General features: G+C 42.0%; 5 protein-coding genes across 15 annotated transcripts; 3 read left to right on the forward strand and 2 right to left on the reverse strand.

The window, feature by feature from the left end:
* Positions 1-14,955: 14,955 nt before the first annotated feature.
* On the forward strand, positions 14,956-20,221 carry LOC125502148. Its single transcript, XM_048659912.1, has 4 exons — positions 14,956-15,908; positions 18,228-18,412; positions 19,194-19,296; positions 20,107-20,221. The coding sequence occupies exons 1-4, from the start codon at positions 14,956-14,958 to the stop codon at positions 20,219-20,221; spliced, it is 1,356 nt and encodes a 451-aa protein (XP_048515869.1).
* A 5,455-nt stretch (positions 20,222-25,676) lies between these two features.
* On the forward strand, positions 25,677-26,246 carry LOC125502149 (cold shock protein 1-like). Its single transcript, XM_048659913.1, has one exon. It carries the CDS (start codon positions 25,677-25,679, stop codon positions 26,244-26,246), a length of 570 nt encoding a protein of 189 aa, XP_048515870.1.
* A 17,343-nt stretch (positions 26,247-43,589) lies between these two features.
* On the forward strand, positions 43,590-47,323 carry LOC125501999. 8 transcript variants are annotated; one of them, XR_007279760.1, is made up of 5 exons: positions 43,590-44,551; positions 44,695-44,752; positions 44,835-45,281; positions 45,473-45,558; positions 45,633-47,001. XR_007279760.1 is itself a non-coding variant. In XM_048659369.1 (4 exons), exon 4 carries the CDS (start codon positions 45,711-45,713, stop codon positions 46,371-46,373), a length of 663 nt encoding a protein of 220 aa, XP_048515326.1. In that variant the 5' UTR covers positions 44,558-44,752; positions 44,835-45,281; positions 45,473-45,558; positions 45,633-45,710; the 3' UTR covers positions 46,374-47,001. The 8 variants fall into 8 exon arrangements, 2 of the variants coding, with proteins under 2 accessions (XP_048515327.1, XP_048515326.1); XR_007279762.1 differs by having other exon boundaries at positions 44,835-44,937; positions 45,470-45,558; XR_007279763.1 differs by having other exon boundaries at positions 44,835-44,937.
* A 208-nt stretch (positions 47,324-47,531) lies between these two features.
* On the reverse strand, positions 47,532-50,963 carry LOC105693641. Of its 3 annotated transcripts, none has more exons than XM_020856749.2 (3): positions 49,850-50,963; positions 49,467-49,774; positions 47,532-49,409 (listed from the first exon to the last, which is right to left on the reverse strand). In XM_020856749.2, exons 1-3 carry the CDS (start codon positions 50,961-50,963, stop codon positions 48,168-48,170), a joined length of 2,664 nt encoding a protein of 887 aa, XP_020712408.2. In that variant the 3' UTR covers positions 47,532-48,167. The 3 variants fall into 3 exon arrangements, with proteins under 3 accessions (XP_020712408.2, XP_020712406.2, XP_020712407.2); XM_020856748.2 differs by having other exon boundaries at positions 47,533-49,412; XM_020856747.2 differs by having other exon boundaries at positions 47,532-49,774.
* A 42-nt stretch (positions 50,964-51,005) lies between these two features.
* On the reverse strand, positions 51,006-53,282 carry LOC105693654. 2 transcript variants are annotated; one of them, XM_025746358.2, is made up of 2 exons: positions 52,990-53,282; positions 51,006-52,601 (listed from the first exon to the last, which is right to left on the reverse strand). In XM_025746358.2, the coding sequence occupies exon 2, from the start codon at positions 52,599-52,601 to the stop codon at positions 51,006-51,008; it is 1,596 nt and encodes a 531-aa protein (XP_025602143.2). In that variant the 5' UTR covers positions 52,990-53,282. The 2 variants fall into 2 exon arrangements, with proteins under 2 accessions (XP_025602143.2, XP_012269133.2); XM_012413710.4 differs by having other exon boundaries at positions 52,678-53,282.
* Between the last annotated feature and the right edge of the window lie 18,807 nt (positions 53,283-72,089).

The following is a 72,089-nucleotide window of genomic DNA, read 5'->3' on the forward strand; positions in this document are numbered from 1 at the left end:
TCCTCAAATTTCCCGTGTTATTATTAACCACCGCTATTTCCAACTTTGCACTGGTCTCGAGTCCCAGGTGAAAAGTGCTAGCACTTGGACCCAAAAAATCGAGACACACACTCTCCTGTTCACGTAAGATCCATCCCAAACTAAACCGATCGGACGTAACACCCCAAAACGTGGCCTAAACCCCAAAAAATTTTTTTTTCGATTTTCAGAATTTTAACAGGTAGGTTGGGTAGAGGAAGGATTAGTGCATTTAGTTTCGAAAGGGCAAGTCTCTACCTCGAATACTTTTCGGGTTATTTCATTTCAAAGTTGACCTTTCTTGAGAACGCACGCATAACTCGTGATTGTCAGTGAATTTACACTATATTCCAAAGTGAATAACTTCACAGTGAAGTGATTAATTTCAATTTAAAAAAATGGAAACGATTACTACAGGTATGTAGAAAATATTCATTCAATAATAAACCCCAAAATATAATTGTTTACCTGTTTAAATTATGCCTTTTTCGATGCATGCACAAAAACAGCAAAATTTCTGAACTTGCATTTTCAACCAGAGCAAAAGTAGCATATACTACTATATGACGCCAGAATTCGACTTCCAGATTATAGATTGATCAATTATCTAATGATATCGACAAGAATTAGATGCCCAAATTTGCCTATTCTCTTGTATAACCAATTTTTGTCCGAGCTCGTGCATCCGAAACAGCGTATAACAATATAGCAGCGGCCGGCGCGTGGCGCGGCGCAGCATTCAGAATTTTGTTACTCGTGCCAGACGCTCACGTTATTTGATCATTCTTTCACAACTTTTTTTTTTTTTATTATTATAAATAATGTTTGCACGTAAGATACAACCATATATATATATATATATATATATATATTCTAGGCTTCTATGAATAAAATATATTTTTCATGCTGAAATAATATTTCTTATACAGGGTCTCATGACGAAGTCGTGAAATTTAATCGGAAGGAGATATTCGTAATCGTGAAAGACCGTTTGAAGGCCAAATTAGCTGAAATAATTCCTTACCTAGAAGGCCAACTTTCTGAGAAAAGTGGATGACCGTTGCAGGTACGGGAGGACATGAAGGCACCTCTTTCATCATTGTTCGCTAGAATGCGAACAAAGTGGCAAAAGGCTAACAGGACAGAGGATCCCTTTTTCAATCAAAACGAGAAATGGCTCAATTTACCCGTATTCTTTCCGGCACCTATTACCTATACAAATTGTCATCAAGTTGACTGTGATTCCATATCATCGAATATTAATTGCGGTGGCCGTCCTTCTGGAGATTTTGAGTCATTAAGCGAGAGATCAAAGCGCAGAAGAACCCAAGAAGTTCGTGAAACTTTGACGCCAACAGAGTTGGCTTATGCCACTCAAATGAGCCTGCGATCTGCAGGTCAATTGGAAGCTTTTAAGGTTGTTTATGAGACAACAATGACAAGTCCAGCAAGAGCTTTTAAGTATCGGAAGGCGAATCGAAACCTGAAAAAACCTTGTCTGGCGAAGCCGCACTTTCATTGTACGTAGAAAATAAATATTCAAAAAGTCAATATCTGGGATTGAGAACGTTAAGTAAGGAGAATGGCTGTAAACTGTATCCTTCTTACAAGATATTGGCAGAAGCTAAAAAACGTTGCTATCCACCCAATACTGCTATCACCATCACAGAAAGTACTGCTGAAGTTCAGCTACAAGCTTTATTGGATCACAGAACAGACCGTATTTTATTGTTTGAAGAGGATGTTATTCGCCGCTTGGCTCCAGCGAACACTCACATGCAATTTATTTTTTAATGGGGTTGTGATGGAAGTTCTGGACAGAGTGAACATGAACAAACATTTGAGAATGATAGCACATCAGATGCAAATGACATGATCAGATGAAAATGTTTTTTACTTCTGTAGTGCCTTTACAACTCATTTATACGAATCCAGAATCAAAGATAGAAATCGTTGTTTGGAAGAACCCCAGACCTTCGTCCCCCTGATTTTGTAGATCAATGAGACTACAGTTTTTGCATGAAAGCACAGAATCTACGGTCAATGAAGTAAAACACATTGAAAAACAGAAAAAGTCACTCATTCCTTTTGAAAATATGATGCATGGGAAAGAAATATCGGTTACGTACAACCTGGCTTTCACAATGATCGATGGCAAAGTATGCAACGCAGTCACATCCACAAAATCTACGCAACGATGCTATTTATGCGGTAGTTCAAGCAAAGATTTCAATAATATCGATGCTTTGTTACGAAAAGAAGTCAACGAAGACAATCTAAAGTTTGGATTATCAACATCACACGCTTGGATACGTTGTTTCGAGTGCTGTTTGCACTTATCTTACAAACTTGACATTAAAAAATAGCAAGCACGAAGTGCTGAAGAAAAAGAGAATGTAGAATCGCGCAAGAAGATCATTCAAGAAGGATTCAGTTCAAAATTGGGACTTACTGTTGATCGTCCGAAGCCTGGATACGGAAGCACAAACGATGGAAATACAGCTCGACGCTTTTTTGAAAATTCAAAGACATCTGCTCTCATAACATCAGTGAACGTGAATTTAATTGAACGTTTTTACGTTATTTTACAAATTATTTCGAGTAGACATGAAATCAATAATGAGAAGTTCCACAGTTATACGCTAGAAACTGCGAGAAAATTCGTTGAACTATATCCATGGTATTATATGCCCACTTCGGTGCACAAACTATTGATTCGTAGTCCACAAATAATAGATCATGCGTTGCTACAAATCGGTCAATTATCCGAAGAAGCACAAGAAGCACAAAACAAAGATATGAAACGGTATCGTGAAAGCTTTTCTCAAAAAAGTTCACGAGTGAAGACAATGGATTTTTCATCGGCTTCTGGTAACTTCTGATCCATACATTTTGAGTATCAGAAAACTTTCAGCGAAAAAACTAAAGAGTTTTTCGAAAGGAGCAATAGAGCTTTTACTCCTGCCTCAAATTCCAATGACCTCTAGTAACAACATGGTAGTCAATTCGGATATCAGTTCTGAATCTGAAGATCCCGAAAACGATGATTCCGATGATTATTAGCTATAGGATCAATACAAATACTTTTCATTTCATTTATCAATATTTTCGATCCATTATTCTTTCAATTATATGAGTGTGAATTTGATCGTATTAAAATCATACGAAGAATAAATTTCTTTAATAAAAGGATCTTTGTTATCATTGTAATTATAATTGTTATTTTTATTATTATATGGTATAATATAAAATCATGTTCTAAGAGGGTTAGTGTTGTAAACATTTGTGTTTAAATCCTTTAAATACTGTGTTTTATCAAATTAGGCCAGATTTTTATGTGTCTCATCGCCATATTGCATCCGCCATTTTGTGAGGGTAATTTTTGACTTCAAATTCGTAATCAGCGATCTCGAAAATCCCCGAGTAAAGATTTTAGTCAAATTTAACGTCATTTTGAGGTTTTGGCCACGATTTGGGGATTCGGTCCCACTGTGCGGCGCCGCTTGACCCGCATCGACCGGCTACGATCTGTCATGATCCACGACGTGTTAGCCTCACAAAACTGACACAGCCATTCAACGATGATTTAACGAAAAACGAGACGCGTTAGCAGTCTGAAGCAGTTAGCAATTAGAAGTTAGCATGCAATTATCCTTAATGCGTCACATTTATTGTCCGTTTCTTACTACACTCATTTCGAATGCATCAATGGCAAGTGTTGACTCTGTCATCGACGGAGATCATCCTATCCTATTTAATTCACCATATCACTTCTATCATATCTGACAAAAATAACATCAGTCGTGTTTTCTGCGATATTATCGACAGATAATCCTAATATTTTCGGTTAACACGCCGTGGATCATGACAGATCGTGGCCGGTTGATGCGAGTCGAGCGGCGCCGGATCCCCTCACCTCTGCTGTGGTGCTGCTGTAAATTCCACTAGAGATATTTTACGCCAACCGAAATCAAATCGCGTAGTGTTTACATGCGCCACTCATGAATGAGGTACGCTTACAAACTCAGAATTGGAACCGACAAAATGCAAGGTGAAGACGAAATTGCCACGGTAGTCAACCCCCATCCGTATCTGCCACTGCAAGCAGCAATGAATTCAATACCAACTTTTAACGGCACCAATCTGCCAGTAAACTCATTCATTCGAAAAATAGAGAACATAAAAGATTCTGTTCATCCACGCGAATTGCCACTTTTCATAAACCTTGTATCAGTAAAAATCGAAGGTGACGCAAAGAAATATGTACAACAAAGTAATTCTAACACATTAGAAAGCATATCAGGGGATTGAAGACGTGCGTACAAGCCCAAAGAGCTTTTACCAGACATACAAGCCCAAATCACGCGAGCAGTGCAGAACCAGGATGAAGGTGTTTACAAATACGATTTGAGAATAGAAAAACTCGTCAAAATGGCATCTGAAACTACGGACGATCTGACCAATTTGGAACAAAAAATAATAAAGAATAGATTTATGAAAGATTTAGCTGGCCGATCATTTATAAGAGGTCTAAGGGATGAAATTGAAATTAGAGTATCCACTGAGAAACCGAGAACCTTACGCGATGCAATAGATCTAGCGATTAAAGTCGAGAAATTCTTGAACGGAAGCAAGATTTTGAGGTCACGTACAGCGAGTGCCACACGCGAAATTTTCAGAACCAGCGGGATCATCGACGCTATCCTTCCAATCGTAACTCCCGAGATACTCAATATTATCAACGCGACTGGTGACGCGATCAACCTAACCGCGCATCTGATGTCGCACGATCAAATGACCACCCGAGAGTCAGTGGTCAATCAAATCAACCCGCTGGTAGAACCGATAATCAAATCTACAACTGGTCAAATTTCAGACATAACACACCGAATCGTCAGCAGTACAATAGTAACCTCCAAAATCAGTCGGGCCACAGCCAATCAAATCACCAACACGGTAGATACGCGCACGTGAGCACCGCACTATATAGCGAAATGGAACAGAATTGCTATCCCGAAGATTTGAACGAATCACGGGATCGTCGCGTGGATGCGCCGACGGCCCGAATTGAAGAGGAGCGTCCGAACTCGACAGGAGAATATTTTTCGGTTCACTAATAATTACAATAGAGTCCGAATAAGTTCGTGTAAATTCCGCGAAATTACTTATAGATACGGGCGCAAATACAAATGTGATTGAAGTCGGAGTAATCACCCAAGATACACGTTTTACACCACAGATACATGCCTCATCAAAGGAATAAGTGAAGGTTCCGTAGAAACACTAGGAAGCATAAACTTAGAATTTGCGGGAACTAGACACGAATTTCACCTAGTACATAATTAATTCCCAATTACGGAAGACGGAATCTTAGGCGCGGATTTCTTACGCTCCGAGGATGCAACTGTCTGTTTTCGAAAAAACGAAATCTTCTCACTAAACACGGGCACAATCCCACTCACCTACCGATGTCAAAATGCCAAAGTAGTAGAGGCAAGGTATAGCGAGTCACAAATGATGTCACTGGCGCCAGTCGACGGTCCCCCCTACCCCCTCAGGCCGCGGCGGCCGATTTCGAAATCTGATTTGGTTACTGGTTTTGAAACTCTGCGTAGCGTCTTTTCGGAAATTTTCGAAACAAGATGGCATCTTCGAAATTTGAATCGCATCACAGCTGCTCAGTTACGGGCATCCTGGCGGTGACGTACGTACCTATCCGAAAGACTGTTTCGGATCTTACCGACAATAGCCGAAGATCTCCGAAGCCCACCCTTCAAAATAATTTGATTATATTTTATTTTATATTTTATATATTCAAATCGGCATCGTTCTCATAAATAGGAATAATAATAGTACTAGTAATTTTATGACAAAAGGATGCCCATTTATTACGATAAATTCAAATTCGAAAATATTAAATCGATCAAAAAAAAAAACATTCACACCACATTCATACAAGTATTGTGACTCCGGGCGGATAACCGAAGTAGGAATAAATGGGTCAGGGAAATGGATTTGCAAGAAGTCTGTTTTATTCAGAAAAGGTGCGTGCGCTCTCTTTGCTAGTTCTGAACAGACTGTTATTCACAATAATAACAGCCAACTAGGCAACATCAGATTGACAGACGTCAAAGACATCTGACGAAGAGTCTGGAGGTAGCGCCAAGAGAAGGCGGCTGACTGCCCGCTGTCGAACATCATGACATTGGTCACACCGTCATGACAGCGCGACAGCAGCCCTACTCGACTGGCACTAACCTAACTATCGGACCATGCGATGCGTATACGCTGAGATCCCGTGAAGAGATTTCCCCCAGCGTAACAGTATATAAATAAAATGAAATTGCTACAGGTAAGTATAAAGACGATGTAAATAAAATACAAAGAATCAATGTAAAGCGTGCATAAATAAAATAGTGGTGATAAAAATCGGTCTCTGGGGATGTGAACGTAAGTAAAATGATAAGATTAACTTTTTCTTTATATGCTTTAGTTCCAATTGTTCACTTATCTTTGTCACATTTCTTATTTGCAGGTGCTGATCAAGTTGGACGTCGATGGAGGTGATTACGTTTCAATTACGATTATTGTGTCCTTTTATTTCCATTTCTTCAATTTGTAAATTGGTCCTTTGCAGGTACGTCGATAATTTAAAATGGATGCTCCAGTGGTATCGATGCTCGTATTCAGAACAGGCAATGTGTTAAGTTTTGTTTTAAAATTATTTGTAAATCTTTGTTTACTTTGTAAAATATTGTCTTATTAATTAAAGCTGAGAGTCACTGATGATTATTTTGATATTGGTTTCTTTTCTTTCAGCTACAGTTTAATGGATTGCACTGGACTTACTGCCTTGTGTTTCGTGATATTTTAATAAAATCGAGAACAAGCACAATTACATCCTGTCTTGTCGCTTATTTTCCCCAGAGTGTCTAATTACTCCTTGACCGGATTTGGTCAAGGTTCACTTTACCACTAGAGTCAACAGATTCAAATGATGAGATCTATGACTCTTCTATTTTGACGGCACGACTATTTAAAATTAGCATATTTCCGTCCTCATACCTCATCTGAAATATGAGTATTCAAATGTGCACGAAAGTGTAAACTCTGCAAATATTTTCAAAACATACCGACTCAAAATTTTCATTTCTAAAACTAAGGTGATATAAAGCGTTTTTAACTGTAGATAATAGAAAATAGAAGTTTCCTTCTTAGCTTAAACTACGAGGCTCATCTTTTTTCAACCTATTTTTGAATATATTTCATACAGGGTGCGCAGGAGTTGTCGAGATTTTTATATCGTTTGATGAGACATTCGCAAAACGAGTTGGCGATCAGATCATTGTTCATGTAGTCTTTCCAAAATAACGATAAAAACTGATCGAGAGTGTAACCATCGTGCATATAATACAAAAACGTAACACAAAACTGACCACACACGTCTGCAAAGGTGCTCGGAAGCTGGTGCGCGTTTCGTCGGTATCGAGGACAGTTTTTCTGTAGGCGGCGAGAATGGTATTTGACGAGAGGCGAAAGTTCGTAGCTGTCGAAGTACACCCCGTGTCCTGAAGCGTCGGTGTAGAAGGCGACCCAGTGGGAACCCGACTACGTGTGGTCATCGGTATTGACAACGATCGCGGCCGGGTGGGCCTACCGTAGAGGAATCTCATCAGCGGGGTAAACACCCAGAGTTCTAGTCGCTATCGGTTGTATCAGCGTCAGTATCTCTCGGCTGTTCATCAGTGATATTCAATCGATTCAATCTCTGTACGATACGGGTCTCTTCGCCGGCTCGTTTCCAGAGCACAAACTGCCTCAGTTGATCTGCACGGTTCAGAGCGCACGCCAATTTTTCGTGATTTTTGTAGCAGGCGTGAAACGTGCAATACACATTTGACGGCGGCAACTTCCTGAATGCCGAGGCCTCGTCATTGTCCTCGAGGTTTATAAGTTCTTGTCCTATAATCCGCTGCAACAGCTCTTTCTTCACCGCTCCGCGCACATAGATCGAACTCGCTACACGAGCCGCACTCTGCAGTTTTTCCCTCAGCTGTCTCTTCAAAATTTCCCCGTCAAACTATTTGATAACGTGCACCTTACTCGTCGTGTAATTATTCGAACAGCGTGTTCTTGCAGAGAGTTGATGGAATCCGCAAGGCGACAATACCAGCCAGTGCCCCACATGTCCTCCGTTTACAGACAGCACGGTTGCCTCTTTCACGATGAACTTATCGGAACTATGGTAGAGCCCTTGAACGTCAATCACGTACTCCATATTGTCACTCGTTAAATGTCACTCGCTTCGACTAAAACTTTGGGGGGCATTGAGCCGGTCCTCTTGATCCCTCGTACCTCAACCCAACCACTAGGAATACGAGATATGACATCGATGGGTTGTAATTCATGTGTACTACGTGGGGATATTGGAGTAAGATAAATGTACACGATGACAATTGGAGTAGATCATACTTTTATTATAATTTCAGAGAAAAGCTGTCTACATGCATATATTCGAGCATAAATTCAAGCATAAATTATAGAAAATCGCCAATATGGATTAGGTTGCTTCTGGTAATTTACAAATTTTTTGCATCGCAAACAATGTTCAATTTTGGAGGAAGGTCCATCTTTTTTGTTGGTGTCTCGTTCCGTCGACTTGCAATGTTTCGAGCATTTGCGATGATTGGCGATTTCTTCATCATTTCTCATCGAATCGGGAAGTTTGTCCCACACGCAATCGATGAAGTTTGAGACGTGCGTGAGAAAAACACCCTTCGGTACGAGCGCAAAATCCTCCGTGCCCAGCTCATTCAAGTTCCCGGTCCAAACAATCTGTTCCAACAATTTTTCAACGATACTAGTCTCGTTCATCAAAAACCAAATCTTCAGCAGAAGAACATTTTCAAAAGCGCAGTGGTAATCGGAAACGGTGCTATGATAATCGTAATACCAACAGTTAGTAGGGTGCGGGTTGCGCAAATTAGGATAGCCCAGATCTTCCAAGTCGAAGACCCGATTTGAACTACCGCTTACAGATTCAATCCAACGCTTTTTTTCCAATCCCTTGACGTACAGGAATCGTGCATTTTTCACAATTGTCTTCAACGCTTTTTCCATATTCTTGTAAGGCACGTCTCCAGCATCCCAAGGTATCCCATGAAAATTGCGAATTTGCCAGGTGTTAGTAGCTTTATATTCTACCGGCAGAGCATCCCAAGAGCAAGGGGGTCTAAACAGGATACACGCGAGGCCCAATATACTTTGTACATCGCGTTTTACGTTAATCGCGGAGAGTTCTTTTGGCACGAATTCGTTGTCAGGTTGCACAAAACCTTGAACGTCCAAAATCATATTCATCTCGGTTATGGTTGAAGTTCGCGATAGGTCTGCGCGAGTTTTATCTTTTACCACGAATCTCTCGGTAGGCTGCGCGAAACCTTGGACATCTGAAATCATATCCATCCTAAGTTTAACTGAAGAGCGCAGTCGAACGGTATGAGTCTTATACCAATTTTTTTCACCCCACCACTTATTGGATTATATTCTATTACACTATCGTGTAGAATTGAACAATAGGCTGATGTTCCGGTAGAGAAGTGATCCTTAGCCTCAAATTCCGGACGAATATCGACTGGACCATAATTCAGAGATTCGGTTTGTTTCGAACAGTTAATGATGATTATGGGTGCGAATTGTAAGAATTCACCCTTTTTCAACAATGGTTCGGGGTCCTTACCGTAGTAAACGGCTTGAAAATTTGCGTACATATCGTACAGCAGAGCGTACTGATTATGATTCATGTCAAGATTTATATTGCCGTGGAGATAGCTTTGGGGATTCAAAAACAGTTTGACGTCGGTAATGTCACAGTGATCGAAACGACTGGCATTTCTTCTTGCGTTATTTTTTCGATTTGTTTGGAAAGCCAATAATATGTATCGCGGTTTCTCTAACTGCGTCGATGTCTTCACGGTCTATACATGTTTCGATGTTGTAGGCAGCATCGGATATTCGTACGATTCCCAAATCCGGAAACTTATAGAAATAGGTATATCTCTTTCAATGAAACTCAGGAGCCCTAATTTTCGTTCGCAGACAGTTGCACGTACGGTATTAACCATTCCACTTTGTCGATCCGAATCTTGTAATCTTCGTCCGCTGGTTGAAGTACCGCGTTTGCATCCGTTCTAGACCTCGTCAAGATTAACTCTTGTTTAGCGTTAACGACGATCTTGCAGTAATCTTCAGCAAACCCCAAAATCGTACTCAACGGTACAGACACATCAAAATATCCGTTAGAATCGGTCAGTTCTTGATTCTGTTCCTCAACATCTAACCAACGCGCATTTTCCATTATCCAAGCTTGACCGGGATTCAGAGAAGCTTAGCCTTTCATCAGACTCGTGAGATCTACATTTTTGCTTCTATCAGTTTCTATAGCATTCAATCCGTAGCGCACTTCTTCGAATAAATGACAGATTGCATTGTTTACGAGAGTTGTAGCTACCGCTACAGTTCCATCCGTTTTCATAAGTCTACCGTAAACGTGCAGCGAGCTCTTGCTCGGTACTAGGGCGAGATCTTGATGTTGTACGGCTATCCTTTTCTCACCGCTGTTATTGAAACTTGGAAAGGCATACGGTTTGTGTGAGTGAGCCTCGTAGTGGGCGACAGACTCATCAAACATAACCGGTGTTTGAATGTTCAAGATTTCTTCCATGGTTCACAGAAGAGGATACAGATGCAAATGAACCTACGCTTGAATCTATTAAAACTTCTTTTTCAACCTTGAGACCTAGACTTTTCAGGAACAACACGTTTTGACGTGTCAGCGCGGTGGGAACAGGTGCACGACTGACTCCTCGGGTGCATGGTAACTGATTATAACCACCTCCAATTTTTTTGTTATACACGATTCCCATTACTGTGATTTGATGTGCAATTTCACAGTTATAACTTCTCCGCGGAAATTAACCAAATCTCCATCCTGATCAACGATTCGCAGCTGAATGTGATCTATGGTCTTGACGGTGACCGGAAGGTAAATGACGTGCGAAGGTACTTCGATGATCTCATATCCTGGTGGGACAGTTGGAAAGAACTCGTGAATCGTGTGCACCTGACGTTCGTCGGCGTAAGCACCCGTTTTAATATTACATTCCACCCGCAGCGAGTTTACTTTCAGAATAGCTACGGGGAGATCCGATTGATGAACAACGTCAGGCTGTAAGATGCGTGGAGCAAACCCTAACAAGCGACCAATAGAGTCGCTGGGCTGGAAATTTATCGTACGATTACACTTGATTTCGCTACGCAACGTATTGTTGTTTGGTTTTATGGTGATATTTTTATCCACTAGCGCGTTCTGAACGTAGCTCTCAATGTCTTCTATTTCGTAACTACCTGTAGGTATAGTAATAACCTCATCCCCCACGTAAATTTTATTCTGACCGAAATCCACGTTGGGAATTGAATTGAAGGTCAACAGTTCAACCAATCCCATGACATAATTCTCCTGGAGGGAAAGTTCGATTGGCGGAAAGTATTGCGTTTCAAGGATCGTGGATGTCCCCGAAATGGTTAGCGTCAACGAATCACCCATGACCGCAAATTCTAAACTGATCGCGGCACGTAAGCTTTAAGTTTATATACATTCTTTCGAATCAATTGATTATAAAGGAATTTCAAACAAAAATCACCGCATGTGATTGTATCGTATTCCTGATATCTTTCATGATTATATTTAACGCTACCAACACCAAAGTAGCTGATGAGATCTGAAGGTGGTCGAAGATTACCGAAACTGTCGAAGTAAACAACGTCGTCACCGATCTTTTTGTACGCCACCCAATGCGTGCCTGGTCCATCTTTGTCGTCGAGATTAACAATTGCTGATTCGATTCTACGAGGACTGCGATCCGGTAATCCGGTGCGCATAAAGACCCCGCGAAAATGGGGAACGTTAAGAATGTTTGCATACTTTAACAGATCCACATCAGTTGACGCTCGCTGCAGTAGCTTCGCTATTAGTTTTTTGAACGGATACGATTGTTTGGATTAAGGTGGAGTCCCAGTCCCTTCCTGTAAGGTTTGAGGTGGAGTCCCTTGCCCAACGCGATAGCCTCCATTGTTTCGTTGTGCCTCCGACTTTCTTCGAGATCTCGTTTAGCGGCACTCGCGTCGTTCACCGCCTTCGTTATACCTGCCGCCCCTCCGGCTAACGCACCCGTGGCCCTCAGGCCCGCAAGGAGGGGCACCAGGAAGGGTAAGAAGCCTCCAACTTTTGTTGGCACCGGTAGGATGCGTGGTGCGCGTACGTTGCGTTGACCCCCCGCTCTCTTCACCGCGTTCCGAGCCTCCTTGAGTGCCGTCATAACGGCTACACGAGCATTTTTACTCGGAACCATAGATTTTTTCGCTGCTCCTACGATCTCCCGTAGTGCCGTAGGCTTCGGCTTCTCGATACCCATACCCAATTTCGTTTTAGCTTTCATAATGTTGGTAACCGTCCAGGCGGCTGCTTTTCCACCAAGTTTTGCGTCTGGCGTTAGAACCCGCCTCCAGGCTTTTTCTACTCATATTTTATCCGCAGCACTTCGAGCCTCTAGATTTTTACGGTTTTTTGAATATGCTATATCGTGTTCCCTGCAAGCGGTGTCCAAGGAGTTTATTCCTGCATCGCCGCGAGCAAGTTTTTTGTTCAACTGTGTACCAGGTCCACAGTACTGATAAGATGGTAAATGCAATTCCACTTGACCAAGCCTTCGACAACGACGTTTTTTACGGGTTTCCGCTCTGTGTACGATCATATCGACGTTCCATCGAAAGCTGAAAGAGAATGTTCATAAACAACGACTTTGTAGCGTTTTGCATTAGTCATGTCTTGGACAAGGGCTGAAACACAGTGAAACTCGCGCAACAAAAAAGTGGTTAAACGAGAAAGCGGCACGGGCATTTGTTGCCCAACAGCGTACGAGCTGTGTTTTGCGGTCCGTCCAACTGTAGTGAAACAAACGCGCTGCTCGCCCTTATAACACACTTGAACGATCTCAGGTTCGACCAAAGTACAAGTATTTAGAGCAGCTGTTAGGACAAGTGGATGGTGTCAAGTATTTTCTTTTCAACGAAAACCAGCAGGTGGTCGTACCTGAGGATGCACTACCTGATTCTTTGATGGTGTTTCACGATGTGTCCTGCGAAAAGCAGGATACTATCCGAAATTTCTTCAGTATGGGGCGCTATCACGATGTGGATTGTTTTTATCTTTGTCAGACGTATGCTCGTATATCCAAACATCTCGTGCGCGACAACGCAAATCTGCTAGTGTTGTTCAAGCAGGATGATATGAACCTCAAACATGTGTACGACGATCATGTAAACACGGATATGTCCTACACACAGTTCAAAGATTTGTGCGCAACGTGTTGGAATAGCGATAATCATGGATTCCTCGTGATTGACAAAGAGAGCGAGTTCAACGAGGGTAGGTACAGAAAAGGATGAGGCTGTTTCATGAGAATGGAAAAGTGTTAAATGAATCGATTCTAACGAAGAAAATCAGTGACGTTCGTGACACAGTTCTGTTAACATGTAAGCAGCAAAGATTAATAAACAAAAAGTTACCTTACGCGATTTGGCTAGCGCCAGCGCTGCAATTCGGCGAAAATATAGAATGATTGAGTCGGGCCGTGAAATTACCAAACAAGCGTTCAACGGTACGTTCAAACCAGTCGTCGGACCACTGCAAAAGCTTGTCGATGTATCGCGAATGACTGCGAACATCAAAAACGAAATAATGCCTGACGAAAGTGAAATTGTTCCCACAAAAACTGAAACCGTCCCGGTCGGAACCGAAATTTCATCCTGCGAACTATCGGACGATGAGGATGATTACGAAGATGCAGCTCCGTTCGTGAATAATAGCGACGACGCAAATACCGAAAGTATTCAGCAGGAAATGTTGACGAAACGATACCTCGAACTGTTGCGCAAAGATAAACAAAGTGAGCTGAATAACGTATATGGCGTACGTCAGCTAGTTCGTGGACGATGATTGGTTGGCAATTCACCTATAAGTTTTGGACAACATTATATTGCTATCGGTGATTTACGATACGCGAAAACGTAGGGATTATTCGAACTGTTGTCAAAGAAAGTGCCTGACGAGACCTCTGTGAGTTCGGACGACTTGGGAAATTACAAAAAAATTGTCTTGGCAACGAATGCTCACAGAAAATACTACAACAGCAACGAGGCTCTCAGAAGCATCCCTGGTTTCAAATTCAAGAACATCATAGCAAAGATTCTGAATATGCCACCTGCGATACGTCAGCGCACCGCAAAGGGAATTCTCCCACAATATATGGCGACTCGCGAAAACAGTAAACCTGATTACGTGTACTGGGATAATCCTAACGAGCTCGTCGATCATCTCAGATTGCTAATAGCCTCCCAGTCGGCAGGTAATCCGAGTCATGTCAACGAAATTAATTCGATTATCGAAGAACTGCGTGAGAATGGTATCGTTTATTAATGAGCGAAAGACGGTTATTCGTATCATTACAACGATGAACGTCGATGTGTTTGGACGACAACCACAATACAAGGGTGTGGCTTCAGGCGGTCGCGGTCCACCAGGCGTAGGATTCAAAATCACAGGTAATGACAATTTTGATTTGGAAAATAGAAGACTGTGCAACGTTGCCGCTCCTCTGCAGATGAACGACGCTGTTACTCTCAATCATCTGCAGCGGAAAATAGATTTCGCTCGGGTAGAAATGAGCAACAACAATCAACTGATCCACACATTCATTGAATCCAGTACAAGTGAAGCTCTGAAAAATCTACTCGCTGAGGTTAAATCGGGCCAAGACTTGGTGTTCGATAATTCAGAAGTCATTCTCAATCTGAATACTAGACTGACAACATTGGAAAATGAACGAGAAGAAGCTCACGCTAGTGAAGGAGTTGCACAAGCCGGCAAGACGTAATTACCCACGTCGGAGCGTTAAAGTGCGTGGCCTGGATGAAACGTGGCAAGCTGATCTTGTTGATATGTCTGCGTACGCTGAACAAAACAAGGGTCACCACTTAATGCTCACCCTAACTGATATATTTTCAAAATACGCTTGGGCCGTGCCTATGAAGAACAAGACAGGCGAAGAGACAGCGAGTGCTATGAAATTCGTTCTCAAGCGGGGACGCGTGCCGAAACATTTACAAGTTGACAGAGGCAAAGAATTCTACAATTCGCATTTTGAGGATCTCATGAGACGGTATAAAATTAAACTCTACTCCACCTTCAGTAATTTGAAGGCTTCGATCTGCGAACGTTTTATCCGGACGATAAAAAATAGAATGTGGATTGAATTCAGTTTGCAAGGCAATTACGAGTGGATAACTATTTTACCCGATTTCATATCCACTTACAACAACACGAAACATCGAACAATTCAGATGAAACCAAAGGATGTTTCCATCACCAATGAAAAAATGTTGCTCAGGAGCATGTACGGGAGAGCTCGCGTGAAACCTGCTTTAGCTCCTAAATTCAAGGCTGGCGATAAGGTGCGAGTTAGCAAATTGAAAAATGTTTCCGACAAAGGTTCTACACCAAATTGGACAACGAAAATATTCACCATAGATCAGGTGGCAAACACCGATCCTGTCACTTACAAACTCAAGGACTACCGAAACCAACCTGTTGCGGGTGGTTTTCATGAACTAGAGCTTCTCCGAGCTGCAAACTTTGACACTTACCTCATCGAGAAGGTGTTGCGGAAACGTGGAAAGAAACTGTTTGTAAAGTGGTTAGGTTTTGACAATACACACAATAGTTGGATAAACGAAAATAATTTGTTGGGTTGTTTCAAATTGAACATGATTACGTAATAAAACTCCAACGATAATGATATTAAATATAATTTATTATTTCTTAATTTACACTTCAAATCCAATACAGCTCACTCGGAAGGTATGAAACCCCACGGAAGTGTGTCCGTTTTATTGGAAGACACAACTTGCTTATCGTCATCCCAGCTCAGTACTATCTTCTTTCGTGATACCGTATAGACTTCATGCTTTTTGCTTATAAATTAATTTTGAATTTTCACTAAGTTTTGTTGATGCAAAGTACATTCTATGTAAACGTTGAAATTTATTGTCCTCGAAGTTGGACCCTTCGACCCCTTTAGCGCGTTTCTGTTTTCATGGTCGTTTAACACTTTGAAAAAAAAACAGTTTCGCTCTCAAGCCTATGTATTCGGTAATTATTTTTCCGTTAGTTTCATCTTTCATCAGTCCCACAACTTTTTTATTCATCAACGGCATTTCATAAACATTATCTACAGGATTGTCGGAGGTGTCGAATTTGTATAAATCAGCTCTCATACATTCGTATGTATTGAGAAGTGAAATGATACAGAAGACTATCCGTGTCCTTGTACAACATTTTCGCCTTGTCTCCCAAAGTTTTTTTTACATAATTGTAATGAAAATCGTGAATGTATGTTTCGGAAAGATCAAGAATGAAAAATTCGCTGTATATCAGTTCGTTCAGTTTTCTTTTTGTTTTAGTCAATTCATTTATAATCATGTTTTTATCAAAAATCGTACAAGTATGAAAATTTGGTTTTACTATGTAAGATCTGGCATCGTATCGTTCTCTCTACTTGGTAACTGATTGAACATCTCTGTATTTTCTAACATTTTCCATCGTTTTCCAAAAAACAGCATTGATCATTAATTTGAAATTTTTTTTTTTAAAGTCGTCATCAGATTTTTATCGAAGATCACTGTTCGAATTTATATAGCTCTTCAACCGGGGTGCTTGTTTGAACTTTAATACTCCATGAATTTTTGATCATTTCATACCCAAACTTAGACACTGTTCCAAAACTATGTTATGAATGACGTATTTTTTTTTCGCGAACAGGCTGGTCGTTAATTTGGGGTGTGCACATCGCGAAACGGGGGGTACATAGTGCGTGCGTCAGGCATAGCGGCAAGTCTTTGTGTGATTCGTGAAGTTCTTGAGGATATTCTAAGTCTACTTCTAATATGTATCCTATGGGGAATCTGTCTGAAACTTTGCCTATGTCGAGTAGCTCAGAATTTATTACCCATTCAAACGAACTATATGGTAGAAAAAGACTCATACCAGAACCGTACAGGTTGTTCACGTCGAAATACATGATTTACGACTCATCCCGCCACGAATCGAAAGCTGCACCCATGTATCTGTTATGAGCTTCCGCATACCTGTTGGAACACTGGAACACACCACCGCGGATACCTCTTTCAACGAACATCACCATATCAATGTCAAGCAACAGCTCTAATTCGATACGCGTATACTTCAGCATTGCATCAAAAGCGAGACCCGGTGCTGTATAATAATGCAAAGGGTCTAAATTATATGTGGATTGGCAATTTTGTCGGAAATTCTAAAAAACGTCAGCTAAAAGAAGAACGTCAGTGCTTAGATACAAATCTGAATTCTCTCCTGAAGTTTGAATATTAAAAGCCTTCCAGATGTGATACGCATGCGAATAATCAGCCTGTGAAATATTTTCACGATTTAGTTAAGAATAGAAATCTTTAATTGAAGGTTATTGTTTTTCGTTCAGTTACTCCCAATCATCGAAACGTGAAATAACCATCACGCATCGTTGGAGATCCGTATATCTATAATACAACGGAGGTGGCTTTACATGCAGTTCTGAGAATTAGACGTTGGATTTTTTCATCCATGCAACTTAGACGGTCAATAGCGATAGAGTCAAAATCAACGATTTTGGTCTATCAACGGTTGAGATTTTAACAGATTTAAGTTAACATCGTCAAGGGCTTTTGCTGCAGGTGGGACCACTTTAAGCGTCAAGTCACATGAGTTGAGTTTATCATAAACAAAAAAGATGAATCTGTAGACACCGTGAAAACTTCGGTTGTGTACGTGTACTACTGCATCAGTCATCGATATTAGACGAAGCAATGAGTTTCATTCTCAGAAAGAGCTTCGAAGAGCGAAGAACTTACGTATTTTGGAAATTTGTCGAAAACTTGTGCGTTTCGTGTATTTCTGTTAGAGTGAAGTGTAAAAGTGAGACAAAAGGTAAATAATTGTGTTTTTGAAGTGAAATCCTCAATTGCGCTTCTACTTCCACGTACGTTATGGTAAAAGATGTAATATCTTTCAACTTTTGTAGATCCGTCATGAACGACATGAACGACAATGCCTACGTTCTATTCAAGGGGGTATACGTTCCCCATGTATGGGCTGCGCAACTATCACCCGCAACGATCACCAATGTGATCGAACGCGCTATGGCATTGGCAAACATGCCTGAAAACGAAAACAGTCATATTTATTTCATAGCGGCACAGACGTTATGTGCGTTCGGACAATGCGTTGTTACGTCCCACGAGACTCCTAAATTCAAAATTTTTAATATCCCCTAGATTTGAACTAAACAAAGGTTCCATAGATGACCATTTGAACCTGAGATCTTGCAGATGTGGAATCTGGAGAGTCGGTCGTAAAACCCTAGAATAGTCTAAACAAATCCCTGGTCCGCACGCACATTTTCAGGCCAAGACCCTTTTCTTCATATTGTAAACCACTCCGAGTTCGAAATATTCCATTAGCTTCATATATTGCTTCAATTATTAAGAATCAATTTTTAACATTTACTAATGAACAATTTCAAACCGTCTCCGCGTTAATGAAACATTATCACACACTCATTACACTTGTTATCGAAAGAATTCAGTCAAATTTCAATCTTATAATATAAAATCCGTAAAAAACATGATAGAACCTTCGTTCAAAAACACAAATCAATGATTCAAATTCACTGAGAATTTTCCATTTCGGAGTTGGTAAAAATCCAGTTTGTTCATTAAATAATAGTAAACTTTCAAAAACCGAACAATTTCTCGAAGATAGTCATAAAACTCAAGTGTTTGTACCCCAGAAAACTACCCCAGCATAACCAGGCCCAAGTGGGAGAAAAACTCAACCAATGAGATATTTTAAACATTTCGAACAAAATGGATAAACACATACGATTGGAAGAACCCCTAAAAGAAAATTCTAACCAATTGTAGAAATTTACAAAACACCGCCCTCAAAATCTTGGTATAAAAACTGGAACTCAACTCAAAAATCACAGTTGAAAGATACAAGACACTACGCAGTCACAGACCAAAAAGTCACAAGAAACAACACAAGACTCAGTTACATGACACAACACAGTTACAGTCACAGACCAAAAAGTTACAGACAAAAACTCACTCACTTAACTCATCCACCAAAAACTTAACTTCAGCCCAGTTTTCTAAAAAGTTGAATCGGAAGTCCACCAGTGCAGTTTGCACCATCTTCTCCAAATCCAAATCAATTTAAGCAAGGTGTTATTTTCATACATACTCGTCTCATTCCAAATTCTTACTTCCCCAATTCATATCACTCCCGATTCTAACTTGAGTTTTCTGATCAACTGTTAGTTAGTATTTTTATATTATAAATTTTGTATTTCATATTTTATTCTCGAAATATAACCACGTATTCATTCAAAATTCACCCTTGTTTCCAATAATTAATTCTCCAATTTTATCAATTATAAATTTATTCAAAAGGAAAAGTCTGTATCAAAACGACCACGCTTTAACCGGCTGATGTTCGTTTTCCTCTAGATTTTCCTCATGAATCAGGCGGCTATTGAGAAACTCGCTTAACCCGGCTGTAGTTATCTCAAGAACCAAGTGATTCTTACGAGTAAATTCGATTTTTATATAAAATTCCAGTAGAGTTTAAACCTAATTTTCCCGATTATAAGCGAATCAATAAATCAGATCCCAGGAGACAAGCATATAAAACCAAATCCCTCTCCGAGTAAAACATCATCCTCAAATTTCCCGTGTTATTATTAATCACCGCTATTTCCAACTTTGCACTGGTCTCGACTTGGACCCAAAAAATCTAGACACACACACTCCTGTTCACGTAAGATCCATCCCAAACAAAACTAATCCGATCGGACGTAACAGCGTTGATGGCACCTGGATGTTCAAAAAATGTTGCAGACCCTATGTTCTGATTGTTCGTGGTATAGAACGCTTTAGCCTGGACAGCGATTCAGATGAAAATTTCGACGATCAAGATGATCTAGAGCTTGATGAGGGGTGCTACGCCGACTGATTTATATACAATAACAACACTAGAAAATTTTCTATAACATGGTTTTTCAATGATACAAAAAGTTTTTTTTCAGTATAGTTCTAGAAATACAAGGTTCTCTTACAATTAGGTGTGTGTAAATATATATATATTTTTTTCTCAATATTTTTTACAAATATACTTATGTAAAAAAGATGAAAAGATTGTTTGACAATAATCAAATGTAGTGAAATCTTGTGGTACTTGCCTCCAAGGTATTTCAGATTCAATTGTCTTTTTGATGCCGCCTCCAGCATCTGGTCGAACAAACTGCTGTCTCCAGCGAAGGTGTCATCCTCCGCTAAAAGTGTGCGAGCCGAACGGGTAGGCAAATACACGCTGTTTTCAATGTCTACCACCACCTTAGGTCCATATCTTGTCTGGACTTTGCGGAGTTTGCTTATTTTGTAAGTTTTGTTTACCTCGAATTCGGTCAGTTTTTTTTGTTGGAAAAAATTTCTCCAACCTGGCTACTTTGTTTAGTTGCGACAAATCTATTTTTTTTCAATTTTTGTTTGTAATAATTGGCTCTGAATCTACTTTTTCACTAAAGTTTGACAGTTCGCTTTCGGATTGTTGTGATTGTCGTTTTGATTCACTTTTCTCAATGTTCCACAAAAAAAATTCACTCGACAATGATGAGCTTGGTTGATCACTTGCAAAAGGTGAGTTTGCTGAGCGACTGTGCTTGAAAAGTACGCTGTCTAGAAGTGTTCCGATTATATACTCTAGCCCTTACCCCTCTATAAGGGTTAGAAATCCGTAATTGTTGATAAATAAAGTAACCAACGCTCACGCTAACGCATCGGTGACCTGCCTGACCGTCAGTTCTTCCCCGGCGGGGTGGAGTACGAGGGATCGAGAGGACTGGTTAGATGATCCCCAAAGTTTCGGTCGTAGTGAGTTCGAACCTACCCACCGACGTTTCGGAATTTGTTTGTTAACAACGACACCGACGATCACCCCATGTAGAATGATCCCCTTTGATCGGAAGATTCGACGAAAAAAAATATTTACGAATTCCTTCTATCTCGGCGATAGCGTGAAAGCGAAGGGTTGAGGGGGGCTACGGGTCAAAACCGTCAGCGTTTTCTGAAAAAACAAAATGGGGGTCTCACGATGACCGCACACCACGGGCTACCTCGCCAGCGGGGGAGGGGGAATCGACGGTGAGACACGTGCGTCTCGGCTGACGGGTTTGCGTCAGATAAAACTGATCCTTGTTCTTGCTCGGTGTTTCGACAGGCTCTTCGCCGGGATCCGGCTATCGAATTTCGTGGGATACCCACGCCAACTGACAGTTTCTTACTGGCCCCTTTACGACCTTTATTATTTCATCCACAACGAAATAACTATCCTTTTTGACGCGCTGCAGCTCCGCGTCGTAGAACAGGCCGTCGATTGTCTCGCCGGCTGAATCCTGCAGCGCGTAAACTACGGGGCTGCGTTCGTAGACCCGTGCGATTTTCAACACTTCGTCCTTTCAATTGGCCTCGTAACCCTTCCGAAATACTCCCTTGGCCCTGCTGATACGCACTCGATCGCCCGTGCAAAATCGCGCGTACCGCGACGACTCCGACACTTTACCGCCTCGTGTTTTTTTTACGTTAGCGCGAGCTGTCGCGGCGTTTTCCAGCGTCACCTCGGAGGGGGTGATTTTCATGGTCGAGTGTACGGTGCGGTTGTAGACCTTGACCAGCTGCGGCAAAACGTCCTTGTATAGTCGGGTGTTCGCGTGCGTTAAATATCGCTACATTCGTTTCTTCAGGGTGTGGTTGAAGCGTTCCGCCACGCTTGCTTCGAAGTCGGGGTTTTGGGTGACGCGATGCCGCAAGTTACGGCTGGCGAGCATCTTTTGGAATTGGGCGACTACGAATTCCGTTCCCTATTCGGTCTGCAGATGCATCAGTCGTCGCTCGGTCGATTCCAGCAAATTTTTGAAAACCTTAGCAACCGTACCCTTGGTCTTGTCCTTCACGCTCTCACCCACGCGAACTTGCTCAACACATCTACGACAACGAGAAGGTAGTTGTACCCGTCGTTGTAGTGTTTCAGCGATCTTAGGTCGGCGAGATCGGCCTCCCACAGATCGTCGACGTTTTGTACGCTGTAGTGGGCTCGCGGAAATCTCCTTCGTATCGTGTTGTGCAGTGGGTACGCGTCCTGGGAGGCTAACCAATCGTCGACGGCTGCCAAAGATATTTTCTTTCCTCTAACGGCTTGCTTCAATCCACGTGCACCCCCGTATCCCGCGGGGTTGGACGGGTCGTAGTACAGCTTCTTCAGAAGCTTTATCGTGAGCGCAAGGTGCACCAGCGGCCTTTCCCCGTTTGAACGGGTCTTGCCTTTTTTCGCGGAGTACGAAAGACGTCGTAGTCGTCGTCGTCGCCGTCGTCGAAGTCGTCGTCGTCGTCCTCGTCGTCGTCTAAATCACCGTAGTCGCCTCCGGTCGGTCCGCAGCTACTACCACCACCCCTATTAACGGTGCTCTTGCTCCGATGCGCTCTCGAAGTCGCAGCGTTGTTTGCAGGTCGTCGATACGGTTCTTCCGGTGAAAGGTGCGTTCTCAAATATATTGGATTTCCCATGAACTCTTGCGGCATGTTAACAGCTCTGAAGAGTCGGGCGAAATGATGGTCGCTTCCACGGATTTTCTTTCCCGCACAACGTCGTTTATCAAGTCGATTATATTCGTGCGCCGTAGCTGATTACCGTCGACAGCCACTGTCCCGTGTCTGTCCCACTCGATCGTCCCTTTGGCCGTCAGATAGTTCTACAGCAGCTCGGCTTTGCGTCGAAACTTCAGCGGTACGCTGATCAAGATGTCGTGTATGGCTCTGCAGTCCACCAGAGCGTTGTCGCTACCGCTTTTATCGACTTCGTCCACGCCCCCCCGCAGACACGTCGCGTATGCTGAGTTTTAGCGGTTTTCTCGTTTTTCCAGCGAAATATAAATATCGATTCAACACCAGACTGTACAATCGCCATTTCTCGCGATCAGATTTTTCCTTCAATGCAAGAATATCGTCCATCTCGCGGTCTAATCTGCTCACAGTGTTCGCGGTATTTGGTTTTTGCGTCTGTGCTTCTGTTTCCGTCTCTTTTGCTTCATCTCCTCCGTTGCGTTGCCGTTGCAACCGCTCCACCGTTTCCTGGGGATCAAGTACCATTTTTTCCGCATGCTCCATGCCTGCCTTGCGTTACGATTCCATCCGCCGCCCCCGAACAGAGTGGACACCAACCCGCCTATGATGGGCGCCAGTAATAGCAGTAAGAAGCCCCCGTGTTGGACGAGCAATTTTTTCTTACTGCTCTAACTGCCGCGGTTACTGGCCAGCCGACGTAAGATTCTGCGATGTCTCCCCAGCCGTGATTTCTGACGATCACTGAGTTTGACGTTACCCTTCAGAGTGTTGAGGGTGCACTCGCAGATATTTCTCACAAGATTGTCGTCGGCAGCGCGCTGTAGCGCCAAGCGTTGAGGACCTCTCAATTTGCGAAGGACGTGTAACACCGCGGTGTCGGATGAACTAAACCGCCCTGGTCGACCTGTTCGCAGTGATATTACAGGTGTAATAGTAGAGCACCCCGTGGCCAGTCCCGCTTTATATCCTTTCGCGGAACTTCAACGTAGCGGTGGTCATCGGTGGGAATATCTCGTTCCGGAACCGGCAATTTTCCGGCAACCATTGCTTCAGATCCAGCAGTAAATATCCGTGGGGGCGATTCGTGTTGTCACGATAAGCTTCTTGTACGAGAGTGGATCTTCAGGGTGAACTTGATGTGCAAGTTGTTGTATTTGGGCACGATCTCAAGGATTTTTGAGAATGACTCTGTAGTTCGCCTTCAGCAAGATATCCCGCTGTCCGCGGCCTTAGTGAAAAAGATTCTGCGTGATGAGAAACACGTTCAGGTTTTTGTGGTGACATCCCTTGATGAAAAGATCGACGACGGTAACGTTGGACGACTCGCGCATCAAATCGTCGAGAATCAATAACTTTGGGAGTTTGCATGCATGGTGTCGTGGTCACTCTGCTGGGGTAATCCCTCGCGATACTCAATGACGGGCGAACGATCGGACGTCGCTGTTCCACCTGTTGTAATCGGGTGTTCGATTTCCCAAGTATGGAAGGTGTGTTGTAATCGGGTGTTCGATTTTCCAAGTATGGAAGGTGCAAGCTACGCACTATTGTAATTTACTGTTTATGCGTTCGGCCATACGTAGGAATCTGCATACACAGCACTGACCTCCTAAACGCAGTTGAAAGGCCTACACGCAACGCGCTCGTGGTCAGAACATCGGGACCCGTTATTACGTGCAAAATCGAGTATCGCTATAAGTTAACGTGTATCTTCCTATTTTAGATCATACTTCTCATTGTCATCTATAAATATTAAACTTCACTTATAATTGTACGACTGAGTACCAACTCTTAATTCGACGACGATCCTTACCAAATAAATAAAAGTATTGTTATACTGGGATTCCCGAATCCAATCCTAACAATTGGTGGCAGCGGTGGGATCCGTCGAATTGTCAAGTGAAGTGAATCAGAGGACGGTGGCATCAGGAAATCAGGAGGATGACTGCCATATGTCAGGAAGAAAGGGGGTTGAACGGTCGGCATCTGTAGACTCTCCAACCGCATCTACCCTGCAAGGCGAATTAAGTTTTGGGGAAGATTCACCGTTGAGCGGCGTACTACTTTCCAGCCAACGACGCGCTTTGCGTTTATCACTAGCTGCAGCAGCACAGCAAGCGGACGAGAGGAAGTCCCAGGTAGAGCAAATGCCAATGAAGTGGGAATCCGTAAATGAGTACATTGCGGAGGGTAAAACTGCGTGGATCCAGGAATTACGCCGCGACCACCTTCTCGAGGTTTGCGAGGCTTACCATTTGGACGTCACTGAGGATAATTCGGTTGACCAACTCCGAGCAGCCCTGCGCGAGTTTGTCAGAAGCAGGAATTGAGGGCAGCCTCAAGCTACAGCTCACGGAACACCTCAAACAACACCCCGACATGGTCGCGACTTAGGAGCGATCGCACCTTGACCTAACATGATGGAGGACGCCCCTACCGTACGGCAAGTACTGAAGGACATCGAGGTATTTGAAGGCGGAGATCGAGGTAGGGTACGCGACTTTGTTCGCTCTTGTAGATATGCACGGAAGACTATACTATTCTCGGAAACTGAGAAGCTGTTGAAAGCAGTTTTGAGCACACGGATCAAGGGGAGTGCGGCACAAGCACTAGAATACAAGTCAATCACAGCCTGGGAAATATTGGAGGCAGAATTGAATTCCATGTACGTTGAAACCCGAACATTAGCTTCGTTACAGGTAGAATTTAACAGCTGTAGGCAGCGGCTGAACGAAGATGCAAAATCGTACGGGACACGAGTTGAACAACTCACCGCACAGGTAATCGAATGAACAATGAGAGAAGCCGCCCCTGACGACTCGAAACCAACGTTGGAACGACAAGTACGGAAGCAGGCTGTCACTATTTCCATACGAGGGTTGAATGACCGGCTGAAGATATTGGTCAAGTGTCGGCGATGTGAGACCCTCGGGGAGGCAATTTCCATTGCAATAGAAGAGGAACGCGAATTGGGTCCCAGCCGGGATCAACTGCGATCGGGTAGCAATGGAGCGGGTAGCACCAGGTCCTGCTACAACTGCGGGAGGCCAGGACATGTAGCACGAGACTGTCGGATACCGAATACCGATTCACGAAGTGTGCGACGTTTGCCGACACCGAGTGAACACGTAAGGAAAATTGAAGTCGTATGTCACTATTGTAAGAAACCGGGACATTTTATCAGAGATTGCAGGACACGATTAGCTAACGAGAATAGGGGATACTACGTAGATGACAGAGAATTTCCGAGACAACCAGGGGACCAGATGGGTCCATCCGGGGATGCTTGTGGACAAGACAACGAGATTTCGGGAAACGAGAAGCAGGCGCGACGGACAGGCAACCGTATCGCGTCGTACCAGTAAATTGCCTAGCCAATGGAGCTGGACAGAACAACCACGCATCGATCAAGGCGAACGAATTCAAAACGGGACACGCCACAATGTTATTAGACTCAGGAGCTGAGGTAAGCTTAGTAAAAGTAGGGAAAATCGACGGCGAAGTGATGGCTAAAGACGGCGTGATCACGCTTAAGGGAATAAGCGGGACGCCGGTTGCGACCTTGTGTAAGGTCAGGTTAAATATAATAGTTGGCGATAGGCACATATCGCACCTTTGTCACGCCGTTAGAGACAATTTTCCACTAGAAGCCGACGGTCTCCTAGGAGGCGACTTCCTCGAGAAGCATGACGTCCAGCTGAGATCCGGAAAATATGCCAGGTTGTACGGGACAACATGGAGTCTTGGAGCTACGGGAGCTCGCGTTTCAGTCGAACTAAGAAGTGGAACGATAATTCGCGCTAAGTCAGCCAATGACGCAGAAGGCGTCGTCGAAGGAATCGAGTTACATTCAGGAGTATATATGGGGAGTTGCGTCACCAACGCCGTCGACGGTGAGTGCAAAGTCAGCATTCTCAGTACGAACGATTATGCAGTAGAACTGGAGCGACCGAATGTGCAAACCGTGGCACTAGGTCAAGAACAGGCAAACAAGAGTCAAGTTCACGCTTGCCGGTCAGTTACACCGAGCAACGCGGGCAGGATGCAACAAATGAAAGACAACTTACGTACCAGTCATCTCAATAGGGAGGAGAGGGAGAGTTTATTAGACGTATGCGAAAAATTCAGCGATGTGTTTCATCTCGAAGGAGACCATTTGGGTCACACGAATGCAGCTACACATAGGATCACAACTAATCCGGATATTGTACCAATAAATTTGAGACCTTACAAATTGCCGGAAAAACATAAGCAGGAGATAAACGACCAAGTAAATAAGATGCTGGATGACGGGATAATCAGGCCAAGCAACAGCCAATGGAACGCGCCACTGCTAGTGGTACCGAAGAAAGTAGACGCATCAGGAAAAACGAAGATGAGAGTCGTAGTAGACTTCCGTAAGGTGAACGACATCACGGTAGGAGACTCTTTCCCACTGCGTAATATCACCGAAATATTGGACCAGTTGGGTAAGGCCAAGTATTTCTCTACCTTGGATTTAGCTTCGGGATTTCACCAAATTCCTATGCAAGAGGAGGATAAGTGCAAGACCGCATTTTCCACCCCACACGGTCACTACGAGTACAACCGAATGCCCTTCGGATTGAAAAACGCCCCGGCAACATTTCAACGACTAATGAATACTGTACTTTCCGGAATACAGGGCCTTAGATGCTATGTCTGTCTCGACGATATAGTCATACACGCTCCCAGCGTAAGAGAACATAACAAACGGCTAGAAGAGGTACTTGAACGTTTGAGGCACAATTCATTGAAGCTGCAGCCAGACAAGTGTGAATTTTTGAGGAAAGAAGTCAACTTCTTGGGACACGTGATAACTTGCGACGGGATAAAAGCAGATCCGGAGAAGATTCGAGCGGTAAACCAATACCAAAGGGGGTGAGGGAACTTCAAGGTTTCCTAGGTCTAGATGGATACTACAGACGATTTATACAGAATTTCTCGAGCTTGGCAAAACCGCTAACACACCTGCTGAAGAAAGAAGTGAAATTCTCCTGGACATCACGGGAACAAGAAGCTTTTGGGGAGCTCGACAAAATACAGACGACCACCTATCACCCTGAATCCAATGGAGCGCTGGAAAGATCACACAGAACGCTAGCAGAGTATCTGAGGCATTACATAAACGAAGAACAGAGTAACTGGGACGAATGGCTACCATACGATATGTTCGCATATAATACCACATCACACACGGCAACGAGATTCACACCATTTGAGCTGGTGTACGGACACCCGGCTGTACTACCAACATCGTTGAAGAAGGACCCGGAAACAACGTATACATACGACGACTACGCCCAAGAACTACGGGAGAGGTTGCGAGCTAGCAACCTCATTGCTAAGGAGAACCTGCAGCGAGCCAAAGAAAGATCGGAAGTCGAATACGATCGAGGTACTAAGTTAACGACATTCAAGGTCGGGGACAGAGTACTGCTCTATGACAAAACGGTACGTAGAGGACGATCAAAGAAATCACTATCTCAATGGATTGGTCCATACTCCGTGTTAGAGGTAAGCTCAGATGTTAATTGTACTATAAGGGTACAGAAGCAAAACCTTAGGGTACATATTAATCGATTTAAACATTTCATCGAAAAACTTCATAACTTTTAAATTAAACCATTCCACTAACATAGCATAAGAGAAACGATTATATGCAAAACTGTGAACGGGTCATAAAACGAGTGTTATTACTAACGATAACTTCGGGTTACAGCTGAGCATGCAAGTGGCATCGCAAAGCAGCAAAATTGTCTGATTTCAGGAGAGAACCCTAAGGCTCTTCTTCTTCAAGGGGGAAGAGATGTTGTGATCGGGTGTTCGATTTCCCAAGTATGGAAGGTGCAAGCTTCGCACTATTGCAATTCACTGTTTATGCGTTGGGCCATACGTAGGAATCTGCATACACAGCACTGACCTCCTAAACGCAGTTGAAAGGCCTACACGCAACGCGCTCGTGGTCAGAACATCGGGACCCGTTATTACGTGCAAAATCGAGTATCGCTATAAGTTAACGTGTATCTTCCTATTTTAGATCATACTTCTCATTGTCATCTATGAATATTGAACTTCACTTATAATTGTACGACTGGGTACCAACTCTTAATTCGACGACGATTCTTACCAAATAAATAAAAGTATTGTTATACTGGGATTCCCGAATCCAATCCTAACACGCCGTACAGCGGTTGCCATTCTGCGTGCCGTGCGAGGATATACATTGAGAGTAAGAGCAACGCCGAGGCGAATTGCTCATTTTCTTCGTTATCGTTAACGGGCTAAAATACTTTGCGCGCCGTGTAGAATCATTCATGTCACCTTGTAGCCGAAGGGTAGCGTGTCGTAGCTGTTTGGACAGAGCCGACGCTTCGATTGAACCAGACGACACGTTTTGAAGATCGTGCGCGTTATCACGTGATGCAGTTTGGTGCGCTCGATAGCGCGTCGCTTCACCGTGATAGGATCGTGAGCGTCGGTCACCATACTTCAGACAAATTGAAAATTGATCTTTAGACCTGTCCGATAGTTCAAAGTGACGGCTTTGACCTTGCACACCTCGACCTCATCCTGATCTCCCGTGCGTTTCACTACAAAGGCGTAAAATTCCGGACCCCCCGAAACGAACGATCGTATATAGCTACCGGGGCCGTGAGCGACCAATTCGTCCGTCAAGTCGCCCAGAAAATTCCCCGTCGGCGGTTTGTATTCGTCGCGGGTGTTCTCGCTTTTTACGTAGATGACAGAATCGGTGTCGAAATACAATACCCTACGCTGCAATTTTTCCAAATAGCTGTAGAGCTTTAAACGTGCTTGAACCGTGGTGGCAAAGACGACGTTGGTGATGGGCGACGGTATCGCGCTCCCCCCCGTACGTCTCCATCGCGCGCAGAGAATCCACTCGCTTGCGGGTGAAATGTCATGAACCTCGACGTTCGGATTGGTGAGAAGCTCCAAGAGCCTCTGCCACTCGTTAATCACCTCTGCACGCGGTAAATTATCGCGCACCCCAGAACCAATTCAGACAAAGTTTCGCCACCAAACGCAGCCCGGCGTTTTTAGCTTTCTTGCCCCCGTCCAGGCAAACCCCCCTGACGCGCTCGTATTTCTCTACGTAGCGTTGGCGAGATGTCTCGTCATCGCGTTCCGCCGGCTAGCCGCTGGCCTCCTGCTTTAACTGAAGGAACGTGTCTATATATCTAGCGAACAAACCGCCTTGCTTTGTCGCGGGATCGTTTGCAGTGATATCGTATTGCCATATTTCGGTGACATCGACAATTCTGTACCAGAGGGTGACCACTTTTTTTAATTCGTCCGACACTCATGTACGCCGAGTGTGTTTGATGTTGACCCACCTAGTGGCCACGTGCTTTGGGCTGACTCGGAGCAGTTCGGTCGCTAGCGACGAGCGGCAATGAAGGCTCGCCGTGATCGTTAAGTCGTCTGCTACCGCGGTCTACCCGTACAGCGATCGCGGAGCGCGGGCTGAAGAGAACTTGAGATAGCAAGTGCTCGTTGCCGGCAATAGAGGCGGCCGGCGACAGTAGAAGTTTGTCCGAATTAACTCGATGCACTTGGCCACTAGAAGGGTCATCATCAAACATACTTGGCGTACCGCTCAACCAACGGTCCGCTTCGTTCGCATGCGGGCAATCCTCGGGTGTGGCATTCTCGCAACACGTGCGTCATAACGAAGACATAAATTTGCCGTGCATGCGGACCGGCAGCAACAGGTGGTAGAGAATTTGCGGCGGAAGCACGACGCATTTCATAAGGCTCTCTATTGCGTCTAGATTTGCGTTGTCGGGCAATGTCAATGTCTTACAGGAATCCCTCACGTGCACCTTGGCATGGCCAACGGAGTACCGCCCGTTTTTGCATACCCACGGATACAAGGAGCAAACATCCACATAGCGAATTCGCTCCCCCTCGGCAACCTCGTAGAACCGTTTCGTGTTGTTCGTGCGACCGCCGAAAAACGCATCGCGAGGATTTGAACACTTCGCGTTTCTCGCGACGATCAACGGGTGTTGCTCAACGAACGCTCGCAGTTCCGCGTCGTCCTTCAGCATCTCGGCGAAAATGCACTCCCACATCTCCGTCTCGACGTAACCAAGCGCGCGCATTCTGACGATCTTCGCGCGGGTTTCCTCGAAGCACTGATTTATGCAATCTTTAACCGCCAGTTTTTCGTTGCGATTCGCTGTGCAACAATTTCGGCATCCGTGTCAGTAACACCCCTAAAATTCAAGCACGTGTCTGGTACTATACACGATCACGTAGTAACCGTCCACAGAATCACCCGTTCCCGGGATACGATACTCCCTGCAGCGACCCGCGTGGATTATCTCTATACCGAATTCGCGTTCTTGGTAGACGAGCCACTCGATCGCCTTGGTGAACTAATTGTCGGCCATCCGATACCCGTGAGACGGTATAATATCGATGGTATTGTCTTTCAAAAAATTCTGCCGAAATAGCATTGAATACGCCGACGCGATGGTAGTGCTTTGCGAGAACGGACAGACACCCCCCTGCCTGAGAGAAATATCTCTGAACGCCGGACAGGCTCTTCGAAGAATGTCAACGTCGCTTCGACAATAATCGATCACACCTTGTCGAAGCCAAATACGTAGTTATTTTCGTGGGGTAGACCCCTGTTATGTTTCACCAGGCAGCATAGAATAAATTGCACGTCAAATTCCCGCGCGTTGTACGCTAGACATAAAATCTTTTGGAATCTGTGTACGGGTCTCGTTGCGAATTCCACAAATTGTTTGATGAGATCAATGTCGAATACGAATTCGCGTATGGGGCTTCAGATGGAACACGGTGTGCGGATGTCAGGTTCTCGTATACAACCGGTGCAAGCCTGTTGAACCACGCATAGGTTTGGAATGCGTGAATTCGATTTATGATTCCCCTTGTACAGCGTGTCGCACTGTTGCGTTTCAGAATCGTAGAATACGATGAGATATTCCGCGTTGTCGTTAGCTGCCGCGAGTCGCCTGATGTTACACTCGTGTTTTACCGGACGCCGGCAACGACAGGTTTGGCACTGGATTCATCCGCAATGGTGGCCGCTTCTAGATAAATCTACGAACCGATTGCATTGGTGGCAAATCCACAGAGTAGCGCATATCGTTCGGCGCGAATTAAACGATCCGGGAAGTCGTTGTTTTCGCAGAACTTCTCCCCCGAGAACGATTGCCCGCAATCCGTGCAGCGGATATTCGCGGTCGTGATTTCGCTCGCGGGTGTGCTGGCGCAACTCGAGCATTTCGATGTACGCCGGTGATCGCCAAGGCGTCGATAAGCGATATTGCGAGGCCCTCGGTCGCGAGGTGGGCTTGAAGCTTGACCATCTCCGGTATACCGCAACCGTCTTTCGGAATTCCGACACCCGCTAACTTGCATCACCACAGTGCTAGATCTTTTTGCGCTCGCGACGTAGCTCATCGTACAATGAAGCACCCTGGTTCGTTTTCGTTGAGATTGGGCGAGTCTTTTTGCCAATGCGTCCGCGATACGATTAACGCTCGCGGCAAACATACGTTATCCCTGCGTACGGCGACGAGAGACCGTTCGCTCGCATCCTCGTTGGTCAGCGCGTTGCGAGATCTGCCTACGGATGATGGTACGGTCACGTGATGGAAAGTCACCCTAAACCCCTGATCGATGCGAAATTCGGTCGTGCTCTGCGACAATTGGAATATCAGTGTCCAGAGATCCTTGTAACTACAGTCCTTGGCGGGGTTGAAGGACAGTCCGACGGAACTGTTGACAAAAGACGGGGCGTCGAATCCGAAGCCCACGTAATCCAATCCGTGTCGTGCATAACGTGACTCATAGCGTACGCGTGTATATCTCTGTAAGAAATTCACGGGGATATTCAAAACGGAAAACAAAATTTTAATATATAACACTTCATTTTCAAGACACCAACTCTTCCTCTTTCCTCTTTTCTACCGTTCGCCGAAGTGTACTCTCCCCGGGGAGAGCTCTTCTCTCCCAGTACTACACTTGTCAAATTTAATTATCTATCACATCTCCAAAGGCCTTCGCCAACAGTCGATAGGATCGCGCGTGTCGGGGGGGGGGGGGGGGGGGGGGGGGGGGTTGAAATCCGCAGTATAATTGGACGACCGTTTAATCGGTAACGATTATAATATTTCGCGCATCCTTCGTGTATCGTGAATGTAGCACTCGGTGGTCGTACGCCGTCGTTGCTCTCTGTATATCAGCTTGATTTGCTCGTCTTGTACGACATTGACCGTGCTCAGTGCATGAAGTTTTTTCCGTTACTACAGTGACATACCCGTCGCAGCGTAACGAAAGCTGCGTTTTAGATGTACTGGCGAACCCGTTAATGCCATGCCGTTTGAAGTATCGTCCTAGAAAAAGCGATGATGGAAGATCAGTTCCATTGTAGAATTGAGAATACACCCACCCACACACACACACACACACACACGCATGAACGTAATGTCACCGTGACAATTTTCGCAGCCGCTCGTATATAACGCGCTGCACATCCCGGTCCCCGTTATCGCTCACATCTGACTCTACGCGGCAAAACATTGTGCGTACAGCGTGTACACCTTTCGTCTCTCTCTCCCTCTCTCTCTCTCTCTCTCTCTCTCTCGCTTACTTTGTACAGATGTACCCGTATACGCCGGCAAAATACTCATCTTTCGGTTGCTGTTGTCACGTCCGGAGAGTGACTCGACATAAGTAGTCAATAGGAGGGGTCTGAAGGATGTAAGTTTATAGACGTTACAACTAAAATTGCGTTTGTATCAATATTTCTACTATTACAATTCTAGGTACCAGTTATTGTTGCTCTGACGACGGAGTGGATAGGCGATTTAAGATGGTAATATGTGTGAGTGGTTGGGTTTATATAAGTTTGTTTATGGGAGTTAAGAGCGGTTTTGAGGCGTAGCCGGTGTGAATGGTTGAAATGTGACTGAGCGGACCAGAGTATATCAGGTATGGGTGATGGTTTGGATGGAAGTGATGTGAGGTACACCCGATGAATAGGTGTCGGGTTCCGCAGTAAGGTCGATAACTTCAGGGGATGCAGGAGAGGTGGATATACCCTGATGACTTGTGGGGTGATTGGTGAAATGCTGGTGTTTCGGAAACTGTGGTAAAAGTACCGGAGACAGCGTGTCGGTAGGTGAAGGACTGTCACCTGGGGAATGAGAACTTTAAGGTGTTGGCGGCGAAAAGGGGCAGGTAGAGTCACTCTGGTTGTGTGATAAGGTTGTGGATTCGGAGAGATTGGCTGTTTTATATGCCAACTCTATTAGTTCGTTGATCTGATTCAGATCCCGTGCTATTGCGGCCTGTTTACGCTGCCGTACCTTGACCCCTTCACGTTTGCGGTATTTCCTATTTCATTCGGCTTTGGTCTGGAACATCTAAGAGTAGTACATAGGTGGTGAGACTTCGCCTTGACCCGGCGGAGACAGGGAAGTTGGGAAAAACGTAGCAGATTTCGAGGTGATAGATAAATGGTTTGCAAACAAGAAAATGGAAAGAGAGCGGTTCACGACCTCACCAGTGAAGGCGAGGAGAGAATTCAAGAGAAAAGAAGGTTTCGCGACGTCGCTAGTGCAAGCGAGGAGAGAGAATTCGAGAGAAAAGAATGTTTCGCCACCTCGCTAGTGCAAGCGAGAAAAGAGAATTAAAGAGAAAAGAAAGTTTCGCGACCTCGCTAGTGCAAACGAGGAGAGAGAATTATGAATTAGGGAACAAGGAGGAGATATGGACTGGGATTAATCAGGATCTTCCGAAATAGTCTATATGGAGATAATGATGTCGCTCTGATAGTTATGAAATGAAAGAACAACTCTTACCTTGATTAAATAACGAACGATGAGGTAGTTGAAGTCGAAAATGAAATGATGGTAGGTAAATTACACTTTCGAACTGATTTTATTAATGCCAGTGATTGATGAATAATGCGATTCTAAAAATAAGGATATAAATGATATAGAATTATTTAACAAATTCAATACCCGAGTTAGAGGACGTTGTCCCGATTTGAGAGATATTGAAAATGCTGGACACTCGATTTAAGAGGACCAAGGTCCCGAATTAGAGGTATATATTGAAGTTTTGACTGACAGTAGTCGGTTGAAGATTAGTTAATAAATGGTAGCCCTGGGTCCTAGTGGCCCAGCCTTTATATGCAGTTGATATAAACAAATCGGGGATCCGCATTATTTGATCGTAAGTCCAATGGAATTTTCCATTGGATTGTTTGCTTAAAAATACATATCATATCACATATTCGTATGTATTGCGACGTTGAGGTTTTTTATTTTCCCCCAGGCGGGTTGGACCCGGGAAAACCCACGTGCCTTCGGCGCGATCTGTACGAAACGGAAAACGGAAAACGGAACGAAAAGATTGTTGGGCGCCAGACGCGTGTCGCGTCACTTAACGAAATAACAAAAACTTACAGAATAAACGAATGCAGATCCGGCGGAGTGGCTGGCTAGGCACAGGCTGATCAACAGCGGAATAAATGGTAGAGTGGCTCGGATTCACAACAACAATTCGGGCACAAATAAAATAACGATAACGTAAAACCAAATTCGTAATTTCGGGAGACTGTATTTTAACAAATTCGGCAGGAAATACAGAATCGGTAGATTCACAATAGGTCGAGAGTAACAAAATATAATTCGTTCAACGGTAGCGGGAGATCATTTACGGCAGTACAGAATTATAATTTCGATATTTGAAAGGCCTACGAGAGTTTACTGATTCTTTTACAAATTATCCGAATGTGCGATAATTACGAACGGGAGAAAAGGCGCGGTTTTACACGGAGCGCTTTTCCGTGGCTACTCTACGGTAACAGACAAATAGATTTTCTAAATTAATCGGGAACGTAACGGAACTAAAGATTTACCGTAGGGGTAACAAATTACCCAAAGAAATGACAAATTTATACGGGAGAAAATATTACATAAATCATAACAAAATACCACACAGCATCACCAAATATCACCAAGGCTTTCCTTAACGTATTACTTAAATGTTACTTAATTACTGAACGTATTACTGATGCCACGTGCAGCAAATGCACGGGAGAAACGGTAGAAGACCAACTAAATGCTCAGATAGCGAAAATACAAAATGTACGGTAACTTAGTTCGGCCACGAGGTGCACCGGGAGGAATTACAGAATTGCCCAAAAACCGAAATACGTAACGGACCGGACCGTACCAAATTGGGGTGGGGCTTGTTCCCACCGAGTTATCAAATTAACGGGATGCAGTGGGCCTTTTACCCACTGACTTACACTCAAGATTGACGGGATGCAGTGGGCCTTGTACCCACTGACTTACACACAAAATAAACTGCGGTGGGGCTAGTTCCCACCGACTTACAAAACAATAAACCGAAAATACGTAATGCTTTAGGCAATTCGCAATCCCCACGTGGCTACTTCGTGCCTCTCTCGGAAGGTGGAAAACCTTACCTTATCGAAGGAGTTCGGCACCCACTGACTCTAACTTAATAAAAATACTCTAACTGACTCTAGATTTAAATATACTGCGAACTAAAGGGCGGATGGGAATGAATCTGAACTCAACGGTAGCAGTAGATGTTAGGTGAAAAACGGTAAAGAGACGGTAGATTTAGGAAAGCGGAAAAGGAAGATCTCAACTGGTGCGGAAGGATCTAGCCAAAAACGTCCTGTCGGTACAGCGGTATCTCGTAGAGTAGGACGAGTTGAGCGCCGGTTTCCAGGATCTTCTTACTCGGAAATCGTCCGGATTGGCGATTTCCTCTCCTAATTAGGCCACAGGTGTAGGGCGCAATTCTTCGGGTGACAATTGAATTTGCCTATTCGGCGCCTCTCCTCTCCTCTGACGTCATCATCCATGCTTCCTCATCGGCCGCGCTCGCTTTTGAGTACTGACCGGCTGGCTGTCTGCGTTCAGAAGACTATCCAAGGCTGCGTCGACTCAGGCACTTGGAGTCCTCATCTTAAGAGCAACATCTTTATCCTATGTCCTCTCGGGAGTCGGAATGTAGTCCTGGGCTCACTTGTGCCTCGGCTCCTACATGTTTATCTAGGCAGAACGTCATCTCGGGTGGTTACCAAGTTTTACCCGGTGACGGGATCAGTTCCGGAACGGTAGATGTTATTCCCGTCTGGCTCCTGGCCAGTAAGTTATGGGACGGGAGGTGACACTACTCGGTTCATGCCACCCTATACGCCGCCTTCCGTAGCATCCATTCGTCGATAGCAGAGCGTCTTACGCACCTATCGTCTAGCGGGAGATCGTAGACGGGTCGTCTTGCGGTCCTATACGCCGGTAGCGATTCGGTAGATCGGGAGGCGGGAGATGTTGGCGATGCTGTCATCAGCTGGTGGTCCGGTCCACCGCGGGAGAGTGCACATCGGTATTCTGATTGGCACGGATGACGTCAGAGTTGTACCCTTGGAGGAAAGGGCCCGGGAGGTCCTCGTAGGTCGTCCTGGCTCAACTCGTCAGTATTTTCCCAGGTCACATAAGAGAATATTCGGAACAACAACGAAAATTAGCTTAATATACGGAATATCTCTTATTTCAATTGAGCCTTGGTGATTCGTTTCGGTGTGCTGCAGTTTTCTATATTATTGACAAAAAACGGAAGGAAATTCTGGGAGATTTAGGTGCCGTAGTAACGGGGCTGAAAACGCCACGTTACAGTATATATGTCAACTCTATATTTTGACTTGACTTATGATTATTGTTTAGATCATCTTTATATATAGATAGATGCATAAAGGAAACGTTAGGTTTTGATTGGCCTGGCTCCCAAAGATAAGGGGTATCTCCTAAGTATTAGGTGACGGTATTCTTGGATCCGTCACACTGTTCTTCTTCGTCTTCTTCGGCTTCTTGTTCTTTTTCGTCTTCTTCTTGCTCTTGTTCTTCTTCTGATCTTTCGCTCTACGCCTCCTCATCCGTCCATATCTCGCGATAGCCGGGTTCGCCCAGATCGATCGGTCTTCGATCCAGATCCCAATCGTCAAGGCGCCGAGGTCTAATCGGTGAATCATCCATGGTTACGGGCACGAGTGTGTCAATTACCCGCGCTTTGACACAACCCTCCCACCCTCGTATTTACTTAGTCGTTCGATAACCGACTCGTTATCCCGCGAGAAGTCAACCAACTCTTGGTCAGCACCTTCGTTGTTATCCGAGCTCGCGTTATCGCATGAACGCCCGACGCCGCAGCTGAGCTTTACCCACCTCAATCCATCCGGTGAATGGTCCAGGCATCGGCTCATCGGCCACGGGTGCTATTAGCTCAACCGATGCCCCGATATTGTCGGTGGACGGTCCGGACATCGGCTCAGCCTTGAAGAATGCCGCTAGCTCAGTCGACTCGGCTGCTTCGAGCAACACCCATTTCCACCACCACCCCATTCAGCGGCTACGGTAGTGAATGTTAAATACGCACGTTTTTGTACAGAATCACGTCTCACTTACCCCTCGATCGCTCGAAGTCATCCATTGAGAGGCAAACAACGGCAAGCCCCGTTGTACCGCGGTCCTCCGGCACATCGACTACTACCTCTAGATGGTCACCCACTCGGTCAAACAGACCACGAGTGTATGTATACGACCTATAACGCGATCGCTTCACACCGTTATCAAAAACCGTAATTTTGAAAGTAACTGTTCATCGGACATGGAGGCCAATGCCCGACATCATCGAAAATCACAGCATCGCACCGCCCGGGGGTGGTGACCCTGGTGAAGCGCAGCACGTTTAAAATCACTGTCGCCAAATGCATTTCGAAGAACTTTGAACTCTGGTCGTTTGCAGTAAACTGAGTAGTGTCAAATTGACAGCGAGTATACATATAAGCTTTGTACATGTACACGCATGTGTGTATCTTAAATGATTAGACGTTTGAGAGGTGGCGCCACAAGATAGACAGGAAAAGGATTAGTGATAAAGGACAGAAGAATCGAGAATTAGAAAAAGATATCTTTATCGAGAGACAAATTGAGAGAAGAGCTGAAACTCAGGTGATTGATTAATCTCCACCTGTGGTGAAGATTTGGAGTGTGGGATCAAACCTCGAATTATAAATCGAGATTTGATCAACAAGCTGACAACAAATAGGAGCATGAACATTTAATTGTTGATTCTCTTATTTTAGGTTAGTAAGCCACGTGCAATTTGTAGTCTAATTCATTTCATAATTTAAATAAACTCTTATTTTAGACGAATCAAGGTGTGTTTATTGCTTCGATAGAACTCTCCACATATTATAAATCAACAATTATTACGTTTGTGGACAAAAATAAACGATATGGCTAAGCTACAATTTGAATGCGAAATGACCGCTGATGAAGACCCGAAGTCGAACACTATTATAATCAAATCCATAACCGATGAAACAGGAAAAAAATTCCACATTCCACAATGTTATTAGTCATATTAACAACATCCAGAACTTGTACAACTTCCAGAATTCAAGAAAATTGCAAATACATTGAAAAAACGTGGTCAATGCAGAAATGTATGGGTAAAACTAAGTGCTGAAATCCTATCACTCTATATGGATGAAAGTGGCAATATGGTATTCAAAAACTTTTTGCTAGCAGATATTTCTGCCACAGAACAAATTGAATCAAGCACTTCCACAAAGCAAATAGATGAAACCTCAACAAAACTTCTTGAAAAACTATGTGAAAGAGAAAAACCTGCAAAGGAGAGCAAAAATTTAAAAAAACTTTACGAGAAATTTGTGCTAGATAAATATGAGGGAAAAAAAGTGAGTGCAAACCAATGGTTACAGACATATGAAAGTGAATGCGATCGACTAAATATTGAAAGTGATATTGAGAAAATTGAGGCTCTGAGATTGTTCTTGTATGATACAGTAAAGGATTGGTTCAACTCAATGTTAATAAAATATACACTAAACTCTGAGTGGAATACGTGGAAAGAAAACTTTTTACAGACGTTTGCTGATAAAGGTTGGTCATCTGTCACGTATGCAATAAATTACAAATACTTCACCGGCTCAATTCTGGAATATGCACTAAAAAAAGAACATTTATTACTTGATTCTAACAAAAATATGGATAACAGAACTTTAATAGATCTAATTGCTGATGGACTACCAACATTTGTTAGAAACAAAATTGACAGGCAAGATACAACAACTCCAGTTAAATTATTCAGTGAGTTAAGAAAATACGGAAATATGGGAAAAAAATCAAACAAGATAATTGAAAACAAACCTAAAACCATGAAAACAGAAGCAAGATCGAATCTGAAACATCCATGTAAAATTTGTGAGAGCAAAGGAAATAAAAACCGATATCACCCCGAAAATTTGTGCTGGTTTAAAGAAGACAAAAACAAAAGCATTGAAAAAAATAGAATAACTAATACTATATTAGAAATTGACAACACAGAAGATCCAAAAAACTAGATTTCCCCCCACTAATTGTTGTTAAGGTGATATTAAACGAAAACACTGAATGCAGGGGTATTTATGACCCCGGTTCGAATATCACACTAATAAACTCTAAACTGGTAAAAATAAAAAATTTAATGGAAGAAAACTTTAGTAGCACAATAAAAACAATTAGTGATAGGGGTAAAACTAACGGCTTGATAACGCTAAATGCAAATATACTGAATATTAAGGATAAAATTAATGCATTTGTGTACAACAATGATGAATTTAGTTATGATATGATTTTAGGACTAGATACTATAAAAAGATTTGGGTTGACCCATGATGGGAATTTAAATATCCAACTACAAGAAGGGATGAAGTCCAAATCAGATAATGATAGTACATCAAAAGATAAATTATACATTGGAATCAAATTCAATAACAAAAATAAGATACATAATAAAGAAGAAATTGAAATGAAAAATACATACAATCAATTTCAAGTAAATTTCAATGAAGGTATTAACATAAATGAATTCAATATAGATACTGAACATTTAGATACTAACCAAAGATGTAAGATAAATACCCTATTAGACAATTATAATAGTATTTTCGCAAAGAACAAATCTGATGTGGGTAAAGTAAATAATTATGAAGCTTTTATAGACCTACAAGTGGACAAATACTGCCACAAAAGACCATATAGATGTTCGTTAGATGATAAAGCGGAAATTGAAGAACAGATAGCTCAATTATTGAAACACAATCTAATTGAAGAATCTCATAGCCCAATCGCAGCACCGTCACATTGGCTTATAAAAGAGATGAAGGAAAGAAAACTAGACTGTGCATTGATTTTAGGGATTTGAATAAGCTAATAGTTCCTCAATCGCAACCATTCCCTTTAATTGAGGATTTAATGGTTAAAACTATTGATTGCAAGTTTTTCACAACGCTTGACATAAATTCAGCTTTCTGGTCCATACCGTTGAGAATTAGCGATAGACATAAAACTGGTTTTGTAACCCAAGAAGGTCATTATCAATGGACCTGTCTACCTTTTGGACTAAAAACATCCCCAGCAATATTTCAAAGGATTTTGGTAAATATAATTGGAAAATACAAATTATCAAATTTTGTTGTAAACTATATAGACGATATAATGATTTTCTCAAAAACGTTCGAAGAACATTTAGACCACTTAAAACAATTACTAGATGCAATTGTGAAAGAAGGATTCCGCCTAAAACTCACAAAATGTAGATTTGCGGCTAACTCAGTCAAATATTTGGGACACATTATTACAGAAAATACTATAACCCCTTTGAAAGATAATCTGAAATCTATAATAAACTTCCCGACACCGCAAAACAAGAAACAAATACGACAATTACTAGGCAAAGTGAACTTCTATGGAAAATATATCCCCAACGTTTCAATACTGCTAGATCCTCTCCACAACCTCCTAAGAAAGGATGTTAGATTTGATTGGTCAAATAATTGTAAAATTGCCTTCGATAGAGTGAAAGAATATCTATGCTCGAAACCAATTCTGGCAATCTATAACCACAAGGCTCAAACTATTATTTATACAGATGCGAGCATCAAAGGTATCGGAGCTATCTTAAAACAAACACAAAAGGACGGTACGCTGAAACCCGTAGCCTATTTCTCAAAGAAATTGAGTGATTCACAAAAAAAGAAGAAGGCAATTTTCTTAGAATGTCTAGCTATAAAAGAAAGCTTAAAATTTTGGCAACATTGGTTAATAGGTAACGAATTCATTGTCTACACAGACCACAAACCTTTGGAAAATTTAAATATAAAAAACAGAACAGATGATGAATTACGTGACATGACACTATATCTATCTCAATACAATTTCGAAATTATATACAATCCAGGAAAGGAAAACACTGAAGCCGATTGTCTTAGTAAAAATCCTGTTTACGAACACTACGAAAATGAGGAAGACAAATTAAAAACAGTGAATTTTATAAGCATAAAAGGTATCGAAAATGACCAAAAACATAACACAAGTTTAAAAAATAAAAAATACCTTATTATGGAAAACAACATCTATTACAAACAAAATAAAAAGAAAAGAAAAAAAAATAGTCTTAAGTGAGAATTATAATAAATTACTAATAAAGAAAATCCATGAAGAGTTCTGCCATATTGGGATTAATCGATTAGAAACAGAAATGAAATTATATTATACAGCTCCGAATTTGTCAGACAACATAAGAAGAATTTGCAAAAGTTGTGATATTTGTATAAAAAACAAGACAAGACTAAACAGAAAATTCGGATTGATGTCACATCTAGGCCCAGCAGAAAAACCATTCCAAATAATGTCCTTGGATACAATTGGTGGATTTGGAGGACAGAGATCGACTAAGAGATACCTACATTTACTAGTAGACCATTTTACTAGATTTGCTTACATCTTATGCTCGAAAAACCAATTGGCTCAGGACTTCATAAAGCTAATAGACAAAGTTCCGAAGGAAAATGCGATTGTAGTACTACTCGCTGATCAATATCCTGCTATCAATTCAAAAGAATTCAAAAATCACCTTAAAGCAAGAAACATTGAACTAATTCTTACAGCAGTAGATGCCCCCTTTTCAAACGGACTGAACGAGAGACTAAACCAAACTTTAGTCAACAAAATAAGATGTATGCTCAATAACGATAGTAAAAAGAAAGCTTGGTCGAAGATCGCAGAAATATGTGTAAATGCATACAACAGAACAGTCCATACTGTTACAGGATTCTCACCTATATATGTACTTGATAAATGGCGAATCCACGGACCTACTGCCACCGGAACTTGAAATTTTAAACGACTGCTCTAAAAATCTAGAACAAGACCGAAAGATAGCACTGTTTAGATCAAACAAATCACACGAATACAACAAAACCTTATTCGATAAAAACAGAATAAAGCATGACCTCCACATAGGTGATATGGTCTATATAATGAACGGCAATAGGCTTAATAGAAAAAAATTGGACGAAATAAGAATTGGCCCTTTTGCAATAGAAGATGAAATCTCAGACTCAATTTTCAAAATAAACACTGGGAATGGTAGAAAATCTATGGGCCTATATCATATCACAAAACTCATACCCATGGCTGAATAATACTCATATTTTCTACGCTTCAATTCATATTACAAATGAATTAAGCATCTTCGGGGGGGGGGGGGGGGGGGGGGGGGAATATAAGCTTTGTACATGTACACGCATGTGTGTGTCTTAAATGATTAGACGTTTGAGAGGTGGCGCCACAAGATAGACAGGAAAAGGATTAGTGATAAAGGACAGAAGAATCGAGAATTAGAAAAAGATATCTTTATCGAGAGACAAATTGAGAGAAGAGCTGAAACTCAGGTGATTGATTAATCTCCACCTGTGGTGAAGATTTGGAGTGTGGGATCAAACCTCGAATTATAAATCGAGATTTGATCAACAAGCTGACAACAAATAGGAGCATGAACATTTAATTGTTGATTCTCTTATTTTAGGTTAGTAAGCCACGTGCAATTTGTAGTCTAATTCATTTCATAATTTAAATAAACTCTTATTTTAGACGAATCAAGGTGTGTTTATTGCTTCGATAGAACTCTCCACATATTATATACATATGTCATTTCTCACGTATAATCCCCACCCCGGCGCGAAATGCAAGAAGAGTGTTTGTCGTACGTATCGGTTTGTATCGTGTGTGCGTCTCATGAACGCTCCAGATGCTCGAATGGGTGTGAAGATTCTTTGTATGCTGGCGCAGCATGGTCAAAACGCGTGTGTATCAAAGCGGTCATAGCGGTAGAGCCATCTCGAGCAAGACGCGGGGGTATTGATTTCGCAAAGTGCAAACACATCCTTATCCAAGAGGCTACTTCTCGAAGCCCACAGCTGCCCCAGCCGGGGCCCGCTCTCCGTATAAGCCGGTTCCCGCAAAAATTACGTAGTGTGTTTTCTGTGCTGCATCGCGGTGAGGGCCCTTTGCGTAAAAATTACGCACACCTATAGGGCAAACGGTCAGCCAGCGCCCCGTTCTTTTATTTGCGATGCACATTGTGTCAATGTGTCGAATTATGCGCGAATGTGTTTGTGCGGTGGTGGCTGGGGCTGCACCCGAGGATGTGCTTGCGGCCGAAGAGCTATTCCATTATTAATCCATTACGCGAAACGGTAAGGTCATCTTCTTTGGACATCAAAAGTTTCGGTAGTGTCGGTAGTGGGCTAGAAAAGGCTGGTAAATCACACAACCGTGCGAAGTACAGTGGTTTCGTGAAATCAATTGCGATAATAATTTCTGATTTGCGTGTTTGCAGAAATCTGTGAAAAATATTTGTTTTTGTATTTCGTTGTTTCGAATATTATTATAACAAGGTAGGACAGCTGAAATTGTGCAAATATACAGTGGTTTCGTGCAATGAATTATGACAGTAATTTTTCATTCGCGTGTTCGCAGAATCATAGCTGAATACATCCACCCTGACAAGGTGCTGGCCCTGGTGGACCCTCGCGACCATTGGCTCCATGCCAAGAACCGTCGGGGCGGGCAGTTACAGCATGTAATCATCGTACCTAAAATCCCGATCCCTGGCGTAGAGGTCGAAGAGGATCCCTGAGTGGTGGATCTAAACGAGTTCTACACTAGGGAGCGGAATTTCGGTTACGACGACTACATGTCGTACTGAAGTAGCGAAGAGGCGGTTTTCGAGGTGTCAGAGCACCTGGTGTACGGGGCTTTAGGACCAGTGCCTGAAAGGGAGATTTGGGGGTGGACGGCGGATGGCTTTTGGAAGTGGCTTGGCGAGGGCGAGCCATCTTCGGACGAGTCGGAGTGGTCGGTGGACGGTGGGAGGGTTGGGGGTTACGACTACGAGGGAGGTGACGACAATCAAGAGGTTGATGGGTGGGTGGGGGACGGTAGGACGACAGGTGGGATGACGACGACGATTGGGACGGGGTGCCACCGGGAGACGAGGGGTACGCGACGAAGGACCCCGACGATAACTGGGACTGAGACTCCATGATTACGCCAACAACGACGGTGACGAAAACGATGACTGAATTTTTCATAAATAATTCACTTTTGACCAGCAGGTGGGTGACCAGTGGGCTACCAGCTACCCCTAAATCTTGTACAGGTGGAGTGGGGGAAAATGTGTTGCACTGTGGAGCGTACCAGGGTGAGTTTGATCTGTGAGATTTTGATGTCCTGTTATTGCGCGTAAATACATATATGCTTATTTGGTTTGCGCAGGCGTCTCGGTGACGTGGTGTGAGGCCCCTCCGGCAATCCAGTCAGTATTACTGATTGTGAGTCCGATCGCACGCGACCATGGCGTCAGGAAGATCCGGATTGTCGCGAGAGGGGTGCAGCACGTTGTTTCGAACCTTTGAAAGAGCTTTGAAAAAAGCGGACTGTCATCTTCTTCGGTCGTCGACGTATGGGTCGAACGCTTCGTGGTCGAAGAAACTCACCGTGGGACTTTGCCTTCGTATGAACGGCACTTTCGAGCCCGTTGTGCGATTGATCAACAATTACTCTAGCGGTGTGTCGCTAGGATTGGAAGGTTGGGCCGGCCTGATTGCAAATTTGCCGAAGCTGGAGGAATACTTTGAGAAGAAAGATGCTCCCGGTGGCAACCTCTTTGCGGTGGTGAACGATACGATCGCGCTAGATAGCGGGTGTTTTTTGCGTTTTACAACAGCTCACAGGGCGAAGGTGATCGCATTTTACTCGACCGAAACATCGGGCAAAGGTGACGACGCCACTATCGAAAACTCGCCTCAGGAGGATGATGGAGAGGATACCGCGACACAAGGGGCCAAAAGGCAAGAAGTTCACACCCCGGTAATCGTGATGCAAAAAGTAACCTTCGACGGCCTGGAACACATAGCATGCTGCGTAAACGAGCGTTCAGCTGAACACGCTGCTGGGGGGCGTCAACAGGTCCAAGGAATCGGTGATCCGCTACTTCGCTTCGATAATCACGGCTAGGAAAATCAAAGCGCCAACTCTGCAGCAGATACACGGGGCCGTGTGCGACCACATAGAGACTGCGCGACAAGTGGTATGTTTGCAGTTTGATATAAGATTCCGGGACTACTTCTTCGATATTATTTACAGCGAAATGATGCGCTTATTTCTGTCGTATTTCGTGGCCGATATTGGGCAGAGTGGCTTGATCCAGGGGTAGTGAAAGTTGATTTATAAATCAGTAGAATAATGAAGAACACATAGTTTGTATCACTGAGATTCAAGATCCTAACACCGCTATATTGTCGCCAAAAAAGAACTGTCCATTTTTTTGTATTACCTTTGTTACGTCTAACGCCTCTCCTTATCTCAACTATCCCACGCTGAACCCGATCTCTCACATCCTCTTCTCCTATTCACCACTGCATATAGATTTGCAACTAGGAATCGTGCGAGTTGCATACGGCACCAACGTATGCAACTCATTGTCAGCTAAAAACCCCTCCCAATTCCGAACCTCCCTTCTTCACATCTTCTCTAGCCAAGCAGCTCTCTACTCCTAACATTCGAACTAGAAACATCTTTCTTCTCCAACAAATCTCCAACAAAGTCAACATACGTACCAATAAACAAGTAAATGTGCAACATATCAATCATTGAGTCAAACTTTCACACCTTCCCCACTGTATCCTTTCGGCAAGGGTCGAACCTTTAACAAATTGTTGTCGCGCCCAAAGTCGCACGTTACACTTTAGATTTAAAAATAAAAATATCTAGTCGTTATGTCATTAAAATATTCGCAGAGTTTACACTTTCGTACACCCTCGAATACTCATATTTCAGAGCAGGTGGCTGCGGGGCTGGCCTCGGAGATCTTTGGCTATTGTCGGTAAGATCCGAAAAAGTCTCTCAGATAGGTACGTACGTCACCACCAGGATGCCGGTAGCTGACCAGCCGTCATGCTATTCGAACATCGGCGCTATCTTGTATCGAGAATTTCCGAAAAGACGCTACGCAGAGTTTTAAAACCAGTAACCAAATCAGATTTCGGAAAACGCGCGCCATCTTGGGTTCCGAAAAGAGCCGCCATCTTGATTTCGAAAAAAGGGCGCCACCTCGTGCTCTACAGAGGGCCGACATATGACCCGTTTTCTACCCCAAAGGGAGGAAAACGAGTATTTCAGGTCTTGCCGAAGGCTTGACCTTTCGGAGATTACCCACCGCACCTTATAGTGTATAATTGTCCTTAAGTTGCCTGCTTGTGAGAGCCATGTAGAGTGCGGGGCGTGGTTTCGCCCCACCACTCGGGATGCAGTGCCGGCTAGCGCGTGTTGAACGCTCCTCAGTACCCACTCCGAATGACGGCAAGGCCTTACTTAGGTCAAGCCTTCGGCAAGACCTGAAATACTCGTTTTCCTCCCTTTGGGGTAGAAAACGGGTCATATTTCAGCTCTGTGCCTTCGGCTTGACCTTTCGGAGAGATGTTTGGGTTCTGCCGGCATCTGTCAGCGTACTGTGATTAAAATTACAAGAACTAATCATTGACGAATTTAATAAAACTCTTTATTGAAACAATTTCATATCATCACCCATTCAGTCTCCATAGGTATATGAACTCTTAAATATCTATCAGGTCCCTCAAGAACTTTTATTATTATAAACTCTTTGTTATCTTATCTTGATAAAATAAAAAATTTCTTTCTTATACTCATAATGCTATCACACAAATAATGTAGGAACATAGATTTGCTTAAAATTAATGACAATAGAACACACTTGAACAAGATAAACTGAGAAGTCCCCAAACGTGGATTTTAGATTGGTTCAAAAACCTCGAACAAGGGATTGTTTGCCTGTTTAATAGGCTTTTCAACAAACTTACAGTAGTGTTTAAAGAAATTTTCTGCGCCCTTCCAATTACTCCTTTGTAGTAAAGCATCTAAAGCTATCTCATTTTCATAATTATACGAAGCTACTGCTGACCTTACTGATCCCGGGCTGGCATCTATTCCCACTTTTGCAAAAATAGTTTTTATCCATCCTGCAATTACGGTTCTTGACGCTGCCTTTACTTTTCCCCTAGTCGTAATAAATAAGCTCACCAGTTCGGGAAAAGCCCTCCTTCTACTTGCGGATACGCTTATCAATAATTTAACCCATTTTATCAGGTCAATTTCAGAATGATCCGAGCTGCTCAATTTCCAACCTGACTGCCTATGACGTGCACTATCTGTTTTTGACCCAAACTTGGGCCAAAATACTATTACGTTTTCCTGAATGGTACAATTCTCTGAGTTAATGGCCAGAAGGGTTAAGTCATGCACTCTCCTCCCTGATGCTAACAGAAGCAAAGTGGCCGTATGACGAGATATTTGGTATATGCTATTTTCATCGGGTGGATGATCCTTTAACCATTGAATGAGGATCTCCACATTCCAAATACCGGTTTTGCGAGTTACTGATGCGGCCTCTTGAACACTTATCGCTTTTAGCATAGACTTGACTAAAGGGTGTGATCCCAGCTCCTCTTCTCTTATCGGATTGGCAATCGTGTTGATCACTGATTTCTTCGTAAGGATGGTTCTAAAAGCTTGCTTCTTTGTATGGAATAAAAAACCTAGATAAGATGCCAGCTGTTGGGCCGTAGGGTTACCAGGAGATATCTTCCGCGTTTCACACCATTGATACCATTGTTTCCAAGCCGAAGAATATGTTTTCCATGTCGAATCTCGCCATGCTGAATAAAGCAAGTCAACGTCCTCTTGAACTAAGCCTTCGACTAGTTTGCCCCACCCCGTATTCTCCAAACCTCTAAACAGAGGTCCTTGACGTTCGGTGGTGAGAGACCCGTTGACATGTCTATCAGGTGTTTTTCTAGATTCCGCAGCTGGATCGGAGCCGCTGTGCTCCTGCTCTTTAAGTCTCCTCTCCAGAATGTCTTCTCCCACTTTGGGGCCACTACCAGAAACAAACCCTTTGCCTCGTTCAGGTGTTGAAGAACCTTCGGTATTAGAGGCGGTGGAGGAAAAACCCACGCCAATTCCATGTCCCATTTCCTGCTGAAGGCATTTATGAAGTATGCTTCTAGGTCGTCGGGGTTCAATGTTACATACCTTGGTACTACTTTGGACAGGCTTGTTGCAAATAAGTCTACTTGTGGTGTGCCCCATCTCCTGAAGATCATCTTCGTCAGATCGCTTGACACATGCCAGTCCGGCAAGGGTAGCCCTCTTGACAGACTGTCCGCCAGGGTGTTGTAGCGCCCTGGTAGGTAGAAGGGAATTATTTGAATCCGTTGTTGACTTGCCATGAGTAATAGCTCCTTGATCAATTTCAGGAGGATCTGAGACCGAGTTCCCCCTTGTTTGCGTATGTAGGCAACTACCGTTTTGTTGTCGGACTGCAGCATTACCGACTTGCCCTGTAAGTATTTTTGATATTTCCTTATTGCTATCAGCACTGTATATAATTCTTTTCGGTTAACATGCCAGCCTACTTGCTCCTGCGACCAGGTTCCTGCATATATCTGGTTGTCCAGATGGAAACCCCAACCCGTGTTTGAGGCATCGGTTGTAAGAAGAACCGTCGGACTCTCCTCGAATATAGGTTTCGTGAGGTGAATGTTTTGCCGCCACCACACACAATCCTGTAGCGCCAGTTGCGAAATCGAAAGTTTCTTCTTTGGGTCCTCCTCTGGTAGTTTTAAGCTTGCCCTCTGTAGTTGACGCGAGAATAATCTTCCTAAAGGGATTGCCATCGATGCGAAATTGAGCCTTCCTAGAAGGGATGTTCCTATTACCCAATTCCAAGACTCGGTGTCTATTATACATCGAAGGTCCCTCATAATACGATTCTTTTCCTCTTCCGGCAAGTACATTTCGTTTAACATTGTATTCCATATGATTCCGAGAAACTCTATCTCGTTTGTAGGGTTCGTAACAGACTTTTCCAGGTTTATTATCCAGCCCAGCTTTCGAAACAGATTTATTGTAAAATTCAGTTGGTCTTGAAGAACATGAGGGTTCTGATGGGCTAACAGAAAATCGTCCAGATATGCTAAAACGCGTATTCCTCTTTGACGAAGTATCCCTGCTAACCAACCGCTTATTCTGGCAAAGGCTAATGGCGCACTGGCTAGGCCGAATGGGAGACATGTCATGTTGTATATCTGATTTCTGTAAGACAGGCAAAGATACCTGCGGTGACTCTGTTTTATTGGAATATGAAAATAAGCTTGAGAAAGGTCTAGTTTTACTAGAAAGTCTTTTCTTTGAAGAAAGTTTGGGACCTTTAACTGGTTTATCAATCGAAATTTCTGTTGACCTAGAAAGTCGTTTAGCCGTCGTAAGTTGAAAATCTGTCGGACTGTCCCATTTGGCTTTGGTATGAGAAACATGGGGGAGATGAATCCCGTCTGCCAGCCCGCTCTTTCTATGACTCTGGATTTCAAAAGGTTCTTTATTTCTTTTGACATCTGAACCGAAACCTTTGTGCCAAATCTTTGGATGATTTTCTGTGAAAACGGTACCATTGGGGGTCTTCTTATAAATGGAATTGTATACCCCTTTAACATGTCCAATATATACTTCGGGGCTTTTATGCGTTGCCATTGGTGTAGGAAATGATTTAACCGGCCCCCCTGAAAGTGGCAGTCAAAACCTCTTAGGACGATGTTCCTTTCTTGAGCTATCCTTCTTGGAATCTTTTTTGTACTCTTTTGAACCAGATTTACGAAACGAAGACGTGTTATGAGAAGAGTGGGATCTGTGGCCTGCCTGTGAAAAGCCCCCTGCACGGCTTGAACGATTGGGTTTGGCCTTATAATCAGAGAAGTTTTTGGACTTAAAGGATCTCTGATTTGTGTGGAAAATTTTATAAATACCACCCTGTTGGTTGACAAAGTTTGACAGCATTTCTTCAGCAAAAAGGTGAGATTCAGACGGTGGGATTTCTTCTAATTTCGCCACTAAGTGTAAATCTTTAGGCTTAAAGAATCTTCTTCTCATTTCTATAATCTCGGCTCTTCTGGCACAAGAATACTGAAGGAGGTCATCTGAGATTTGTTTAACCGAAGATTCCCCTAGGAAAATGTCTTTTATGTCCGTATAAGCATCTGGATATTTCTGCGCCAACGCTCTGAGCCCATCCGTGATCTTAGCCCTCTCCTTCAGTAGGCCATGGGTTATAGTTCCCGCCATCGCATCCATCTTAACAAGTATAGATTGACTAAAGGACTTTTGTGTTAATCCTCCCAGTTGACTATTAACCTTCAAAGCATCGAACACCGGTGACGCCTGGAGATTTTTCTGAACTTCCTTATATCTGATCTTATTCCAATTTGGTGTACCTAGTTTTTGGCAACTCAAACCCTGCGCTTTAATTTCTGGCGTTGGCACAGGTATGGACGGTTCACTCTCTTTTACTTGAGGAGTCAACGCTAAAGCATCCAGGTCCCCGCCTTGAGAATGTTCAAAACTTGGCGCCTTCCATGCTGCCGACCCCTGCGACTCAATTCCGGAAGCAATAGATTCTGAATCCTCTGACCCCAAGTTTTCTTTTTCTGACATACTGACATCGCTTTCGTATGAAAGTGGATGGACCTCAGGTTTTTTCAACTTTTCGATCTTTTCGCAGAGAATGGAGAACATTTCATCCATCCGGTTTTCCAGAAACGCTACTCTGGATCTCTTTGGTAACGAGCCGATACTCCCTGGAGAAGCACTGTGCCTCTTCCTTGGTGGCAGAGATTCTTCTTCGGCCTCTTCCATGTTCGAGCCTTCGGCCTCCAATTTCAGCTCTTCCGCAGCGCTTCTACGTGATACGCATAGATGTTTAACTGGTTTTATTGCTTGTTGAAACAATTCAGCTTGTCCAATCGATCCTTTCAATTTGTTTGTGATTGAAGGAGGACTCATAATCAGAGCTCTACAGAGGGCCCAGTTTAACATTTCTACCTTATAGTCGCGGTATTGTCTTTCGGCTAGGTAAGTGGCTGATGGATTGAAGGCTATTGCAATACCTATTGTAGGTAAAGCGAATCTTAATTTATTTAAGATCTGTGGATCGACATCACCTTCTCCAAAAAGATCTTCCTTGGAATAGTTGATGGTTTTCCAATTCGTCCATCCCTCCGGTAGATTGTCGTAGGCGAGTAACTTCAATCTATCCAGAATCACATCCTGATCCTCTGTCTCAGCTGATTCCTCCAATAACTCTCCCAGGGAAACATACGAGCATGACTCTGCCATCTGTAAACAGAGGATGCAAGTTAAAACACCTCAGATCAACGAGCTGGCGCGATCTATCTCGGTATTGTTACTACACGTTGAGCCCTGTGGCTGCAAGTGCGTCTCACCGGCCTTTGCGGCTGCGGTTACAACTTACCGAGCCTTGTGGCTGCGGTTGTAATTTACCGAGCCTTGCGGCTGCGGTTGTAATTTACCGAGCCTTGTGGCTGCGGTTGTAATTTACCGAGCCTTGCGGCTGCGGTTGTAATTTACCGAGCCTTGCGGCTGCGGTTGTTATCTGCCGAGCCTCGCGGCTGCGGCTGCGGCTGCGGCTGGTCAGCCGCACCTCGCCCGCCATTTTACGTTGTATATCTCCGCAGAAGTGCTGAAAATAAAACTAATTACTTACCTTCAAGGCTTCTACGCCGACTCCCGACTCTCACAAACAACACTTTTTTCTCTTTTTTTTTTTTTTTTTTTTTTTTTTTTAACGTTACAACAACGTTTGAACACTGTATCTCGACAGTCGACAGTGGACATACACACTACTCGGTAAACGACAGCGTACTGAGGAGCGTTCAACACGCGCTAGCCGGCACTGCATCCCGAGTGGTGGGGCGAAACCACGCCCCGCACTCTACATGGCTCTCACAAGCAGGCAACTTAAGGACAATTATACACTATAAGGTGCGGTGGGTAATCTCCGAAAGGTCAAGCCGAAGGCACAGAGCTGAAATATCTTTATTTCAGTGGGGCCGACATCTTGATTTCGAAAAAAGCGCGCGATCTGGGGTCTCGAAAAAAGGGCGCCATCTTGTGCTCCGGAGAGGGCTGCCATCTTGATTTCGAAAAAAAACGCGCCATTGGGGTTTCGGAAAAAGGGCGCCATCTTGGCTTTGGACAATCCGCCGGACCGAGGGAAGGAGGGAACCACGCGTGATATTAACCGCTTGAGCCTGAGAGGGCAGGGGGGACCGTCTACTGGTGCCAGTGACGTCATTTGTTATGACCCGCTATACCTTGCTTATACTACTCTAGGCCGTTCCAGGGGAAGGTTGAGGATATGGCCCGGGTCTTGGTAGAAGTAACGAAAGGGAAATTCAGTAAGCGATATCAGGGACCTAACAAGATTGAAAAGGTATTGGCGAACAATAGCATTATATTGCAGGACGAGGAAGGTAGGCGATTCGCTACATTACATGGAGATAACTGTAAAATTCATCGAGGCCGTTGTAGACGTGCGTGAGGAAAGAATCCACCTGTCCCTTCTTCAAGGTGACCAGTCGGCTCAGATCATCATGGATATCGAGAGAAACGTAAAAGGGTACGAGTTGCCGGTACCCCGATCCCATAATCGAATCGAAGAAATAGCGAGAGTCTCAGATGTAAGCATAAGATACCATGGGGGAAGGATTCTGATAACGCTCAATTCACCACTAGCGGAGAGAATAGGATACCACTTGCACAAAATACACTTCTGGCAAATGCCGCGATGGATTTATAACAACACCAACCAGACAATATTCGCACGAGTGATTCCTCGATCCGAGTTCTTGGGATTGAGTAAGGATCATAATAGCTACCTTCTTCGCCGGATACCACTACGTGGACTTATTCACAAAAACATGGTATTTCCACCTATGCGATCTAGACATTCTGCTATACGAAACTTCCACTGCGAAATCGTGCGAAATTCAACTCCTGCTGAGCTCCAACGAGAAGGCACTCCGAAACTACGACATCATGCTGAAGTAGAGACACGACCCCTATTGGACGAAATTGACTTCCTTGGGAGGGTGATTATATTCAGCGGATAAGTCAGAAAATGTCCAGATCATCTGCAAAGGACAGCGAGACTCTCTTGGTCATAATATCTGGCACAGGCATGATGCAATTGAAACCAGGATGCATGGCAAAAACCACAGGCATCACTCGTGTGCGAGTGTGCGAGTACCACGGTCTTGAGCAATACCTGTACCAGCCTCAACTAGCTCTTATTGTCACCACAATTTCACCGGCACCGGCGAAACCTTCAGTTATACAGTATCTGCGAGACGTCCTAACAGTCAGACAACCAGGGCACGAAGAAGAGAGATCCCTGTATAAAATGGAAGAACAGCTGGAACAACTCGGAGCGGCCCAGAAGCAACGTGCCGTACAGACTAGGACAGAGTACGGGTTCTACCTGGCACAAGCAATGACCCTAATTGTTCTGATAGAGATCGGAATTCGGTATAGGGAAAAGATAGCGAGGATACTGAGTTGCCGTAAAACCGAGGAAACCTCCAAAAAAGGGAATAAAATAGACGACCAACGCCAAATGAGGATAGAGATGGAGACTCTACCCACGATGACTCCCGCAAACCGACGCAGGAGCAACTTGACACTAAAACCGATACTAAGGAAAGGGCCAAACAAGGGGCCCATATTCAAACCAAACACCATCAATACGCTGGGCGAACTACCGTCGCAAACTGCGACAACAAACTAAATAATGTTCCATATTATTATATTCGTAGTTGTAGTTAACATATTGCGTTCTAACCACTATTTTGTTCCAACCATTTATATGATTATACCTACTAACATATCAAGTGTATCACTAGGTTATCATCGGGGACGATGATAATTCCAAGAAGGGAGGGATGTTACGTCTCGACGTACGAAATTATTTCTTGTTCCTTCCCTTTTTTTTTTTTCAATCTATCTGAGGTCACCACACCTTTACGGTATTATTTTCGGTCATTGCATCTTCGTCTATCGTACTCAATTTTGATGACTGCAATCTGCAATTTCACCGACGTGAAAGCCCAACTTGAAGTTATCGACCTCTGCATAGAAATGAGGAGCGACGGAAGGAATCGATGGCTGAAATCCTATACTCAGAAGTTGCGATATAGGGATAGTATTATAACAAAAGTGGATCACGTAGGTGCGCGACAAGGTACAGGATATATAGACAGCAGCTACTGAGGTGACGGGAAGACAGCGGTCAGTGTACGGACGATGCACATTCTCTCTTTTGTTCTCCCCTTTCCTCAATCCCAACATCGGGGCCCGAGAATCAAAGTTATCATCAATAGTTTCTCGAGTCGCGAGGCGCGCTGACGTTTTGGTCCGAGTGGTTTCAATTAAGTCGAGAGTTGGTTACTGGAAATCTACCAAGTGACGGGCCAAGAAGACTCCTACTCGTTGAACATCTACCGTTCCAGTGGTGATCGTGACAAGCACACATCTTGAGATTTCTTTTGAACCTAATCCGAACCAAGTACATATACATATTCACTTCAGTTCCAAATCGTTCGTGCCAAGAGGACACATTCAAAGTGAAATAATCAGCCGTCACAAGTGCAAGAGGTGCGTCCCGTTTCCTGGACGACGATGAGAGACCACGCCAGAGGGGTGCCGCTTTCAAGATCCAGCCGTTACGGTACTGTGTTTTCGGTTTTTGAAATTGCCATTCTTCATCTTGACTGAGATATAGTGTTATTGTCATCGCTCTTACAATTAGGGTGTCAAAAGAATTATCATTCTTTTCTGCTTTTCATCTGCTACTTGCTCACAAACATCTTGTAGACGTATCATTCCATGAGTCCACGATGCCATCGTACTCTCAGCGATACCACGGCCGTGCGTTAATCCTCCAGATGATTTAAACATTTTCTTAAGAGTCTGCTCAATAGTTTGATCAGACGTGATCCCGCTCCGAAATTTTTCCGTTCGTCTGATAGTGAAATAGCCTAGAGCTGTAGAAGAGTGGAATTCTTCAAGGGTAATTATTTTCTCGAGATTCAGCATATCTTGCAAGTAAAGATGACTCGACTTGGCATATAAGAAATGTCCACTTGCGTGGAAAATCGCGAGCATGTTTCTGATAGTCTTCAGGTGCAAAGAACAATTTTCAGAGCGTTCTGCCTCTATGAAATGTTTCAGAAGAGTTATCAATCTGTAATATTGAACCCATAATTTAGCCGTTGGTGGTCCTCCACTCTCCAGTATGCTCAAAGCCTCCTCAAATTTGGTGGTTACTTGTTGAAATAGAGGATTATCTATCGTTTCAAAAATTATAGTTCTATCAATGTCAGTAATAGCATCATCCAGGAAATCTCGTTCTTCTTCTGTGTATTCTATTGAGTCCATGATCCTTTTTGTCACTGACAAATGTACTAGCAAATGAGCAAGTACAGCTCTACCAGACACGATGTGCTGTACACAGTTTTCAGCACAAATGAATTTGAAGGTATCTTCGAGTCCACTACCGGACATGATATATCCAATCGTGCCTATGAACGACATTAACAAATGAAACCCACCCAATCAAACTACGACGTTGGATAGATCGGTATTACGATCAGCAGTAGCTGTAATGTCTTGAGCCTTCCAGTACAGTGGGTGATCAAATGTTACAATGCACGTATTTTGTTTGAAAGCTTCATATTTTTCAATAGAAAGCAGAAGTGATGTTAAAATTGTGTCGTAATCTGTTGGAGGAGCGTTTATGAATAGCAAACATAAAGCTTTACCTCTTTTCAAAGGTTTTTCAGCAGTTGCTCCGATCATAAAGCCGTGCCATCTGCTGACATTCACAGTGCATGACCATTTGCCACACAGCCACATTCAGTCACAAGGTGTAAAAACGATACTTCTAATTAATGAAACATTTATTTTACTCAGTTCAATGGTTTTGCCTTTTGACTAGGATGCAAGAGAAATTAGCCCAAGCGTAGATTCAACTTTTTTGAAGACACGTGGCCAACTGACACTTTCGATATTGTCGTAAGGTGTGTGAAACGATTCCCTTTTATTTTAGAGATCGCTAGACTACGGTAATCGGATCCTAAATGACCAAGTCATGTATGTTATGTAGGGTTAGATCACACAAACGAGGAATCCAAATTAACGGCGTAAGCTTTTATAATATGAATATTATATCGATAAAAATCGCGTCACATATGCACATGAGGTACTATTGGTGTCTTCGGTCCTCTTGAATAAAAATTTTGATGAATAAATTAAAATATGTGACACTATCACGACTGCAATAACAATTTGATTTCCAAGCAAATTACAGTGAAAGAACAAAGCACATAAACAAATAACAATTAGCGTAGAAATGAGAGGTGCCTGCAATAAAAGAGTCGCGGACATATAGAATTGACTTATTGCTGTGTATACATTAAAATGAATAGATGTATAAATTGTACCTATAGATATATTGAAATCACGTGAAAATATGAATACGGCTAAAACAGCAAATGGGTGAGTGCACAGCGTATTGTAAATTATTTCAGGGCAAAAATCTCTTTCTCCCTCAATTAAATGGTTGATATGTTACATGTAAAGAATAAACTCATCTTATGCCTTTTGGGCTCTATTGTCGCATACGGGGTTGGTCGCGAACTAAATTAATATCGCGGATCGTTCACGTCCTACTCCGATGGCGACGACAATGCCTCCGATTTTGTACACATGTACGGGGATACGGGAGGCTGGAAGGAATTAGTAGAATATGGGAAGGTTCTGGGAGAAAGTTATGAATTTTATTCTTAGAGATGTGACTTACCTTTGTCTGGTGTAGCGTGCTAGGGCGAGCTGGGTAGTGGTCGTTAACAGCAAATCAATTCACACCAAATTAATGTCTCAAAGAATTATAAAGAATATAATTAGAAAATGGCGAATAAAATGACTTCACAAGCAATGCAACTAATGATAATAGCAAAATGATGATAATGATAAAATTATGATAATGATGCCAACACCAAGTATGATAATTAATAAAAAGGAGTGTAAGGATAGCTAAATGTTTAAAGGATCACTCGCGTTTGTACGAGCTACTGTATTCTAAGTTTTAGATGGCGAATTCGGCCAGAGCTAACGATGATTGGTAAGAGGTCAAAAGTTAACTGTGATTTAAGAAGTGACTCGAAAAAAAGGATTGTAGTGGGCCCTAGTTCTGATGCAGGAGCTTTCATAAGTCCGCGTGGACCATGGAGAGAGACCCGCAACTTCCCCTTATTAAAAGGGTCTTGGGAGGAGGCTGTGAACCATGGAGGTGGCAGATAACATAAACAATTTTAGCCACCTCTACTCCTAAGGCGGGGTATCTCGCTGAGTTCCTATGAATTTAAAAGATACGCATGCGTAAGGAACACGTATGCTGAAGTATAACGCTGGTGTGCGTTTGTGCACCAGACTTAATAAATGCGTTTGAATCCTATGGTGTTTGGCATCTTAACTAACTTGATTATAGGTATATATAGGTATAATCCCTTGGTGGGTTATTCTTAATAAAGAATTAAAATTATGGTTTAATGATATAAGTATGTCTATATATAATACAATAGGTAATTTCTTCGATAAACCATGATGATTACGGAAATTCAAACGATTAATATTGGTGGGGTGGTGTTTTGTGGTCGCGGGATGTGACACTATTGCGATGTGCTCGTCGCGACGACCCGACAATTGACGACTCTTTACACCTTATCTTCGCTCTTGCATAACAGTTCCCTACATGTGACACATTGAATACCACCATCGCATGAAAAGTATTTTTACCACCAATTGTAATGCAATTAAAATCGGCATTGTCAAAAACGAACTGAAAAAGGGCACTAGGTAAGATATTACGCGCAGGACGAAAAGTACAAGAATCTTCGAATAATGGAACGGAATTACGGGATGCGGGGAAGTCTAACGATGGAAGAACATCAACAAGATTACTGGAGCCATACTTTTTACATGGGAAAGATCCAACTCCAAGAAGTAGAAGACATACGAATGAGACAGGTCGAGTTGCTGCAATGACGGAGTGAGCAAGCGAGGCGCACTTTTTCACGCTGCACTTAATGACTTCCATTTTGATTCCAATTCCATTCAATAAAACTGATAAAGTTTTGAGAATGAGATTGTTAACGTTCTTCAGAAAATCATCAGAAGGTGGATACTGCTTTGTCTCGTAAGGCTGTGAACGAATATTTTCCAAAATGATAGCGGCTACATCTCTAATTATCTGCAATCTCTCTTCACGAAGATCATTTTCTTCATGAAAAGACGCTTCGTTTGATATAATTTGATGAATGAACCCTTCAAAACAGACTACACAATTTTTACCAGATTCGTTGAAAAATAAAATTTCGTCTTTGTTCTTCGCTTTCAATTGTTCAATGATTGTACGCTTCTGGTGAATGTACTTTCCTTCAATCGATTTTATTAAATCCGTTATGAGGAATTGCCACTCTTCACTATTTTCATATAAGTAAGAAAAAACCTACATCGCAGCGCTGTAAAACCTTAATCAATGAATAAGGTTGAGAATGTTGATCATGAAAATTGATCCTCATAACACCATCCATAAGAATGGTCTGATATAATTTTTTCTGTAAAATGATTAGAAAAAAAGTTATATCGACAAATAGATTTTTTGTGCGCAAATTTTCATGAATTTTCGCTTATTACTTTTTTATTCATCATTGTACGACTAAAAGGTACTGGACAAAAGTTGTAGATAATTTCATGCGCAACAGAAAATGTTTAGAGATTTTTTTGTGGGATCTCTCGTTTGGCAGATAAACCATAAAAATCATTTCAACCCTTTTTTCCAAGATAGTGACCGTGGGACACGGGTTGCAACCCCACAAACTTTATTGAATTCTTGAATTCAACTTTACACTAACTCCCCCTTCGTATCCAAAGAATAAAATACGTCCTCTGACAATCGCACGCTAAGCCCGACAAAATGTAACATTTCAATGGACTAATACCTCATTTAACAGTTCTTTCATAGTTCAATACATCTTTGGTTTTTTTGAAAAGTCTTCCAGCAACCGCTCATTTTTTTAAGAATTCTTCCAGTGTTCGGTAGTTCTTTCCCGAACTCTCCATATCGTTCCACCAGCTCGTCCTAGAGCTCCCACATTCTCACGAGCCGTAGACTCTTCCACTGGGGCACAAGCCATCAGTCCTCCTCGTGACCTCTTCAACTAATTATCCACCTATCCGCAGCCAATGAGGGAGGATTCCTACCGAGGCTGGCCACATCTACTCTTGCCTGTCGAGGTAGAGCCTGTTGCCTCCACCCGCTGGCGGTTCCCAGCGATCGAGCTACCGGACGGCGAACTCGTCTTACTGTCCGAGGTCACTTTCTACTCTGTTAGAATCCACCCCAAAAAAGGGGCATGAACCAAACCACCAGCGGGTGATTCGACCGGACGAAAAACCACTAGACCCCGTCGGAAAGATCATATATAATGAAAAGGTTGAGATAGAGAAGATAAAAAGTAAGTGAAGAGCTGGAGGCCGGAAGAATTGAACAGAAGGCACAATTATGAATTGATGAAAATTTTCAAATATATTTCATTCAAGGAATTGAAGGAATTGTTGTCAAACAGTTGTTATGCCCAATCGTACTACACGAAAAATGTAATAGGTGTATCTGACCTTCGATGATACACTGCATTCTTTGCCATTCAAGAACAAAATACAACAAAAAAATTGTACAGCAGTTTGATTTCTCCTGGAATAATATTCGATTTTTTTCTCATCAAACCAATTAAGATCTCCTCTTCTCCTCTTCTCTCATTTTTCTCTTTCATTTTCGGAATAAGTTGGGACATATACTGACTAAGCGAGCGCGTAGCGCGAGCATCAGAGGCGCGGGGCGCCGAGCGGAGTTGACGCATGAAGCGCGCAGTGGCGTAGCGCCAAGTACTTTGATAAGTTTGAAGATACCCCTGAATTTTGGATCCAATTGACACTAATTTCGTTCATTATTTTTCACTAAAACATAATCTTCAACCAGAAAATTTTGAACCATCGCTTTCCTGATATCCAATCTTTTTTTTTTCAATTGTGCTTTGTTTCGATTTGAACCAGCTGCCTGCTTTCTGACTTCAGTAAGATCTACCACAGGTTCTTTTCCAGATGAGAAAAATGAATTGAGCCGTCTAGTAACCCTAACAACAAGTTATTCTGAGGGACTTGCTTCCTTACGCTATGCACAGTCGAATTCATTGCAATTTGGATATCACCTATAGCGTCTTGCCAAGATTTATTACCATCAGTTTCTACTACTGTCAACATATTTTTCAAAGTACGCATAATATGTTTCACCCGGCCAGTTCCCTGACCAGTTCCAGTTGAAATTAGATGTAAATCAATGTTATGAGAAGACCAATATTCCTTAACATCTGTGTCATCAAAGCATCTCCATTATCAGCAATAACTCCCACAGAAGTCCCAAAAAACGATAATGCACAACAAAGAAGCTTGCATTGCAGAAACTGCATCTATTTGCAAAGAATGATGAGGAAGAACAAACTTCATGAAGGCATCTATCAAAACAAAAATGTACTCTTTCGTTTTAGTTTTCCCACTTAACTTCACAGTAGCCTTCAAATGCAGTGTATACCACGGAATAGATAACTTCGGAACAGGATGTAATTCTACCTGAATTTTACTAGAAGAAGATTTAGATATCCTACATGTCAAACAATTTTAACCAAATTTTCCAATTTCAACATTTTCGGGAACCAAAACTGTTCGTAAGCCTTTTCAAGAGTTTCATTCCAACCGAGATATTTTGGAGATTCATGCACATGATTTGAAACCGACCATTCAAACGCATGAAGAATAATTAGTGAGACAAAAAGTTCGATTATTGCGCTGAATTACCCGATACCATGACCCAGAATGTGTTTCATATGAGCTAGCGAACTTGAAATCAATTTAATTATTCATCGATATGGCAACATATCGCTAATTTGTTCATCTTCTTGCTGCTCAACTGATAACCAGTTATTTGAAATAGTTGATGAATTAACACGTTTCTGTTCATCCGAAGACGAATGTGATTCACCAAGGATTTAAGAAATCCAACAACAGAATTGCGAGAAAAGATATCCACATGTCCCATATGCTCACCTTCCCGATAACCAATATTGAAATCAAAATATTGAAGAAAAGCCCACCATCGGTGAACTCTCGGATTTCAATCAATCTTGCTTCGAGATGCTTTAAGAGAATAATCCAGTCGAATTAAGCAAAAAATGACGTCTATATTAATGTGGGAGAACATGGGCTGGCCGATTTTTTCAAATTTCTTTTAGACCAGTAGAAAGCTACTCTAGAGAGTCTAACATTTTTTTCGCACGGGTTTGGCCGCAAAAAATTCTTAAAAAATGGAAAAGCCACATTTCGTAATATAACTTTTTTTCTGTGAACTTTTCGGAAAAAGTGTTCGTACAAAAGTTGTTCGTCGTAGGAATATCTGAATTATCAGCTCAATTTTGAAACTTTCTGAAAATTAGTGTACTTGTAAATGACAAGCGAACACAAAAATTTATTTTTTTTCATTTTTTTAAATAACTTGATCAATAATCAACTTGTGGTATTGTAATTGATGGAGTAGTAAATTCAATCCTTTTTCCAGAGAATAGTCGAAGATTCGCTCACCTATGTTTCATAGTTGAGCAACAATATGCAACAAGGCAAAATCCGCGGATTGCCCATACTTTCTCACGTACAATCGTCATATAATGCCAGAAAATCATGAAGGTAGTGTTTCATGAGTACTTCATAGATACAAAAAGAAAAATTTTCATCCATAAAAACTGGGTTTTTCTGCGATTTTGAAATTTTTGTTCTTGGACAAATGAAAATATCTCTGATAATTGAATCCACTTCCGAATGGATCTTAACAGATTCTTATTGTTCTTTCTTCACCAAGTATTTAAAAAAAAAACCTGAATTCAATAATTAGAACCGGAGACAACAGTATCTAAGATTTTGGGTGATATTTATTGCTGAAATTAAGATTGAGAAACGGAAAAAAATATGAAAATTCGTCCAATACTCCAAGCCGTGCTTGATTGGTTGGAATGCATGGTGTGGGCTGCCAAGTCGCGTGGTGGGAGAGCCCAGCGACGCGGGCTGACCGATTACTGACAAATAAATATCTCCGTTAATGATTGTCGTAGATGAGAATTATTTTTTTCAAAACTCTTTCTTTCTCAACTTTTCGAAAACCCACTTGTATCTTCGATCTGACCTATATTGAATCTTTTGAACTATATTCTGACGAGTAGCGACGCTCCAAAGTTAACCTCCTTTGGTTAAATCCTAGAAAATCACGTTTTTCGACCTTTCGGTGGTGATAACCGTCGTTGTGGTTTTTTCTCGATATTCGAAAATAAGCCGTCAGACGCAGAATACTCTTAGCTTTTGAACCTCTTTTGAATTTCTGCTTTTTGATTTTTTTCTTTGTAGTCATAAACCACCAAACCAATAAGACTTGAAGGACGGGAAAAGAGCGAGGTGCAATAGTGATGATTTGCTCGCAAGCGAGTGCCGTCGCTTTGATGCGCGGCGAGCTAGAGCCTAATTATTTATGGAGGAATTGGTGAATTTTTCGTTTCTATTGAAGATCGAGTTTTTATAAAATAGTTGATTCTCATAGCTCTTGGAAAACTTTTTTCCTAGAATTGAATTCAATGATTTCTAAAGAATTTCAATGTCAAGAGAACTAAGAAAAAAAAATAAAATAAAATGAAAGAAACGACACCACGTTAATGATAGAATTGAGTTGCAGTGAAAATAAATTGAGCAATCTAATTTCTTTGAAAACTTGTAACAAGTTTTTTTCTCACTTAGAAATCATTATTTTCCAATTGGTTTCCAATTCATTCTTCTTTCCTCTACGTCTTCGGATTTCGATTTTTGTATTTTTGTATTTTTTTTTTAATTTTTTTCCCACCCGAAAATCTTTGCAACGTGACATTCTTGGCATTTCGAAAATATTCCGCGCTCCTGATACAATATTGCCCACTTTTCCGGAAAATTTTTTTTGTTTCATATTTTCTTTTTAATCAAAAATCCTTATTTGACTACAAACTTCTCATCTTAAACTGTATCTCTGGTAAAGTTTTTTTCTCAATTAGACCGTCACGTAGAAATATCGCCTCCTTACGTATCAAATCTTTGAAAAATGCTTTGCACTAGACGATCAATTCAAAATTTGCATAACATGTTAACAAGTTCACAAAAAGCTAAATAACGAACAAACTCCTACTCGCAAGCCCTAACAAAAATAACAGTTATATTCAGTTTTTTTTTTACCGTGATTTGTGTTAGCGAACATGAAATACTACTTTCTCCCAAAGCCGTAACATTGCGAACTTTACTGAAATTATTTCCAACCGAACAAGAATAATTCTTCTTACAGAAGATATTTCATTTCAGATTTTTGTACTCAAATGTGAACAAATTATCATAATATTCATTTGCACTGAAATCATCCTAGTGAAGAGAGAAGCGCATCTGCTGCACCACCATACCGATAGTCCGGACGAGCGTGTTATATTCGTCGCGCGTCACCGTCTATGAGAATGAATTTGAAGATTGGATCTACAGACTCGCGCGGTTGACCGACAATTTCTCAGAGGTCGATGAAGGGTCTATTTTACCATGAAACGTGGAGGGCGCTCTGGGCTGGCACTTGTAGAGTATTTTTAGGTCTCTAACATATAATATTCACAGGTGGCCAAATGATATTTACAATATTTATTGCAACAGAGAAAACAACGATACAAAAATGACCCAAAAATGACTTGTGGCAAAGGTTACTAGAAAGATATATAATTATTACAACTTAAGGAAGTCAGGTCGATAAAACAGTCTTCTTTTCGGGGCTAAATCAGTTCATGGAGTAGCTACATGTACTCCCCCCCCCCCCCCCCCCCCCCCCCCCCCCCCGAGTATCTTGATACGTTGGAAGGTTGAAAGATACGGTTTTATTGGTTCACCGTAAATAAATCTTAGGTGGTCTATCAATGGATGAATCATAATCCTCAGGGCGGACAGTTTGCTAGGAATTCTCGAACCCTGGTGGTTCTGGAGTTGTGGGGTCTTCTTTTACGATGTATGCCGGTTTTAATCTTTCAATAGAAATGGTTTTATCTTTACCATCGACATCTAATTTGACAATTCTGTCATTGACTCGCTGGATGATACGATATGGTCCAACATACGGTGGTTCCAATAGTGCCTTAAGGCTGTCCCAGCGACCCCCACCACCGCTTATTTTTCCATAGTTATGTGGCGTCCGTGTAACGCAATCGCGTATATCAAATAACTCCTCGATAAAACAACAGATCACTCTGAAACTGCTTGAGACAACTCATTGAAGTGTGGTGAAGGGGGCTACCGTCAGGTACAAACGAACAAAATTAGTTTGAATTAGTAATTGATTTATTTTTGCGAAGCTGCGGATCAGCTGTCACACGGACGCGAACCACAATTACACGAAAAACGCACAATTTACGGAAAAGGCACCGAATAACGGATCATAGCCCCCTGCATGCTAATCCTGTCGACCGTTTGGAAAAATTACAACGCAGATTATTGCCATTTGGCGACTTAAAACCAAATATGTGAGCCGAAACACAAATCGTGAGCTTGGCCATGTTTTTCTAGCCCGCGTCACCGAAAGTCGCGTAGGAACAGTTCACGACTTTGCCGCAACGTTTTGAGCGACATCAGCGCTACACAGTCGAGCTCAACAGCAGGGGTGCTCAAATAAGATTTCTCGCTCGTCAAGCGTGCTCTAAGAACCGAATCCCATCTTTATCGCCACATAACTATTATACATGGGGCTATCCACGTCAACTTGACACGGCTCCAGACCTCATATCTCAGATTTCGTTTTCAATTTTATATGTTACCATCCTACCTCTGGAGAGCTCCGAATTTTTTGTGCTGAGTTTTCAAATCATCACCTCCGGAGCTATGAATGTTTTCGAACAAAAGGTGCTTATTTGAGATTCAGCAAAAAATCACAAATAGTCTGTGGAGAATATAGACACCCTCCCACTCACAGAAACATGGGCGGAATTTGGCTCATATTTGTTTTCAATTCATACAAAATTTTATTCCGAAGAATGCTTTTCTGATGACATTTATGCTCTTGAAAATCTTTCGTACTTACACCATTCCGGTATTTCGAAATAACAATTGCTTCGAATTGAGAAAAATACGTCACTCGTGCTCATCATAGTTCCGACTCGAGAGGTAATAAATTTTTTTTTTGTTCACGAAAATTCTGAAAAAATTTGAACCCTTGTAGTGTAAACTCGTGCAACATTTTGCTCCCTTGGCATTTTCTTCGAGTTAACTTTACCGGGATTCCTCTGACGGAACAACTTGACCCATGTGAAGTTAGCCCCCCCAAACGTCAGAAATTTTTTTGAATAAATCACACGGATTGCCCATGATTGCCCTATCTTTTTTTCTGTTTGCCTCGTTTTATTCAAAGTTATCGCGCATTGAAATTTGAGGGGGGGGGGGGGGGGCTGCCTGCGTGAAGTTGGACCCCCCACCCAAGAGTATCGGATTTTGCGGAGTTTTCAGAGTTATTTGTTACACATAAAAAATCAATTCGATTTCGGCATCGTATACCATTTTGAAAATTTCGGAAAAATTCCCGAGAAATCGTTATGCGAATTCAGAATTTTTCAGACCATTTGAATCATGGGTGGAATTTTCTACGATTTTTGCAGAGTTGCGAGATTTGTATCCAATTTTTCTACCAACGATTTGGGTTATGTTTTCAGGGGGTCATATCAAGATCTATAGCTGATGTTACTCACTCACTCATCTCACTCTGAAACTGAGTCAATTTGTTTGTCGTGAACTTGACTTTTGTAGTGCGAATCTGACTGGGTTTTACCGGTTTTTCTAGAGTTCTTGTTCGAAATTTCAGATAAAAAAAATCCATTTTCCGCAAGGTTCGCCATTTGCGAAAATTATGAGTAAATTTTTCAACGTGTTGTTACTGATACGAATATTCTGAGATCTCACCGATCATGTGTGAAATTTTTGCCATTCGTAGACGGAATTTGCGTTTCCGATAACATTCGAAAATCGGAACATCTCTCGAGAACCCGAATTCGATCCATAATTCAAAGAGTCTCTAAAGTGTCCATATTGGTGATAACATATTTGTATAATTTTATCGACAATTTGAAAAATAGCGACCATCGCGGAAAATTGATGTTCACATGTAGTGAATATCAGAAAATCTGCGAAAAATCTGCAAAAATCCCACCTATCATAGGTATAAGCGACCCCCAAAATACGTCTCGGAGAAAAGATTTCTCGAGACTTTCTCTAGAATTGGAAAAAATGGTGTACTTAGTGTCGTGTCGAGATTTCGGGAAAAATGATTTCAAACAATTGGGTGCTCCAAAAGAATTTCTTTGAGAAATGAAATCGGTACAATTTGTGTTGAAAAGTCGAACTGAAGACAAGCGATTTTACGTGACATCATAGTCCGATACCATCTATGGCCTATGACATGGCCCCCTCAGAACTTGTAACTTCCAAATTCAGGCCGAGTCACGGTTAGAAGAAATAAATAAAAGGAAACACAAATTCTTTCAACAATCGTGTCAACTTCGGCTCATGATCTAGAAAGTATCCAGAATTTTGTCTCGGCGAGAAAATTGTGCCAGAATTTTTTTTTTTGGACAATGACATACCTCGCAAAAATTGGATTTCGTGATTGGAATTATGATGAACATCTTCACAACAATGGAAAAATAGAGTAAAAAGTGCATCAGCAATACAGTACATAATCCATGCATGGGTTTACGGTGTACAAATAAACGTAGTATCAAATTTTGCATGCAATAGAGTGGCTTTTTACAAGAATCTGCGGTACAACCCGGGTGTTCAGAAGACTCTGAACATTTTTTGTCAGCTCTCTTGGGATCGGCCATAGTGAGAAACGAAGATGGGTTGAAACCAAAATGGACCGGGAGGCCGTTGAATTAGGGGGCATGGGTTCAAGATTTTACTAATTTTGCTGAGAATGAAAACGCGGGAGATGTTTTAAATCCTATCAAAAAAAAAATTCAAAAAATTATGAAATAATGAAAACGTTTTCGAAATAATAGGATTAGCTATAAATATGAATGATATTGTGACGAAATAGATGTTATTTTTTAAAAATATATAGGACAGGTAAGTAAAATTTTAAAATTGTATATAGACATAAAAAACAAACATTGTATAAATACACAAATAAATATTGAATAAATAACAGGCTGGTTAAAAATAACTCTGGGGTCCCAAAACAATTAAATAATCTGAATGCGTTTGATCTCCTCTTTATCAAATTAAATATTCGCGTTAACTCATCTTGTTAGCACATTTTTATATTTTCTGGTTGCGAAGATGATCCATACTTGGATGGCGAGCGAGAGACGTCCTTCAACGATATATCGTGTTTTTTCTTTGATCTCCTCGCCGTCAGTTTTCGATGATAATTTTCTCTATTTTAGATATTCCATAGGATCAGAGATTCTTCCAGAAATGTCGATTATGTGATTTGGTGAGTTCACTCTCTAAATTGTCTTATGTGCTTCAATCGTCGAAAATATGATTAATTTTGTTGAATTTGATTTTTAGAAATACTGTTTCGTATATTAATATGTTTTATTCTTGTTACAGGTAACGGATCACACTGGATTTAGTCTTTTCAAACACGTGTTAAACTAGATTTTAAATAAAGACAGAACAAGATCCCAGTTACGTCCTTTCTTTTCAAACGTCTCCCCCAGAGTGTCCTTTCTTCCTTCTCCGTTAAGCGGATGTCTATTTACTTCTCATTGCGTATCGCAATTACGGAGTACCTATCTAGTCAAATTGACTTAGGCGCGTACATTCAAACCTCACATTGCCCCCCCTGACTTTTATTTGGTTGTTCATCTAACAAATAAAAGTCATCGTCATTACTTTATTCTCCATTCATCCATTTTACATTCATTCATTACTACTTTGTCTTTATATTAGTTCATCAGACTTAATTATTTCTAATTTTATAGTTGCATGTTATCCTCTTCGTTGTTGGTCTTGCTGTACACTGACGAATCATACTCTTAATACTATGATCTTTGTACATTGTCTACTATACCTATATTCTATTTGTCATTTTGATTTCTATCAAATCACGTCAAATTTTGTTCAATTGTCAGTCATTTTAAAACTTAGTATAATTATACATCTATCGTCATTCATACTTGTAAGTGCATAACAAATTGTCACTAATAATCTATAAATGTAAGCGAGGAAACGATGAGTGGAAACAATTAAATTGACGAATTGCATGCATTAGTAGTTTCAAAGTAATCATGATTAGTAACGCGAGAGCAGATTTCAAGTGTGTTGGTATTTTCTGAGATTAGTTCTATTATATGTACCTTTGATGTTCTCCAAATCTTTTGGATCAGATATTACAAATGCGTTTCGTCCAATTACTTTTATTATTTTATACGGTCCTTGGTATATATGGAAAAATTTATGGGTTACTTTATCTTGTGCGTTAGATGGCATAGGAACTTTTAATAATACTAGATCATTTACTTTCAATTCAACTATTCGTTTGATTTTTTGATTGTTTCTACGTTTTTGGAATTTTCGTTTCAGATTTTCTCTTGCTAGTAAGATTTTGGTTTGGTGGTCAATTGGTATAGCGTCTGGATATTTAATTACGTTTCTTATCTGATCCACAGGCATTTCGTTAAAATGTAGCTCGTGTGGTGTATATCCAGTACTAAAATGTGTAGTAATATTTAAAAGAGTTTCTATCTCAGGTATGAACTTAGCCCATTTAGTATGTTGATCTGAGCAAAATGTTCGAAACAGTCTGCCCAGTTCTCGCATAACCCTTTCGGTTGGGTTCGATTGAGGGTGACGAATACTCGAATAACAAACTTTAATTCCTTCTTTTTCCAAAGTATTTTTCCAAGCATGAGCTGTGAACTGTGTTCCGTGGTCAGACAATATTTTTTTCGGTTTACCAAATTTCGGAATATAAGACTCTAAAATCTTTTTCAAACTAACACGAGTAGTAGCTTTTTTCATTGGGTACAAACTGACGTACTTAGAAAATGCATCGATCATTACAAAAATATGTTGTACCCCTCCAACTGATTTCGGTAGCGGGCCATAAAAATCAACAGTTACTAATTCCCCTGGGTCGTCAGCTTTTACCATATCGTATTCTCCTTCCATGTTTATAGATAAATATTTGACTCTTTGGCATAGATCACAATTAGACACAAATTTTTTGACATCTCTTGTTATTCCTTTCCAATAATAATTAGACTTTAGATATTGCAATGTTTTATATTGTCCTGGATGACCTAGTTTTGAATGTACAAATTGAACTAAAGAGTCCTTTAAACAACCGGGTACTACAATCTGCCATGATTTCGTTGTATGATCTTGATGGAATAAAATGTTGTTATAAATTTGAAAATAAGGATTCTCTTCCTTGCTGTTAATTACTTGTTCTTTTTGTTTCGTTATTATTTCATCATTTTGCTGTAATTCATTTAACTTTTTGAATTGATTTTTTAAATCTTTATCCATGATTAAACTAAGTATTATATTTGCTATTTGCGAATAATTTGTTTCATTTGATACTTTAATAAACGATTCAATTTTTGATATTATCAATGGTTTCTGTTCATTAGCAATTTCAAATTTTCCCTCAGGATTCCTACTAAAAAAATCAGCTACTTTGTTATCTGTACCTCGACAATACTCTACATCAAATGAATATTCATTCAACAACAAACACCATCGTATCAATTTTCCGTTATGAAAAGTACTATTTCTAAGAAAAGTTAAACTTTTATGATCGGTAATTATTTTGAATTGAGTCTCTGCAATAAACATTCTAAATTTCTGAACAGCATACATGATTGCAAGCAGTTCTTTTTCAGTTGTCGTATAATTGATTTCTGCTGCTGTTAAACATCTGCTTACGATTGATATTAAATAATTATCTCCCTCGTCATCTGTTTGATAAAGGATTCCACAAATCCCTTTATTGCTTGCGTCAGTTTGAATTTTAAATGGATAATTTGGTATAATATGACTCAACGTTACACTTTTCATGAAATTTTCTTTCAATAATTTATATGCTCTAGAATGTTCATCTGTCCAATTCCAAATTGCATCTTTTTTCAATAATTCTCTAAAAGGATCTAAATATTTTGAGTGTTGAATACTAAATTGTCTATAGAAATTGCAAATTCCGAGGATTCGCTGTAAATCTAATTGATTCTCGGGTTCTTGAAAATTCCTAATTATAGCAAGCTTTTCTGGATCAGGTGCAATTCCTTGTGGTGTTAATAAAAATCCTAAAAATATAACCGATTCTTTACAAAATTTAGACTTTTCTAACCGTAATGTGAAATTATGTTCAAGCAATCTTTTAAATACAAGCTCTAAATGTAGCAGGTGTGTTTCAAAATCTGGCGATGTTACTAATAAATCATCTACGTAACAAGTTAAAAATGATGAATACTCATTTCCCAATGCTAAATTCAAAGCTCTAATAAAGGCACTACCCGCTGTTTTTAGGCCAAACGGAACTCTACAGAATTGATACAGACTTGATCCATGTAAAAATGCTGTTAATGGTCGCGATTCTGGTGATAATGA

Source organism: Athalia rosae, chromosome 8 (genome assembly GCF_917208135.1).
Source record: "Athalia rosae chromosome 8, iyAthRosa1.1, whole genome shotgun sequence".
Lineage (NCBI taxonomy): Eukaryota > Metazoa > Arthropoda > Insecta > Hymenoptera > Athaliidae > Athalia > Athalia rosae.

Bases quoted from the DNA above. Each gene is read 5' to 3' on its own strand.
- LOC105693641 (XM_020856747.2), bottom strand. From the start codon at position 50,963: ATGGCAACGCATAAAAGCCCCGAAGTATATATTGGACATGTTAAAGGG. The intron at 49,775-49,849 runs GTAGGCTGGCAT...AAATACTTACAG, and splicing joins GAACCTGGTCGCAGGAGCAA to GGCAAGTCGGTAATGCTGCA.
- LOC125502149 (XM_048659913.1), top strand. From the start codon at position 25,677: ATGAGAGAAGCCGCCCCTGACGACTCGAAACCAACGTTGGAACGACAA.
- LOC105693654 (XM_025746358.2), bottom strand. From the start codon at position 52,601: ATGGCAGAGTCATGCTCGTATGTTTCCCTGGGAGAGTTATTGGAGGAA.
- LOC125502148 (XM_048659912.1), top strand. From the start codon at position 14,956: ATGAACGAGAAGAAGCTCACGCTAGTGAAGGAGTTGCACAAGCCGGCA. The intron at 15,909-18,227 runs GTAATAAAACTC...CAACTTTTGTAG, and splicing joins TTCAAATTGAACATGATTAC to ATCCGTCATGAACGACATGA. The intron at 18,413-19,193 runs GTGCGTTCGGAC...CAAAAATCACAG, and splicing joins CATAGCGGCACAGACGTTAT to TTGAAAGATACAAGACACTA.
- LOC125501999 (XM_048659370.1), top strand. From the start codon at position 45,711: ATGGCGTCAGGAAGATCCGGATTGTCGCGAGAGGGGTGCAGCACGTTG.